Consider the following 72,089-nt stretch of genomic DNA (forward strand, 5'->3'; position numbering starts at 1 on the left):
AGACGTCTTATGGCTAATTTGGGTGTTGGACAGTCATCTCTAGCACTACCGACAGCTAGAGCGCATTAGCAGTTGAACCCAGTGTTTCATGCTCACACTAAGCACATTGAGGTGCATTACCACTATGTCAAGGAAAGACTCTCTGTATAGCAGAGATCAGCTTGGTCTATGTGCCGACATATGACAACATGGCAGATTTATTCATGAAGGCTCTTCCTCGTGAAAAGTTCGAAGCTTTTCGTAAAGCTTTGGGCTTACTGCCTTTTCAGGATTGATCGGCCATACCCTATACATGTTCACATCATAACTCTAAGGGGGATTTGTAGCATTATATGGTAATGTGTGTGGACACACTTAGGATCGCCAAGGCATTTTTTTTCTCACTAGGAGGTTTTTTTCCCCCATGCGTATGTACACCCTCTTATCTACTCTTTTTGGGGTGTGTACTTATCTTTTGTATCTGGCACACATTTGTTCATACTATTCTAGTGAGTTTGTGTGCTCTCAAGCTTCTCTATCTTGTGTGTGTGCATTGTTGAAACCCTAACCCTAATTCCAACATATTTCACGTAAATTTATGGAACTATTTTGTTTTAAAAAATGTAAGCTTTGGTTTCGTTTTAAGAAATTTAAATATTGGGAATCATTAAGTAATGTGAGATCCCTGTTCCCACCGAGCAATACTGGCAGCAGAAGTAGCACTTCTCATGCGGAACAGGGGTCCCACATTCGGGGCCTCACCCACGGATATCCCGATAAGAGATTAATCCGTCGGTTGTTCCAAAACCGGACCCGAAAAAACTCCCTTTATCGGAAAGCACGGATGATTCCACCAGTAAAACTTTTTACTCTAACGTAGTTAAGATCATTTCTGATCAAGCTGATCCAATTGCATCTTCAAGATACTTGATCAGATCAAGAAAGAAACTTGCACTTGGATCATTGGGATCAACGCTTTTTTCCCCATTCAAGAGGCATAGCCGTTGATTCCTATCCATAGAACAATTACTATCCGGGATTTACTTTATCTATCGTAATAACAAAAGTTGAGTCGAGATTTACGGATCCATCAGTCCAGCCTAACCCCATCCAGTCCCATGGGTAAGCCAACCGCCCAACCACTGTAGTGATGGGATCCAGTTAAGAATTTGGTTAGGTTTTGTCCCGGGTACCAAGGAAAAGAGTTCCAAGGCCCCCTAGCCGGAAGTTCATGCAAAAATAAAACTAGTCACACCACTTACAAGGCCCCCTAGTCGGAAGTTCATGCAAAAATAAAACTAGTCACACCACTTACACACCCAATATGAAATTGCCTTTTCACAGATTCAACCAGTTTTAAAACAATCCTTTAATAAAACCATAGTATCACTGATCACCATCTTCCAATTTATCCGATTGATTCTTAATTTCCCATCATTCCTTCATCAGAGTATCTATGGCATCATTGGCAACTAGAACGCTCACCACCTGTCCACTCAGGGGCCGTTTCTATAGTTCCTAGCCCATAATACTCGGCAATATAATCACTTATCAAGATGGACTCTCGTTGAAGATCAGCAAGATCAACCAACAGATCCATATAAAAAGAGCCATGGACTCATCCGTTGAGGACCAGCAAGGTCAGTCAACCAGATCCATGCCCGATTTCAGAAAACAACTCTTACTCCTTGTTCCAATATCTTTCTCGACGCACGCGTGGGTATCTTGGGCGACCCAGTGCCCGAGCACTGTATGGTCAGCACCCTCTTATCACATCTTAACTCTTCTTATCACATCCTAACTTATCTCATATGCATCTTATCACATCTTATCACATCTCATACACCCCTTATCATATCCTAACTCTTCTTATCACATCCTAACTCATATCATATACATCTTATCACATCCTAACTCATCTTATCACATCCTAACTCATCTCATATACATCTTATCACATCCTAACTCATCTCATATACATCTTATCCCATCACATACACTTCTTATCTCATCCCATACACATCTTATCACATCTTAACTCATCCCATAAGTATTTTATCCCGTCACATACACTTCTTACCTCATCCCATACACATCTTAACTCATCTTTTATGCATACCTCTATGCAAGAATTTCAATTGTGAGTAACACTTTTACAATAAAATAATCTTTCTTTTTGTAATATTTTTATAATAAAATAATAATTTATTTTTTTTTTATTTCTATGCACGAAATTCAATATGATGAAAATAACATTTTTATAATAAAATAATTATTTTTTTAATAATATTTTTATAATAAAATAATAATTTATTTATTTTTTTCATTTCTATGCACGAAATTCAATATGATGAAAATAACATTTTTATAATAAAATAATATTTTTTATAATTTTATAATAAAATAATAAAATATTCATCTTTTATGCATACCTCTATGCATGAATTTCAATTATGCTAAAAGTAACACTTTTATAATGAAATATTTATCTTTTATGCATACCTCTATGCATGAAATTCAATTATGCTAAAAGTATTACTTTTATAATAAAATATTCATCTTTTATGCATACCTCTATTCATGAAATTCAATTATGTTAAAAGTAACACTTTTATAATAAAATATTTATCTTTTATGCATAATATAAAAATTCAATTTTTCCATGATTATTATGAAATTCTTTCAATTAATCTAGGATGATAATTCCTAGAATATGGTAGGAAATCCTCTTTTCATGCTTTGAATGAAATTATTTTATGTGTAAATTGCTATAAAATTTTACCATAGCTCCGCTACTATAGCTGATAAATCTCAATTATTTTTAAAAGATAAGGCTTATCTTAAGGAAATGATTAGAATGATCCCTAATTGAATCATTAACTCTTAATGGATTAAATCGAAAATAATCATAAACTAAAAGCATAGATAAAAAAACTATTAATTTGTTCTCAAGCATAGATTAATCTTGGATTAAGGAAAAGCTTTATGAAAAGCTTTATTATTTGGATTGAGAATGGGTCATGAGTATGACCATTTTTTAAGTGAGAGAGAGAAAAAAAACCATTAGAATTAAACATAAATAGAAATTTATATAATTCTTTACTATCATTAATCAATTAACTTCAATAGCATTCAAAAACCATACCAATTAAACTTCTCAAGCTTGAGAGGGGTTGAGAAGAGAGAAACATTGAGAAATTATAGAAAAGATCAAAATTCACCATACGTACCTTACAATTTGCTTGATTCTTTGTTCACGGTAGAGGCCCCCAACCAATCAATTGGTTTAGTATGTTGATGGAGCCACCAATGGGGATTGAAGAAAGAGAGAAGTGTCAAAAACTAGTGAATCATTAGAGAATTCACAGTTCTTGGCTTAGGTGGGGTAGAGTAACAATGCATAAGACACTATATTTTTCAACAAGGGGGAGGCTGCTATTTATAGGAAAAATTGAGCTCCTAACCAAACAAACTGTTTCTAGAATTTTCCAAGTCAGTTTGGTCACTTTTTGACCATTTTTAGGTCAGTTAAGCTAACTTTTTGGAACTAGACTTGAATGAGGAGAGAGGAGAGATGAAATATCTCAATTTTTATGAGTTTAAAACTCATTCAAGCATGTGAAATATGCACCTCCTTTAAAGAATTCCCCTTCCTTACATATGTGTCAAAATGGAATCATTATACCCAAAATATCTCATTTTTTTGATATTACTCATAGTTTTTTACTAATAAACCTTGTACATATTCAACCCTTCATCTTATGTGAGCATTTACTCATTTTTGGGTATCTTCTTTTACAAATTGGATTTATCTCCTCCCTACACATGGATTGATGCTATTGGCCCATAGGAACCTTAATTGGACCATAATCCAAAGATTTCTGAAAATCTAGACCTTTAGACTAAGGTTCTTTATACCTATTTCCAATTAATTCCAATTGCACATTGGAAAATTCTTTTTGAATTTTTGTTTCAAGGGAATTCATCTTAATTATATGAGATATTTTTCTATCCAAAAATATTCAAAATCTGAATATTCTCTCTCTAGAATATTTTCTCTCTCTATGCCAAAACAGGCAGAAACAAGATCTCTTATATTTCAGAAAAGGGAATTGATTACAGGGGAATATGCTGGACATCAAAAAGGGGGTTGGGGGAGGAATCTTACATTCTACCCTACTTAAAAAACGCAAGATGTCCTCATCTCGCAAACTGGGGTAATTTCGCAAGATGCACGAATATGAGACTTAGAGAAAAATTTTAATCAAGATTAACCACCAAGACAAATCTCAAAGAGAGCAAGATTCAAGATAAGAACAAGATTTAAACTTTATTCATTCTCGAAACATATACAGTAAAGATAGAAGAACTCTTTACACTTCCATAAGCCCGTCCATCATATGATCACAAAAGCAACACTCACAAGCTGCGCACGTATAAGGTAACTCATCTATGGGAATAATTCTGTTGGTTATTGCCGCACCTATCTCAGTGGTATGAGGTGATCTAACAAAAGGACCTCTGAGAGGCAAGCCAAAAACGGGGTAAAGGCATATCTTCTGATGAGGAAGAAAACACGCCAGTAAGAAGACCCGCTCAGAAAACCCAAGATGCCTTGATCTCATGACGCAGTAGTATCGGGGACCCAAACCCAAGGCTTCAATAACCATGGCCAAGCGGACATTGTTACGAAAGTGCTGCTGACCCCAGGGTGTTACCCTAGTTATGTCTTGATAGGTCCGCCATTTGGTCTGAGCTACAGAAGTTCCTAGGTGAGGAAAAAGTGAGCGCTCATACTGTTCTATAAAATCCTTAGTTATGTCTTGATAGGTCTGCCATTTGGTCTGAGCTACAGAAGTTCCTAGGTGAGGAAAAGGTTAGCGCTCATACTGTTCTATAAAATCCTTCTTCACAGACTCGCTTGCATCTTGAAGGTGAGAAATCATCATGGATAAAACTAATTCCTGTTGCCAAGCGATGAAGGAGATTAAGAAAGAAAGGAGATCGATGGGAGTAAGATTACTGTGAGCGACAAGTAAAAGTTACGACTTATATAAAGGAAGGAGCTAGCGTAACATAGAAGCCAACGGTAACTTGCCACTGAAGTTTTACCATCTTTCCATGATTTGGGTTTGGCACATTTTTCTATAGAAGGCATTAAGAACTTTGAGATGAGGAGATAAAAGAAGCTCGTAGGCTAAGTCACCTACTTTCATTGAATTCAGATATAAGGCTCACAATATCTGGGGGATAACTTCTTATACTCCCCAAGAGATAAAGAACTTCTTTTGGGCCGTACTCGAATGAAAACCAAAACCTTGGTATCCCAAAACACCGATTTTCACTTCTGAACTCATTGTTCTGAATCCTTAAAACAGGCATGACTCCTGAGAAGTATTCTAGGGAAAGGGTCTTCCTTTTTTAAACAGAATCTTTCTTTTATTTTAGAGAGGGAATAATTATAAGATCAGAAAGGGAGATTCTTACTCCTGTATACCTCGAAGGCTGGGGGAAGAATCTTACATTCTACCCCACTTGAAAAGTGCGAGATGTCCTCATCTCGCAAGGTAGAGGACAACTCTTTTTCTTAAGATCCAATTCATTATGGGGATCCTTATATTCTGGTCAACCCAATAGAATACGGGGATAATTATCCCTTAAATAGAACTCATCATTAAATAACAATTCATTCAAATTATATCATTTATATCTTTAACACCATAATGGTCCATTAGACCGAAAAATTTCCTTCTGAAGATTCCTCCACGGAAATTTCAGTTAAGCAAGTTCTCAATTTGCAATCCCTTAACTTGATCTACCGGTCAAGTGTTAACAGTAGCAATCTGACAGCACAATCTACTAATCTCATAGTGATTTGCTGAAATCATTATCATCATTCCAGTTATGAATATCATCACTGGGAGTCGTCCTATTCATCCTCATTGTGGTTTCGCTCAGGTTATTATATTTCAACTAATTTTCAGAAATCATCAATTTTCAATCAAAATTTTCAATCAGAATCCAATTCAATTCATCAATTCTCAAACACAATTAAAAATCATATCAATCACATTCAAAATCATCATCTGGATAGCATTAACGTTTATAATTTCAAGTCTTAGATTTACTCGTATATACTGTCAGTAAAGAGCTGCAGTATACTCTCAGTGTATACGGGTAGTCACAGCCCTTGGAATTATAAGGTAAATACCATCATATCTAGGCCTCAAGCAAGTCAGGGATTCTATATAATTGTGGTATTTCCATCTGAAGACCCAATTACCAAATTACGAATTTCAGTTTGAATATCAAATCATATCACACAATTACAAACTTTTTTTGTGCTTCTTAATAAATTTTTGACATATTTGGTTTCTCAGTTGATCTTTATTAGCCAAATGCTCTGATACCAACTGTGAGATTCCTGTTCCCACCGAGCAACGGATTCAGGATACTGGCAGCGGAAGTAGCACTTCTAAGTTCTCGCGCGGGACAGGGGTCCCACATTCGAGGCCTCACCCACGGATATCCGGATAAGAGACTAATCCGTCGGTTGTTCTAAAACCGAACCCGAAAAAACTTCCTTTATCGGAAAGCACGGATGATTCCACCAGGAAAATTTTTTACTCTAACGTAGTCAAGATCATTTCTGATCAAGCTGATCCAATTGCATCTTCAAGATACTTGATCAGATCAAGGAAGAAACTTGCACTTGGATCATTGGGATCAACGCTTTTTTCCCCATTCAAGAGGCACAGCCGTTGATTCCTATCCATAGAACAATTACTGTCCGGGATTTACTTTATCTATCGTAATAACAAAAGTTGAGTCGAGATTTACGGATCCATCAGTCCAGCCTAACCCCATCCAGTCCCATGGGTAAGCCAACCGCCCAACCACTGTAGTGATGGGATCCAGTTAAGAATTTGGTTAGGTTTTGTCAAGGCCCCCTAGCCGGAAGTTCATGCAAAAATAAAACTAGTCACACCACTTACACACCCAATATGAAATTGCCTTTTCACAGATTCAACCAGTTTTAAAACAATCCTTTAATAAAACCATAGTATCACTGATCACCATCTTCCAATTTATCCGGTTGATTCTTAATTTCCCATCATTCCTTCATCAGAGTATCTATGGCATCATTGGCAACTAGAACGCTCACCACCTGTCCACTCTCAGGGGCCGTTTCTATAGTTCCTAGCCCATAATACTCGGCAATATAATCACTTATCAAGATGGACTCTCGTTGAAGATTAGCAAGATCAACCAACAGATCCATATAAAAAGAGCCATGGACTCATCCGTTGAGGACCAGCAAGGTCAGTCAACTAGATCCATGCCCGGTTTCAGAAAACAACTCTTACTCCTTGTTCCAATATCTTTCTCGACGCACGCGTGGGTATCCTGGGCGACCCAGAGCCCGAGCACCGTATGGTCAGCACCCTCTAGGATCCTTCGCAGGTAACCTAGCGCTTCACTCATAGGCCGCTTCCTTGGCCCCTCATCCACCGTACCGGAAGCTCACCATTTTAATCGAACCGAGGCTGGTCAAGACCTCGGCCGACCTTGCTACGCGAAACATCCTCCATTGACTCTCCGTCAGCAGTTGTAACTTTATCAGTTAGGTCTCCATGACCTTAATCACAAGATGGTCAAAATGCTTTCCCAGCATTCTTGACATAAAACAGTCATTTACTAACAGCATTTACAAATAGTCACAAAATACAGTTTCTATATCGAATTCCGTCTTTCCACATTATCCCTCCTCAATCCACATTACTTATTCCACATTCCCTTCATATGTACTCATTCTCATCCATTCATTCATATCAACGACACATTATTTTCCATACACATTCACCTTCATTATTCTTCATGCACATCCATGCATACATCCATTTTCACATCCTTATTTATACATCCACATCCACATACATACATCCATACATACACATCCACATGCATACATCCACATCTACATGCATACATCCATACATCCACATACATACATCCATTTCCTCATTCCCATTCATATAACCCCATACGCCTTCTCATCTATTCTTTTTCATCACATCCATTCTCACCCTATCACAACCCATATTCATCTTATCTCATTACATACACTTCTTATCTCATCCCATACACATCTTATCACATCTTAACTCTTCTTATCACATCCTAACTTATCTCATATGTATCTTATCACATCTTATCACATCTCGTACACCCCTTATCATATCCTAACTCATCTTATCACATCCTAACTCATATCATATACATCTTATCACATCCTAACTCATCTTATCACATCCTAACTCATCTCATATACATCTTATCACATCCTAACTCATCTTATCACATCCTAACTCATCTCATATACATCTTATCCCATCACATACACTTCTTATCTCATCCCATACACATCTTATCACATCTTAACTCATCCCATAAGTATTTTATCCCGTCAGACACTTCTTACCTCATCCCATACACATCTTAACTCATCTTTTATGCATACCTCTATGCAAGAATTTCAATTGTGATAAAAGTAACACTTTTACAATAAAATAATCTTTTTTTTGGTAATATTTTTATAATAAAATAATAATTTTATTTTTTTAATTTCTATGCACGAAATGCAATATGATGAAAATAACATTTTTATAATAAAATAATCATTTTTTTAATAATACTTTTATAATAAAATAATAATTTATTTTTTTTATCTATATGCACGAAATTCAATATGATGAAAATAACATTTTTATAATAAAATAATCATTTTTTTTCTTTATAATTTTATAATAAAATAATAAAATATTCATCTTTTATGCATACCTCTATGCATGAAATTCAATTATGCTAAAAGTAACACTTTTATAATAAAATATTTATCTTTTATGCATACCTCTATGCATGAAATTCAATTATGCTAAAAGTAATACTTTTATAATAAAATATTCATCTTTTATGCATACCTCTATTCATGAAATTCAATTATGTTAAAAGTAACACTTTTATAATAAAATATTTATCTTTTATGCATAATATAAAAAATTTAATTTTTCCATGATTATTATGAAATTCTTTCAATTAATCTAGGATGATAATTTCTAGAATATGGTAGGAAATCCTCTTTTCATGCTTTGAATGAAATTATTTTATGTGTAAATTTTTATAAAATTTTACCATAGCTCCGCTACTATAACTGATAAATCTCAATTATTTTTAAAAGATAAGGCTTATCTTAAGGAAATGATTAGAATGATCCCTAATTGGATCATTAACCCTTAATGGATTAAATAAAAAATAATCATAAACTAAAAGCATAGATAAAAAAAACTATTAATTTGTTCTCAAGCATAGATTAATCTTGGATTAAGAAAAAGCTTTATGAAAAGCTTCATTATTTGGATTGAGAATGGGTCATGAGTATGACCATTTCTTAAGTGAGAGAGAGAAAAAAAACCATTAGAATTAAACATAAATAGAAATTTATGTAATTCTTTACTATCATTAATCAATTAACTTCAATAGCATTCAAAAATCATACCAATTAAACTTCTCAAGCTTGAGAGGGGTTGAGAAGAGAGAAACATTGAGAAATTATAGAAAAGATCAAAATTCACCATACTTACCTTACAATTTGCTTGATTCTTTGTTCACGGTAGAGGCCCCCAACCAATCAATTGGTTTAGTATGTTGATGGAGCCACCAATGGGGATTGAAGAAAGAGAGAAGTGTCAAAAACTAGTGAATCATTAAAGAATTCATAGTTCTTGGCTTAGGTGGGGTAGAGTAACAATGCATAAGACACTATATTTTTCAACAAGGGGGAGGCTGCTATTTATAGGAAAAATTGAGCTCCTAACCAAACAAACTGATTCTAGAATTTTCCAAGTTAGTTTGGTCACTTTTTGACCATTTTTAGGTCAGTTAAGCTAACTTATTGGAACTAGACTTGAATGAGGAGAGAGGAGAGATGAAATATCTCAATTTTTATGAGTTTAAAACTCATTCAAGCATGTGAAATATGCACCTCCTTTAAAGAATTCCCCTTCCTTACATATGTGTCAAAATGGAATCATTATACCCAAAATATCTCATTTTTTTTATATTACTCATAGTTTTTCACTAATAAACCTTGTACATATTCAACTCTTCATCTTATGTGAGCATTTACTCATTTTTGGGTATCTTCTTTTACAAATTGGATTTATCTCCTCCCTACACATGGATTGATGCTATTGGCCCATAGGAACCTTAATTGGACCATAATCCAAAGATTTCTGAAAATCTAGACCTTTAGACTAAGGTTCTTTATACCTATTTCCAATTAATTCCAATTGCACATTGGAAAATTCTTTTTGAATTTCTGTTTCAGGGAAATTCATCTTAATTATATGAGATATTTTTCTATCCAAAAATATTCAAAATCTGAATATTCTCTCTCTAGAATATTTTCTCTCTCTATGCCAAAACAAGCAGAAACAAGATCTCTTATATTTCAGAAAAGGGAATTGATTACAGGGGAATATGCTGGACATCAAAAAGGGGGTTGGGGGAGGAATCTTACAAGTAAGGTAAAGTAAAGGTTTTTGATACGATACAAAGCATTAGTCCTTCAATATAAATGTGAACTTTGGAAAAGGTGGTGAAGCCATCATACTCAATCAACTATGAAGAGAATACTTAAATCTAAAGACTTTGTGCTAAAAGATTTTCTATGTTTTGACCATGTTTCTAAGAAAGAAAGCATTAATTTGTACCTCACCCCTTCACCAAGCATCAATTTCTACCTCACCTCTTTCTAAGAAAGAAAGCATCAGTTTATACTTCACCCGTTCACCAAGCTTGGAGCTTGAGGATTTTGGCTTGGAAATTGGTAGCCCCCAATAGACCCAACTTGTAACATAACTCTACTTTCACATGCAAATAGAGGGACATGGCATCGTGTGCAACCTTAACTTTTCATTTTCCCACCTTAGCAATATAACAAGGGTAGGAAGGGAAATGGGAAAGGGATGGCCATGCCAATTGCACCAATTGCAATTGAAAGATCTCGATCAAAGCCAATTGATGCATGTTTATATTTCTAAGCTAATGATAAAATATGATGAGAATGGTGACCTACTTCAATACAATGAGAATGGTGACCTACTTCAATACTTGGAATTGTTGAATCAACTTTATAAAGCATTTGGAAGAGTGATGATTAAACAAAGACCATTTCCTTTGGCCTTTTTCTTAAAGGCAAGGATGGGCATTGGTTTGGTTTAAATCACTTATCTTGGTTCAAAAAGTTAATTTATAGATCTTAATATCCACCCTCAAAAGTGGAGAAATATGGAGCTCAAATAAATAGATATATAACCTCAATTAAGAAAAGTGGAGAAATACGGAGCTCAATTAAATAGATATATAACCTCAATTAAGAAGAACCTTCCAAACCTTCTTTAAAATCATCCACCTCAAAAGGGGTGAATCTAGAGAACAAAGGTTTCCTAGTTAGTGAGATGAGCATTGATAAGCTTGCAGATAGCTTGCTGAATATATTGGGTCAACACAACATGAAAACTATGAGATTACTATGGTCACTGGCATTTATACCCTAGATGCAACTTGGTATGGTACCAAAATCACACTACCATAGAATGTCTATAGTTAAGACAATGGTATAAAAATCTTGACATGTAGATGCTATAAAATTCATGACATATCATGTCCTAATGCTATAATTAAAGAAATCCCCAAGTGTGGAATCAAAGATTCTCAAAGCTTTTGCCTCATGCTCCCTCCACTAAGATAACCATTAGTGCCAATAGATTTCCTAGCCCAAAATAGGGTAAGGAACTTTTACCAGGGGCATTATTATAACCACTGCTTAATAGGTTAGTGGTTAACTGTAGATTAAGGAACTTTTACTCTAGGAGCATTGTTATAACCACTTCTTTATAGGTTAACAATTAACATGATTTCTCGTGCTTAACCTGAGGCGTTTTTCCATCTTATCCATGTGTAGCAGAAACCCATCTTTTGTATGTTGTTGCTGGACTTTATAAAGCGGCCTTACCTTGAGCTTATAGTTGAATGGGGAAGTGACAAACTTCATGTACAAAGTTGCTTAAGACTAGAACTAGTGTCAATGGACTATTTTTAGTTTTATCAGGCCTTGTATAAAAGCTAGTTATTTGTATATAAGTTAATTTTGACATTAAGAAATGGACAACGAGAGAGGTGTGACCACATGGCCTCGTTGTCTCTCCTACTCAAAGTTTTTGGGCTGGATATATACACACACACACATAGAGAGAGAGAGAGAGAGAGAGAGAGAGAGAGAGAGAGAGGGCTATATATTGGATGAGGGTACTCTGAGCTACACTTGTGGTTCGGAGTAATTAGTGAGGGAAAGCTAGTAGATCACATGTACTCTGAGAATCTATACACTTGTGGTTCGGAGTAAAAAGCTAGTACATCACATGGCGGCTATGTGGCCATTTGTATAGTAATTTTGGTAATATATCTTCTATTACAAAGAGAGAGAGAGAGAGAGAGAGAGAGATGCATATGCCACAAAGAAAGAGAAAGAGAGATTTACAATGAGCATGCACATTACAATACATGTGTTGGGATTTTAAATTAGCGTTAGAATTCACTTCGTGCCCAAATGAGCACGCAAACACATGGATTTATTCATACCTTGATTGAATAGGGAGTCATTTGCAATGACAAGAAACGTTAGCTGGAAACATGGTCAACTAACGGAAAAAGTATCCCGAAACAAACGAGGCGGAGAGCGAACGCCGACCCCTGACCATTGTCCTGCCACCGTAGGACTAAAAGATTGACCATTACAGTACATGTGTTGGAATTTTAAATTATAAAAGATTTGACCAAAATATCTCCACAACAAAAATTAAGATTAAAAAACCCTACACAAGGATAAGGTCAAATACGGCCTCCTAAAAAGCGTGTTGGTGACTTAAAACATTGAAGTCGTGTAAAATTCGATTCGCCTCAATTAATTATTATTACTCTTCTCACACCAAGGTTAAACCTTAGGACAACTCCTCACCAATTCTGCAATCGCCACCACGAGACATCTCTCAATCCGTTGCCAGAACGAACGAAGACCCCCCTCACTCTCTCTCTCTCTCTCTCTCTCACACACATCGGAGCATTGCTCTGGGTGTGTGGACATGGCGTCCTATTACATGCTGCGTCCAGTTTACACCTCACATCTACTCTATCCATCACCGTCCTCCCAAGACAGGACTTGCTGTTGGGGCCTGCTCAGAAGGAACACGAGGCATCTATCCTCTTTGCGGTGCACGAGGGATCGGGGTCTCTGGGCCAACTTTTCTTTCCGTTTGGGAAAGCTTGCCGCTTCTTCTACCAGCTGCGCCGCTTCTTCTACTAGCTCTATGGTGGTGGTGGTGGCGTATGAGAACTATCCTGGGCGCGTTGACACCGCTGTGGACGCCGGCACAAAGGTAAGCGACCCACAGTTCTTCCCAGACATTTTAGATACACGGTACCGCTCAAATGGAAGCACCGCCCCGCCCTCCCTGCCGTACTCCAATGGCTCCGCTTGCAATGGCCCTGGTCCGTCCGACCTTGACTTCGAAATTTATGCCTCCAACTCCATGGAAGGCTTTGAACCCCCTCCCCCTCCACGTATCCCCTTTGGTGGCCCCTTTGAAGATTACTATGGTGAGATTGTTGGTGAAGACTACATCCCTAAACAGGAAAAGCCTACCAGCAGCTTGCTGCAGTTCCTGGACACTCTCAATGCCAAGAGGGCTGAAGATGAGGCTAACGCTGAGAAAACCCCCCAAAAGCCTCTCTTTTCTCAGAGCAGGCCTGTGCGATCTGCTAGAGAAAATAGGCCTCTTTTTCCTGATAACAGACCCTTGTTCTCCCAATCTCAGCATGTGGAACAGTCAGCCATCACACAGCCAGCTGCTGAAAAAAAGCCTTTGCTTCCCCAGACTGACCCAGTGCAAGGAGCTGCTGGGGACACTAGCAGCAGTACCCCTTTGTTACCTGATGCCAGCAGCAGGCCTTTCATTCCTCAAGGCATGCCCATTGATGTAACCCCATCTTTTCCTCAAACCCGGCCCTCCGAAGTAAGTAATGAGCAGAGTGCTAGAAGTGTGGAGTGCTTAGAGGAACAAACGACTCCCTTCTCATCAACGATCAGCACAGTAGAACAGACCTCGAGCAGTAGCAGGCCATTGTTTAATCAAACCAGGACAGTGGAAGACTCCCACGATCCTTTGTCCCCCACAGCAAGGACCACAGATGAGATCACGGACAGTGACACACCTTTGTCTCCCCAAACTAGGGTGATAGAACAGCCAAGGGGAAGCAGTATGCATTATCCACCTCAAACCAGGAACCTGGAAGAAATCAAAGACAGTAGTAGGCCCTTTTCCACTCTAACCGGGCTCACTGAAGAACTAAGGGACAACAACATGCCTTTATCTCCTCAGTCAAGGACAGCCATAGAAACCATGAGCAGCATGCCTTTATCTCCTCAGTCAAGGACAGCCATAGAAACCATGAGCAGCAGGCCTTTGTCTCCCTCAACAAGGTCATTTGAAGACACCAGGGACACTAACAGATCTTTGTTCTCTCAAACCAGGTCTGCAGAGGAGATCAAGGACAGCTCTAGGCCGTTAAGTCCACAAACAAGGGATGAGGAAGAAGTCAGGGAAAGCAGCTGGCCCTTGACTTCTCAGAACAGGCCTATGGATGAAACCAGGAACAGTAGTAGGCCTTCATTTTCTCAAACCAGGCCAGTTGAGGAAATTAGAGACAGCAGGAGGCCATTTGAAGATTTTAAAGACAGCAGGCCTTTGGTCTCCAAAAGTCCCCCATTTGAAGAAACGAGGGATGTCAGGCCATTGATTCCACAAACGAGGCATGTGGAAGAAACCAGGCCATTGGCACCCCAGACGAGGTCTGTGGAAGAAAGAAGGGACAGCAGTCAGTCTATTTCCTCTCAAGCTAGATCTTTAGAAGGGACCAGTGGGGGTAGTAGCAGGTCACTGTTCCCGCAAACCAGGCCAGTTGAAACAACCAGTGACAGCAGGACTTCATTTGAACAAACTAGGCCAGTTGAAGAAATGCTGGACAGCAGCAGCAGGCCCTTGTTTTCTCAATCTCGGCCTCTGGAAGAAATTAGGGACAGCAACAGACCCTCGTTTCCTCAATTCAGGCCTATGGATACAAATAGGGACGATAGCCGATCTTTGTCTCCACAAACCAGGCCTGCTGAAAGGACAGTGGACAATAAGCCATTGTTTTCTGGAAATGGAGAAACCTTAGGGCAGAATGCATGGACGGGTGAGACATCTGATTTGCGTGTTGACCAGGTGAATGGAGTGATGGCTGCCAAGCCGGAAAGCCCAATTCTTTCCAGTCCTGCCACTGTCATGAAAGCCCCGGGTAGCTCTGGGGATGCGGTGCCAAAGTCTCAGTTTTACGAGCCAAGGGAAGGGGATATCATCTTAGGTGTAGTTACTTTTGCTAATGATCAGGAATTGGATCTAGAAATTGGGGCTGAGCTGCCTGCACTGATGTCTCTGAGGGACTTCCAAGCATATCCTCAGATTGTTGACAACATCTTTTTTAAAATTCCTCCAACTGATGGCAGCAGTCCAACAATTGAAGACTTTGTTGTGCCCCATGGGAGAAGTTTGCTGGTGGAAGACAAAGCTGTTAATGATGGTTCTTATTGTGATGAAATGGTTGACATAGGTACCATAGTCATTGCTGAAGTCCAGGGCAGAGCCCTGACAGATGGCAGAGCTGTTCTTTCGTGCAGATTACCAGCTCAAAAACTTGCATGGCATCGCATTGAGCAGGTTTGCTATCTTGCTATACATTTGTAGAGTGCTGTACAATTCTTGTGCTTTTAGTTAGTGGTCTGTTTGTAATACGTACTAATGGTCGGGATGATAGATGCTTGGCTTGGTGGAAGTTTTCGTTGCCATTCAATGCTTGTACATTGCATTAGAATTTGGCATGTAATGCTTGCATTGCCTTGTTCAGACTGCCCTTTGGTTAATAAGGGTTTTGGTGTATATGTTCATAGTAGGGATATGTTACAACCCCATGGATCTCCTAAACACAAAACACAACTGATTAGTACAAATCCCCTAAGAGGGGTGCAGGCTAGCTTACCTCCCAACCATAGGTTCTATGCTTTGAACCACCCTTGAGACAGGGGCTAAGGTACGACTCCATAGATCCACAATCTACCCCATAGAGGCCTTTGGCATGCCGATCTATGCTCTACCATATATGTGGCCGGAGTCTTGGTCGAACTTTGCCCAATAGTGAGCTTATGACAATAATAACCCATGTTTCACTCACATAGTGCCCACTATTGCTATAAATAACCATCATGTTATAAATAGCGAGTACACATGGATTTATTAATAATAACCTTAGCCACTCATATTAGCATGCTTTCTCATGATCCCAGGGCTTCCCTAACCCTACTGGATTAGGCCACTAATCTCCAGAGCTTCCCTAACCTTAGCCATTTGTATTAGACTGCTTTCTCTTGATCCTAGGGACCCTACCTGTAACACGCGGAAGCTCTGGGAGTCTTCTTTCAGCCCTAAACACTCTTGGCAACATGCTGATGCAAAACGCAGGTATAGAGAGAGAGTAGAGAGAGAGAGATGTGCTGGAAATTTAGTATATTTCATATAGTACAAAAAGGGTACTCTAGTTCTACAGCGAGAGGTTGCCTTATAAAAGGTGAACATCACCAAAATCTAGCCTAATACTTGATCCACTCCATAGGGGAGAGAATGATTCTAATAATGAGCACTCTTCCTTTTATAGTAGTCTTGGACACTTTGGTGTACTGGCCGACTGCTGGTCTGCCAGTCTTATATGCTTTAAATGCCCCTTTTCAGCGCTGCCCGACTGGTGGTCTTCTTCGATCCTTAGTCGCCACTGCCACCTTGTCCTCTGGAGCGCCTGCAGCCGCCTTGCCCCCTCTGGTACAGCGGACAACACCAAGTCATGTAGCCGACAGGGTTTTTCCCCTTGCTCATCATGTGCCAGCTCTTGTCTTCCTCTGGTTCGGCCGACCAGTGCTTGTTCGGCCGACCCCATGTCCTTAGTCTTTTGATTAATACATTGGCTTTTTCACTTTTAACATTTTTCTATTAAAGTGAATATTTCTATTCTACTTATCCTTTATTTCATGCCAACGTCTGGTACAAATGATGATGCACACTTACTATTAAGAAATTACTCCATATCCTAGTGTAGCAACGAGGCTCAAAATTAAGTTTGAGCCTAATACAAATGATGATGCACACTCACTATTAAGAAATTACACTTACTCCATATCCTAGTGTAGCGGTGAGGCTCAAAATTAAGTTTGAGCTGTACCTCCACTTATGTCCAACCTTGGGGATGTCTTCTAACACAAGGCACAATCTCAAGTTGAGCGATCTTTACTTTGCCCTTGTAAGTGAGGCTCAAACTCAAGTTTGACCCTTATGTGAAAGTCTTGGCATGTAATATGGTTCCTAATTCATTATGGTACATCACTCAATGTTGAGTAATCTAAGTTTGGATACAAAGTATATGTGTAGATATAAAAATGACTAGTATTATCCTTGGTGTATTATTTAAATCCTAAAAGTAATAGCATTTTATTTTAATCTTACAAATAAGCAACCAAACCAAGGAACCAACCAGTTTCCCATATAGAAGTGTATGTGCAATTGGATCGGATCCAAAAGAGGAGAGTTTGATGTCGAGATCCATGGGGGAAGTGATGGGCTTACAATCTGTCATCCTGAAAGCCTCTAGTAGCTCTATAACATACCGCTGTTGAGAAATGGATATGCCATCTGAGCACTGAAAAATCTCCAATCCACCAAGAAAGAAGTGAAGCAACCCAAGATCTGTCATCTCAAATTCCTTATTGAGGGCAACCTTTGTCTGAGCAATGTTGAGGTTGAGGACTTGTCTTATGTTCCAAATTAACAATAACGGTGACTGAATTCAGGGAAAGGCAAGTTGATCCTTGAGTATTAAATTAAGTGGAAAGATAGGACAAAGGAGGACTCGACTTGGGAGACAGTTGCTAGTTTACAACATAGGTTTCCAGTTTTCTTTCTTAGACAAATTTTGTTTCCAAGAATGAAAATGTCTAAGGAGAGGAAGTGTGTACCTAGTGCTAATCCTCGAGATTAGTGGCCTAATCCGGTAGTGTCATGTGCATGATCAATGCCATGTACCTTCTCAAGTGCTGATCCAGAGGAGGCAGCCAAATAAAGACTATGAACCAACTAGGAGCACAAGAGGACAAAGGTGGATTCAGAGCAAGGCCTAGAGGAGCTTCATGACCATGCGTTAGGAGCCAGGACATGGGGTCGGCCGAACCAGCATTGGTCGGCTGAACCAGAGGAAGGCAAGAGCCGGCGCATGATGAGCAAGGGGAAAAACCCTGTCGGCTACATGACTTGGTGTTGTCGGCTGTACCAGAGGGGGCAAGGTGGCTACAGGCGTTCCAGAGGACAAGGCGGCAGTAGCGACTAAGGATCGAAGAAGACCACCAGTCGGGCAGCAGCGCTGAAAAGGGGCATTTAAAGCATATAATACTGGCCGACCAGTAGTCGGCCAGTACACCAAAGTGTCAAAGGAAGAGTGTGCTCATTATTAGAATCATTCTCTCCCCTATGGAGTGGAACTTGATTGTGCATTTGTGGTGGGAAATCTCAGTGCTTTCATGTAGGCACCTTTGGATGTTCGTTGGCAGGTAGCACTCTGTGTGTTGCAGTACTTGAAAGGTACCAAGGATTTTGGCATTTGGTTACCTTGGCAAGACTAGCCAAAGAAGGCTCTGTGGTCTCCCAAGTCAATGGTCTCTACAATAGATTCTTCTCTACAGGTCATGGATTTTAGCCAAAGAAAATCATCCACCAAAGTTGGACCCACTTAACTATCTAGAATAATAATCAGTTAGATATTGTGTACCAGATGGGACACCAATGTATATGTCTCCAAGGTGTGTGTCTCCATCTGCACAATGAGGTAAGGGTTTGGTGGAGTAGGATAGCAAACCAAGCTTCCCCATTGATGCTTGAGAGGTGAAAGAAGGTGCCATAGTAAACAAGTGCTCCCATCGTGACCTTCCCCATTGATGCAGGTGCCATAGTAAACAAGTGCTCCTGTTGTGACCACAATTGCCGAACCCAAGTGCCTATCTTATTCTCAAAATTGATCCTTATGTTGCTACGTCATAATGAAGTACATGCTGATTTTGGAAACCACAAAAAAGCTAGAGGAACAAACACACTTTACGCGTGAAAATCTGAAAATAGCAGCGGGGAAAAATTACCCTTGTTCCCGTGTACAAGAGGGGGGTTGCAAAATTTGCCTCCTAGCACTTTTGTCCCATGCTTGAACAAAGGAGTCAAGCTCTAGCTTAAAAAAGAAAAAAGAAAAAAGAAAAAACGTCCATGTTGCTTTTTTCTATAAAAAAATAGGCACTTCCCTTCTAGAACCCCAAAAGTGGCAAAACCTGCTCTATTTAGAAGTTTTTTCTAAAAAAATAGCACGCATGCCTTTGGTTTTAGAAACTGCATCAAAAATAGCAACTTGTGCTTTCTTATCCTTGGCGGTGTGTTCTAACAGCTCTCTACAGTCCACGTACCCATGTACATGTGCACACTTGACTCTTTGCTTGCCGCCTTTGTAACATGCGGAAGCTTCGTGGTCGAATTGGTAACTAGAATTCAGCAATCATTCATGACGAATATAACACACAAAACTGTAGAAGATGTGTAGAGAATAGAGAGAGAGAGAGAGAGAGAGAGAGAGAGAGAGAGAGGGAGAAGAGGACACAGTATTGGGTCCCAAATACCCTCTGTAGGGCCCCTACCACGAATGGTGTATTTGCTTTATTAGAATGATGTAAATCTGAAAATAAAGACTGAATCTTGACCTGCAATCTTCACCTTGGTTGGAGCACTCCCCTTGGCTGTCCTGGCCCTTGGAACGCGGCAACCCTTTGTGAATACTGAGATGATCCTACTGAATTCTTGGCTAGGCTTTTATACCCTCTCAGGTTGCTGGTCGGCCAGCTCTACTGGAGTCGGCCTGATGAAAAAGCTCACGACCAGCACAAGATAGCATTAAATGCTGAAAAAAACCATCGTTTTCACAGTGTCTTAAGGCTGTCCAGCCTGCGTATGCCCTGGCTGGGTGTCCAGGCTGCTGGCAACCAATCGCAATAGGTGTGGTGCTGCCCCACACACAACCGATTGTCTGGGCCCTGTCGGCCGTCTGGCCAAGGCCCCTAGGGCTGGCCAACAGCCTGCCCAGCCCATGCTAGGGCTGGTGGGCACAGCATGGGGCCCTCCTGGCCCCTTGGGGTGGCTATAAGCTGCCCCATGCCCATAGCAAGATCCTTAGGCTCTGCTCTAGGGTAGCCCTAGCCCTATAGGTTGGCCCCTTCTCTACATGCAAACCTACATGCATCTACAGACGTCTGGCATCCAGTTGCAAACTAGATACACAGATCGTTTGACATCATTCCAGAGGGAGACTGGCATTGCTTATGTGCAGGACAATGCACACCTGAGCTTGGACGCGTAGAGTGGATCCGTGGCTGACTCGTCCCGACTGGGCTCACATGGGACCAATTTCCACTCCAGGTCCTGCACCTTCTTGTTCAGATATGTCTACGTGGCATCCAAGCACGGGATGCACGTGACATCGCTTAATTTGACGAAAGCTGCATAGCCTCTAAATAGTCCGTCAATAAAGTTGGATAGCCTTCAAAGATCTCTTTGTCAAGCCATAGGTCCCTCAAGTCTTGAAACTTTGTGAGGAACTGTCTTTGTCTTCAGCTGGAGCCATGCTTGAAGCGGTGCAAAAGGATCTGTTCTTGAACCATTACTTCAGCCTCATCAACTATCCGTGGTTCTGCTTCGTCTTTCAATTCTAAAGGGATTGGACTTGCATATGGTTTTAGCCAACTGACATGGAACACATCATGCATAGTCTAGCTCGGAGGTAGCTTCAACTTCATTGAAACGTCGTTAATCTTTCTCTGGATAGGAAAAGCTCCGAAGCTCTTGAACGATAACTTTGGGTATCGCTTGTCCACATGTTTCAATCTTTACTTCATTATCCGAAGATAAACCCAATCTCCTTCCGAGAACTTCACATCCCTTCGGTCTTTGTCAGCCTGTCGAGTGTAGGCCTCTTGCGCTTTAGCCAACTTTTCCTTCATCGACTCCAAAATCTCGTGGTAAGACTCTGTCATTCTGTTTGCTTAGGGTACTGAAGACAAGGTTCTGGTCAATAGCGACTAGAATGGTCTTCCAAACGCTGCCTCATATGGATTCCTGCCAATAGCTGAAGAAAAGGAATCATTCAAAACAACTTGAACGAAAGGCAAATACGATTTCCACTTACATTGCTGATCGCGGACATGACACTTCAGCACATCAAAGGCCAACTGGTTGTAGATTTATGTCTGGCCATCAGTCTGTGGGTGAAATGCATTGGAAAAATTCAATTTAGTACCAAATTTATCAAACAATGCTCTCCAAAAATGTCTGGTAAACTTGGCATCTTGGTCTGACACTATGGTCGTAGGGATCCTGCCAATTGAGTACCAATGCCAAATGAACAAATGGGCAACATCTTTGGTGGTCACATTGGCCTAGCATAACAAATTTGCTAAATCTATCGACAATAGTCAAGCACTGAGTATTACGCTTACCTGGACTGGGAGGCAGGTTCATAATAAAGTCCATCGATATATCTTTGAAAGGTCCTTTGGGAATTGGTGATGGTTGTAGCGATCCTATCTTCTTTCCACGAGGAGCTTTCACTTTCTGACAAACGTCACACTGTTGCACATGTGCAGAGAAATCTTGCCTCATTCTTGGCCAATAATATTGCCTTTCTAACTTCTCCGGAGTCGAATTCATGCCCCGTACCAGCAAGGTTGAGTCTAGCAGTCTAAATCAAGGTCACGGTTCCCTTCTTGCTCAAAGCATCGGCCACTGGGTTAGCCTTTCCTGGAAGGTACTTGATCATGGGCGTCATGGAGAAGGGCTGTCTTGTACCGACTTCATGACACACTGTCGGCCTTTGTAGAAAAGCCAACCATCGTGTATCAAAAAGTGACATGGTCCCTGTGGCATCCAATGCTTGTTCCCAGTGTGTGCCGAATTCCTCAGAATCCGCGTGCATGTGCTTCATGTCATCTAGTCCCGTGCCAGCAAGGTTGAGTCTAGTCGTCTGAATCAAAGTCACGGTTCCCTTCCTGCTCAAAGCATTGGCCACTGGGTTGGCCTTTCTGGAAGGTACACGATCATACAACCAAATTGCTGGAAGATCCGGCTCTAGCGGTGCCGACGGTCACTCCATTGTGCACTTGGCATCGTCTAGATCTAGCGTAATGTCACGTGCATCCCGCACTTGGATGCCACGTAGACATATCTGTACAGAAGGTGCAGGACCTGGGATGGTAAACTGGTCCCATGTGAGCCCAGTCCGGGATGAGTTAGCCAGGGATCCATCTCAGTCGTCCAAGGTCAGGTGTGCATTGTCCTGCACAGGAGTCCAAGGTCAGGTGTGCACTGTCTTGCACATGAAACAGTGCCAGTCCGCGCTGTGAGTCTCCCTTTGGAATGATGACAGTGATTGTGTATCTGGTATGGTACCGGATGCCAGATCACTGTGTAGTTAGTGAGGGTTTGCTTTTAGAACAAGGGGCTAGCCCATAGGGCTACCCCAAGTCTTAGTGTGGGCATGGGGATGGTGTGAAACCACCCCCATGAGGGCCAGGAAGGCCCTGGCTGAACCCACCAGCCATGGAGGGGCTGTAGGACAGCCCTAAGGGCAGGCTAGGGGAAGCCTACAGGCTGTACAGCCTAGTTATGGCTGTAAGGGCATGTATGGGGCAGCCCATACAGGCTGCCCAATACCCAAACAGTCTACAAACTGTGCCCAGCCCTTTATTGAATCATGTGCTTGATGCTCAGCCAGCCAGGAAGAGATGCGCAGCATTTATAGTATTTTATTCAGCATTAATATTGAATATTCAGTCGTGGGCAAAATTAAAGATAGCCGACCATGAATCATGATCCATGAATGATCATCCACGTGAAGTGCTCGCCTCATGGTCATGGGTAGCTTGTGCCAAAGAAGCATCAAGCTCATCCTCAGTCTCATCCTCACTGGCATGCTGCTCCTGCACCTCATCCTCCCGTTGCTCTTCTTGTTGACTCATCTCCCACTCGGTGAAGGAATCTGCCTTCTTGGTCACGCTCTTGCAAAGCATTCGCAAGTTCGCGCTGACGAAGACAAGGTCATTGGCACGCTCTACTCCGAGTCGGTTCCTCTTCCTAGAGGCAATGGGGCTGTAGGTACTCCAAAGTTGCTCCAAGCAAGAGGAGCTGACGGCCTGGCTAAGTATGCGGATGGCAAGCTGCTGCAGCTCCGGTCCATCTGAACCAAAGTCCTCCCACCATAGAGCAGCACCAACTTTGGAGCGGTCAACCTGTGCATCATGACAGCCATAGGAGCCATGAAATGACCTGTACATCGAAAGCTGGTCCCTGATCTTGCGCCTAACCGATGCATTAGGCACAAGACGATCCAAGATGATCCTCCATCCAGCGCTCACCTCCCGATCGCTCTCCTGCTTGTTGCCTTGGAATTCTGGGTCCACCACATAAGTTGCTGCATGCAATGGAGAGTAGTAGGAATTCCACCTTCCTAGACACAAGGCATGGATCTCCTCGTATCTGTCTTCGTCAGGCACGAAGTCTTTCAACTTCTCTATCATGCGATCCATGGCCTCGTAGACCTTGCCTATGCATGGCTGCATAGCGTCTACAATCCTCAACAGGTGGACTATGGGCCTCACCATAGCATCTGTGGTCTTCACACGCTCCCACCAAGAGGCGTCATCCGCCCGTAGCCTACACTCTTGGCCAGTGTTTGTATGGGACTCTTGCATGGCGACAAACTCGTCGCTAAGGAAAAGCCCCCTCAAAGCACCACTACAATCCTTCAACCGGCCCAACATGAGAAAGTTGTAGGCAAACCGGGTGTCGGAATATTTGAGGAGAGAGAGACAGGACCTCTTGTTGAACTCATGCTGAAGTCTTTGGTGGTTGAGGACAAAGGAGACCATGGTGTTGGCCTCCTCAATGAGCGGGCTGATCCATGGTAATGCCCCGATGTCCTTGAGGAGGTTGTTTAGGCAATGAGCCATACAAAAGGACACCGTGACATGTCCATACATACTTTGGAGAATAGCTCCCGCCGCCCTATTGGAAGGCTCCCCATCCGCAACAAAGCCCACTACATGCTCGGGGCCAACGATCTCCATGGTGGTAGCCCACTTCGCCGCAAGTACATCCGCTCTCTTCCCAGTGCCGGATGCATCATGAGATGAGTCCGCGGGAATATGCAACCATGCCGTGAATACTCCTCTTGCGGGTGTCACTCCATCCATCCACAATGAGGGAGACTCCGTTCCTCTCCCATTGCCGCTTTGTGTTGTCAGCCGCTTGCTCTACAATGCGCTTCTCCTTGTCGAGCAATGTAGTGCGCAAGCTCTCGGATGAGGGGGGCGTATAGGTTGAGCCATACTCCCCAATCTTCTTAACCATGACCTTGAAGTATTCCGACCTATTCAAGAAAGTAATTTACTAATGAGAAGGGGACTAGGATGATGAAAACATGAATGATGAATTGGCAATGATCGATTGCACTTACCTAGCCGCTTGAAAGGCAATGTGGTCGTGGAAGAAGAAGCGGGCCACCGCCATATCCACCTCCTCCTTCAACTTGGGGTTCCAATTCTCCCCAAGTATAGATTGTCGCCGTGGGCCACGTAATGATTGAGAGGCCGTGGAGATGGAGGGTGCCGGTGTCGTGGATGGAGTAACATTCCGACTTGATGGTGAAGGTGATGGTGTGCATGATCCCGATCCACCACATGACTCCATGGTAGAGGCTTGAGTTCCTCTCCCCATCGTCGCGGGATCCACGGCTACTCGTGGTGTCCTTCTTGTCGCTTCGACCGCTTCGTAGACGCTAAGCTTGTCAAGAAGTTCCCGTCTCTTTTGGGGCGTGACATTCGTGCAAAACCTCACCTCATGCCCACTCTCATGCAAGAGGTGGGCTCGCACTTTGTCGGCGCCACCCGTTCGCCGGTACGGGCAAAGCATGCATACCCATGGCCGAGAACCGCCTCCATGAACGGATGTGGTGTAGTTTACCTCCTCCCATCATGTCCATCCCGTTGTCCTTCTACGAGAAGCCCCGGCACGTGAGGAGGATGCCATGGTTGAAGATGGCTCGACTCTTGAGCCTTGAGGAATGAGAGAGAGAGAGAGAGAGAGAGAGAGAGAGAGAGAGAGCCTAGAGGCTTGGAAGTTGGAAGACTCGAAGAGTCAAGACTCAAGAGGCTTGAGGGAGAGGTGAGAGCCTAGGCCCTAGAGCTTGGAACTTGGAAGTTGGAAGAGAGAAGATTCAAGAAGCTTGAGCCTTGAAAGCTTGAGCAATGAGCCTTGAGAGTTATGAACTTGTGTGTGCTTGTAGCCTTGTAGAGGTGGGCTCTTATATAGATAGGCAAGAGAGAGAGAGAGGAAAGCCTCAAGGGCAAGAGAGAGAGAGAGGGCCAAGCCTCAAAGAGCCAAGGGCCAAGCCCAACAGCCATAAACGGCTAGAAGAGCCCAGACCCAACAGCCATAAACGGCTAGGAAGGGGCAGGCAGGCGGCAGGCAGGCGCAACGGCCAAAAACGGGCGCAGGCGCAACGGCTCTCTGCTGTCCCCGACAGCCGTCCCCGTTTCTGCGCCGTCCCCGTCGTCGTCCCCGGTTTGAAACGTCCGTCGGGGGACGTCCGTCCGTCCCCGTCCGTCCCCGTCCCTGCGCCGTCCCGTTTCGGTGTCCCAGCGTTCCTAGGCTCCGTCCCCGCCCTCCCCTGTGACTATGGTGTCATGAAGTTGTTCAGGGTAGCTCTTCTCCATGATAACCCATGACGCCATTACTGGTGGTCATAGGGGCATGAATTCGACTATGGAGAAATTGGAACGGCAATATTATTGGCCAAAGATGAGGCGAGATGTGTTTACATATGTACAACGTTGTGATATTTGTCAAAAGGTGAAAGCTCCTCGTGGAAAGAAGATAGGGTTGTTACAACCCTTGCCAATTCGTGAGGATCCTTTCCAAGATATTTCGATGGACTTTGTCACGAATTTGCCTCCCAGCCTGAGTAAGCGTAATACGCAGTGCATAACTATTGCTGATAGATTTAGCAAATTTGTTATGCTTATTCCTTGCAGGGCTAATGTGACCGCTGAGAATGTTACCCAATTGTTCATTTGGCATTGGTACCCGATTGGCGGGATTCCTAGGACCATAGTGTCAGACCGCGATGCCAAGTTTACCAGTCATTTTTGGAGGGGATTGTTTGATAACTTTGGTACTAAGTTGAATTTTTCCAGTGCATTCCACCCACAGACGGGTGGCCAGACAGAGATATACAACCAGTTGGCCTTTGATGTGCTGAAGTGTTATGTCCACGATCTGCAAGGTAAGTGGGAATCTTATATGCCTTTAGTTCAAGCTATTTTGAATGATTCTTTTTCTTCAGCTATTGGTAGGACTCCATATGAGGCAGCATTTGGAAGACCCTTCCAGTCGTTGTTGACCAGGACCTCGTCTTCAGTACCTGAAGCGAACAGAGTGACGGAATCTTACCAGGAGATTTTAGAGTCGGTTAAAGACAGGTTGGCTAAAGCGCAAGAGGCCTACACTCGACAGGCCAATAAAGACCGAAGGGATTTGAAGTTTTCGGAAGGGGATTGGGTTTATCTTCGGATTATGAAGCAAAGGTTGAAATAGGTGGGCAAGCGATGCTCAAAGTTGTATTTCAGGAGCTTCGGACCTTTTCCCATCAGGAAAAAGATTAATGAGGTGTCTATGCAGTTAAAGCTACCTCCGAGTATTGGTATACCCATGAACTCGGCTCGCTGAAGCTCCCGCCCCCTCTCCCTGCTCGCGTTGTTGCACTGCGCCCATCGCCTTCCCTGCCTGCTCGCCCCCTCGCTTCTTCCTTCTCCGCCTTCCCTGCATTGCCCGCCGCCTTCATTGACCCCCGCCGCCTTTCGTTTAGCCCCCCCGTCTGCATTCGCTGCTGCGCCCCCCCCTTCCGCCTGCCTTCGCTGCTGCCCATGGCTCTGCTCGCCGCCTTCCTCTCCCTTACGCCTCCCCCCCCTTGTCTTCGCGCCCTCCTCCTCTCTGCAGCGACTCATTCCCCCCCCTACGCCAGTTCGCTTTTTCCTCCCATCCCTCTTGCGCGCAGCCCCTGCCCCCCCCCCCCCCTTTTTTTTTAGGTTTGATCTCCTTCGTCTTCTCCCCCCTCCCTCCTTTTGCTTCCGTCCCCTGGGGGTTTTGTTTTCATTTTTCGCTCCGTATTCCGCCTCTCTGTGTGCAACTCGGTTCCAGCAGGTTCCCACCTTCGCCTCGCCTTCGCCGCAGCTTTAGACTCTGATGGAGGCTCCTCCCGCCCCGCCTCAGAGGGACTCATCCGCAGCCCCCTCGCCCGCCCCTGAGGACACCCCCATCAGGCTTTCTCTTTTGCCAGAAGAGGAAGCGAGCCTCACCGCAGAGGTGGAACGCCTCCAGGCTCATTCCACCATCTGCCGTATAGTCGGCACTCGCCCCAGCAGAGGGGAGATCAGGGATCTTCTTCAGGCCCGCCTTCTTGCAGATGTGGGCAAGATCCTGGATGTACAGCTTCTGGGCCGGGGACATTATCAGATCGAGTTCGAGGCCGCCCAGAGCGTTGCCAAGGTCCTTGCCATGAGTCCCCTTGACATCAGGGGTGCTCGGGCTTTCTTCAGACCTTGGCAGCATGGATTTGACCCAGCAGCGGCGGAGCAGGGAGAGCGCCTCTTCCATGTTACAGTTTGTTTCCCTGGTCTCCGCCGGGAGTATCTTCCGCTCCTCTCCAGACTCGGAGCATTGGTGGGCTCGGTACTAGAGACGGGCCCCTCAGTAGCTTCTATGGTGGCCAGAGCAGCTGGGCTACCTTCGGTCAGAGTGTTGGTGTCTGACATCTCCTCCCTTCCTAAGGTCATTCAGCTACCTAGGATAGGGGGGGGTGGATAGATCAGAGAGTGGAGTTCTCGGGGCTCCCGAACCAGTGCTTCATTTGCAGGCAGGTCGGTCATCTGGCCAAGGCCTGCCCTCGCAAGAGACCTCGACCCTCACCACAGCAGCAGGCTACTGATGGCCCGCCCAGAGATTCGGCTCGGCAGGCTGCCTCCGGGACACCTGCTCAGGCCACAGAGACCTCGGAGTGGCAGCCTGGACAGGGGCGCCGCCGAGGGAGACAGCCACAGCAGCACGCCTAGAGACTGCTGCAGCAGCAGCCACAGTCTCAGCCTCACTGGGTTCCCGTGAGGAACAGCTTTGCTCCCCTTCAGGAGGAGACCCTTGCAGCAGCGACCGAGGACCAGGAGATGCCAGCTCCCCCTCCTTCACCCCCCCCATCCCCGTCCCCTCCCACCGCCTCGCTTCCACCATCGCCTCCTCCCGCCCCCGCTCCGGTTTCGGCAGCAGCTCCCTCTCCACCTCCCTCGCCTCCCCCTCCTCCCCCTCCGCCCGCCTCACCTTCCCAGGAGGCCCTGGCAGTTCCCTGGCGCTCACCTGTTGTCCGGAGAGCGCTGAGCACTGACCTCGCTCGAGCATCACAGAGGAGACCTATGCCGATTAGGGCCTCACGGATTTCATCTATCCACAGTCGGCTGAGTCGCCTTGGCATTAGACAGCGCTCGGAGGCCTTTGATTATACCTTCACACGGCTTTTTGGAGCAGAGGGCCCCCATGAGCCAGCACCCATTCGAGTTCATGTAGTGATACCTCCGGCCCGCGGGGAGGAGGCACTAGACTCAGCGGTGGCCTTCTCGTTCCCTCTATGTGGACCTTGTGACCGGGAGTGGACTCTAGAGCTCGCTCTCAGCACTTTGAAGACTCAGGCAGTTGAGTTTTCTCACCACATGAGCGATCTGGAGGTGACAGATGTGATAGGCCGACTTTGGGAGTTGGCTCATTTTTTCTTGGATCCCGGGAGTGTGGATACCTCAGGGATTCGGCATTTGGTCGTGCGCATAGTGGCAGACTTGGCACGCGACCCTGGATATGTGAGTATACACGAGGTTTCTCTGTCAGAGCAGGAGGCAGTCGCCATGGACCACAGCCACTGGCGCCTGATCCGGGATTCTTGCAGTACACCGGGTGGGCAGATTCGCAGCCGTTCGGATGGGGACTACTCTCCATCCAAGCCGCTTGCGAAGGCCCGCCGTACGGCTGAGACAGCATCCACCTCAGCAGGGCATCCATGAGGATCATCTCATGGAATGTACAGGGCCTTGGCGGAGCACACTTTATACGCTATCGAGGTTGCTTGAGGCAGGAGCTTCAGAGATGCCTGGTTGGTGGTAGCATTGACATTTTGATGATGCAGGAGCACCACTTGGGTGAGAGCAGGATCCGGAGATATGGTTCGGTGATGCCTGGTAGATGGGACACTTTTTGGTCTGCAGGGTTTGGTCCTTTGGGTGGACAGGGAGGAGTATGCATGGTTATTGCAGATGTATGGCGGCAGGCCATTGTGGATCGAGGGATCATTGTGCCTGGTAGAGCACATTATGTCATTCTGAGGATGCATGATGAGCTATTGGGTGTGCTCAACATCTATGCGCCCAATCATGCTAGTGCCAGAGCAGAGTTCTGGACTCAGGTTACAGATGCATTGCCAGAGGCCGCACATTGGTGTGTTGGGGGAGACTTCAACATGCTTGAGGACCCGGCAGATAGGGTGGGAGGCAGTCATGTTACAGTGCACGGCACGGAGCTTGCAGCTTGGGACCGGTTTTGCATGTCACTGAGGATCACTGATGCATGGCAGCATGGGGCTTTCTCCCGGTCTCAGGACAGTCTTAGTTTCTCTCGGTCGGATCGCCGGCAGGGAGGGACTAATCTATCACGGATTGATCGCTTTTATGTGGGCGATTGGTTAGGGGAGCGAGGGGGCTCCGTCGGCATTCTCGCTGGCACCTCATTTTCAGATCATGCGCCAGTTATATTGACATTGGAGGAGGGGACACGGGAGCCCAGCTTGCAGTTGAGCATCCCAGAGAGGGTACTTGCAGATCCCAGTCTCGCTGAGGACATTGAGAGGATCTGGCATGATAGTCAGTGCTCTGACCAGGATGCAGCGGGCCAGTGTGCCCAGGGACTCATTGATCTTAGCTCTTTTCTACACGCTGCAGCTTTGACACGACTGGGAGAGATTCGCGAGCGGGAGCAACGGCTGAGACGCAGCCTTGCTTCGCTACAGCGCCTTCAGGAGCAGCAGCCTGCATGTGAGTGGGTGGCGTCCCAGCTGAGCCAGGCACGCCAGGAGGTTAGAGAGGTAGAGGAGCAGAGACATGAGTTTTACTATCGTCGTCAGGCCTCTCAGTGGACGCAGCTTGGTGATAGAGTGACTGGGGAGTTTTTTGAGATCACTGGACCCCGTCATGCGCGAGCAGGAGTCCGCCAGCTTGGTAGACCGGATGGATCGGTAGCTACTGAGCTCGGGGAGATCAGAGCCATTGCCACTGCATTTTATAGTGACCTGCTTTCAGCGGAGCCAGCCACTGAGGATCGAGATGTTTGCAGACAGACTGTGTGGGCCCATGTGCAGAGGAGGGTCACAGACCATATGCGTACAGTTCTAGGTGCGCCTCTGTCAGAGATTGAGCTTGCCGAGGCCTTGAGGGTCCTGCCGCGACATAGTTGCCCAGGGGAGGACGGACTGACGCCGGCCTTTTTTATGCGCTATTGGGACCTTTTGGGGCCAGGCCTCCGCAGGGGCTTTCAGCATGTTTTGGACACTGGGGTGATGCCGCAGAGCTTTTCAGAGGGCTTGATCTATCTTATCCCCAAGGGGGAGGGAGTATCAGATGACATCCGGCATTGGAGGCCTATTACGATTCTCAATACTGTCTACAAGGTCTTAGCAAAGGCCTTGAGTTTGAGGATCCAGCCCTTCCTGGGGGAGTTGATTCATGCTACTCAGACAGGATTTGTGAAGGAGCGCAGTATCCTTGACAACATCTTTACTTTCTGGGAGGCGACGGCCCGAGCTAGATTTCTTGGCGAGGACTTGGTCGTGATGCTTCTCGATTTTGAGAAGGCATACGATAGAGTTGATTGGGGATTCTTAGAGGGCACTATGCTTCGCCTGGGCTTTGAGCCAGGATGGATCAGAGGGGTGGCAGCTCTGTATTCCACAGCTCGCAGCCAGGTGCTGATTGCAGGAGGACGGGGGCCGAGTTTTGAGCTGACCAGATCAGTCCGTCAGGGGTGTCCTCTCGCCCCTTTCCTTTTTCTCTTCTTTGAGGAGGCTATGAGTATGTATTTGACGGCAGAGGAGGTTGGTTTGAGAGGACTTCAGCTCCCAGTCCGGGGGGAGGATTTGCTTGATGCTGAGTTTGCAGACGACACGGGCTTATTTTTGCATGGCCAAGAGGCCAATCTTATGCGGGCTGAGCAGTCGCTCCAGGTTTTTAGTGCAGCTTCGGGAGCATTGATCAATTGGCGCAAGACAGTGGCCTTTTGGATCAGTAGTGCTCCCACTCCGGCATGGAGCCCGGACCCCGGTTTTAGATGGATTCCTCCAGGCACAGCAGTGCGGTATTTGGGATGCCAGATTGGCCTCGATTTGTCACCTGAGCAGCAGATTGCCCCGCTTCTTCTGAGCATTCGGAAGAAGCTATTGTATTGGAGTACAGCTCGACTATCCTTGGCTGGGAGGGTGGTGGTGGCAAATCAGGTGCTGTTAGCGACCATGTGGTACATTACGTCTTGCTGGATTTTCTCGAGCTCTTGCATCAGCCAGGTACAGAGGCTGATCAGGAACTTTCTGTGGTCTGGGCGGGACGGTCAGCCAGCTCGGGCAAAGGTTGCATGGGCAGTTATTACACTTCCGCTGGCTCAGGGCGGTTTGGGCATTATAGATCCAGTCGATCAGAGTAGAGCCTTATTGGGGAAGCTTATTGTTCGGGGGTTGCTTCTAGGCACTGAGCCTTGGAAAGAGCTGCTCTTGCAGCGACTGCAGGCTCGGGCGCCCCCAGCAGGGGGTACTTGGGCACCAGAGATTCGCTGGATCTTCATAGAGATGAGGAGGACAGGCCTCAGTAGAGGATGGGAGGACAGATTTTCTTTGAGTATCCTGAGAGCTTGGGAGCTGCTGAGATCGGGGCTCTCTCAGCGGCCTCCTTCTTGTGTTGAGGAGCGGGCCAGGCAGCCGCTCATCTGGAGCCCAGCGGTTCGCACGGAGCAGGGTCATATGCTGGGTTCTCGGCCTCGTCTAGCCTGGGGACCTTTAGCGGCAGGCCCAGCTCGTAGTTTTGGAGACTGGCAGGCTTTCTGCAGTCTACCAGAGGAGATCCAGGTGGAGAGGCTGAGTCACTTCAGAGGGGGGTTGATTATGAGGGATGATATACAGGAGGCACTCACAGAGGAGTGGTTCACGCCTCTCGAGCCAGTGGCCCCACGGTGGATGGGAGCCTTTACACAGTTGGAGATCCTGATTGCTGTCAGAGCTAGCACTGAGGATGGCAGATGCCTCTACTATGAGATTCAGGATGAGGGCAGACTCCAGAGAGTGGAGGTGGAGTCGCCTTTGGTTGCAGAGTGCACCTTTCAGAGGATTCGGGTAGTGGCTGCCGCTTCTCGGAAGTGGCATATTGACCCCGACCCTGTTGATGTGCTCCCGGATTGGCGCATATGGGCATATGCAGCGCGCCCCTTGGCCCGGCTACAGTGGGACCCCGGGGAGTACGAGTGGCATGATCCTTATGCATCCCTTGAGGCCACAGAGATCACCTTTTTCTAGTATACTGTTCAGCTGGGACGGCATATTTTGACGGCGAGGAGGACGGTTTCTCCAGCGGCAGCGGGGCATTGGCGATTGCAGGGACTATCACAGGAGTTCCTGGAGGATTTCTGGGCTCGGCTCTGGGCTAGTCGGCAGGCCTGCAGGATCTTGGCTTTTCAGTGGCTGGTCGCCCCCCACAGGGGCTCAGCAGTTGGCACTTGGCTTGTTTACAGCGGTCTTCCGGCGGCCTGCGTCCGATGCGGCCACCCTATGGAGACACAGAGACATTGCCTTTGGGACTGCCCTCAGGCACAACAGATTTGGCTGCAGCGGATGCTGCGTATTCTGGCCCCCCTCTCTCCAGAGGGTATGTTTACGTGGGGTGCCGCTGCTTGGTCGACTTCGTCAGGGCTTGCTATGGGCTATGAGATGGAGCAGGGCAGTCAGGCCATCAGATTTATTAGGGGCCAGCCTCGCCTGGTTCCGGCACCGGATTTCTCGTCCGCCAGCTGGACACAGGAGAGGGATTTACGATGGGAGCTCCTCAGCAGCCTCACCATCTGGTTCACCTGGAGGGCCCGGTGCTTTACGGCCTTTGAGGGGAGATTGGAGCCACCAGCAGAGACTGTACGGGGGATTTGGCAGGAGTTGATCCACACCCTGCGAGGACAGTACGACCGCATCCGGGGAGACTCGGATGAGGCGATCTTACGGCGCCAAGCCTTTCACACCACTTGGCGCTGTGGCCCTTTCTACACCTTACACACGGGATCCCCCCGTTGGCACTACAGGCCACCTGTTTGGCTCTTCCCCCCCCTATTGTATGATTTAGCCGCTCAGTTCTTTGTACTGATGCTTGTATTTTGCAGCACCTAGGGAGAGTCTCCCGGGCTGCCATGATGTATTCGCTGCTCTTATCTCTCTTAGGAGCAGGAGAGATCTTTTGTAGCCCTACGGGCGTTTTTATATAACTAATGAAAGGATCTTTTCTCGGAAAAAAAAAAAAGAAGCTACCTCTGGACTATGCATGATGTGTTTCACGTCAATTGGTTAAAGCCATATGCAGGTCCTATCCCTTCAGAAGTCAAAGACGAAGCGGAATCAGATATTGTTGATGAAGCAGAAGTTATGGTTCCACAAGAGATCCTTCTGCACTGTTTCAAGCATGGCTCAGGCCGAAGACTAAGACAATTCCTCACGAAGTTTCAGGACCGAGGGACCCACGAAGCGGTATGGCTCGACATAGAGTTTTTCGAAGACTATCTGGCGTTATTGACGGATTATTTGGAGGCTATGCAGCTTCCGTCAAGTTAAGCAGAAGGGGATGTCACGTGCATCCTGCACTTGGATGCCACGTAGTCATATCTGTACAGAAGGTGCAGGACCTGGGATGGTAAACTAGTCCCATATGAGCCCAGTGTGGGAGAGTCAGCCAGGGATCCATCTTAGTCGTCCGAGGTCAGGTGTGCATTGTCTTGCACAGGAGTCCAAGGCCAGGTGTGCACTGTCCTGCACATGAAATAGTGCCAGTCCACGCTGTGAGTCTCCCTCTGGAATGATGATGATTTCGTGTATCTGGTATGGTACGGGATGCTAGATCACTGTGTAGTTAGTTAGGGTTTGCTTTTAGAACAAGGGGCCAGCCCATAGGGCTACCCCAAGTCTTAGTGTGGGCATGGGGATGGTGTGAAACCACCCCCATGAGGGCCAGGAAGGCCCTGGCTGAACCCACCAGCCATGGAGGGGCTGTAGAACAGCCCTAAGGGCAGGCTAGGGGAAGCCTACAGGCTATACATCCTAGTTATGGCTGTAAGGGCATGTATGGGGCAGCCCATACAGGCTGCCCAGTACCCAAACAGTCTACAAAATGTGCCCAACCCTTTATTGAATCATGTGCCTGATGCCCAGCCAGCCAGGAAGAGATGCGCAGCATTTATAGTATTTTATTCAGCATTAATATTGAATATTCAGTCGTGGGCAGAATTAAAGACAGCCGACTGCACTGTAGCTGGCCGACTGGTCATCTTGGAGTAGTATAAATAGGAGAGCCACAATTCATTTGTGTTATCTCATATTTCACCAAGAGCCAAGGCAAACAAGGGCTAGACAAGCCAAGGAGTTGCTAAAGCAAAGGGGTGAAGGACTGCAGGTCAAGGGCAGAGATTTCTTAGCCAAGAAAGGTTAAGATTTCTGTATTTTCTTTTCAGATTCACATCATTCTGATAAAGCAAATACACCATCCGCGTGTCAGAATACGCAGCGGAGATGATGACCAGATCTGGGAACACGAGCAAAAGCAAAAACGCAGGCAGAAAAACAGCACGAGAGAGAGAGAGATGTAGGCGTGTAACTCTGCTCTGATATACACAAGAAGATCCCGAGGAATGATACAAATGAGGTATGGGGGCTGAGGACCTATATATACCTCCCTAGAGGGCAGTCGGCCAGCATAAAGAAAAGCCCATGACTGATAAAAAGGTCCCACGACTGCATAAATGCAGTCGGCCAGCAATCTGGTGCCCACGATTGATCAAAACTAGTCGGCCAGCAGCAAGAGTGCCCACGACTGATAAACACCCAGTCGGCCAGCACTGTACTGCTCTTGGCACCCTCTGGCAGCCCTCCCAAGCCTCAGAGAAAATGGGAAAAATACGGGGAGTGAGGAAAAATGATAAAACACCTGATAAGGGCGGGCACACCCACAACAAAGGCCCTGGTGTATAAATCTAGAGAGGAGATGACTTCTAACACCCCCTCTCAGCTCCTGGCTGTGTAACCAACCACTGGGAGCTGGGGTGCCGCCTGAGCAAATCCTGAGAGAGCGACTTCGTGAAGAGGTCCACGGTACTGTCCTCCGTCGAACAGAACTCCAGCAAGATGTCATCAGCAACGATCTGTTCACGAACAAAGTGCCTCTGGATGACCATGGGTTCCTCCAGTGGAAGCCCAAACCTGCCATGCAACCTCCTCCTGCTCCGTAAAACTGCTCCTGGGCCATAAGTAGATCCCCTCGTGTCCGGATCTCCTCCCCAAACTGAGTCACTCCAACCGCGGAGTCGGACTCCATCCAACAATCCCCCTCCTGTGTACAAGAGTCCCTGATCCTTCGCATGCCGCAGAAACCACAGGAAACGCAATCCTGCCTCCCAAAGAGACATCTGCAACCAAGAGCTCACTTGCCTCATCAGGAAGCTCCCGTCCAATCCGGTGTCCATCAACCAGATCCATGAACCATACAGCTTCTGAATCACAGAGACATCACACTGCTCACAAGGATCACCACCTGTTACGGTGCACAAACAAGTCCTGGAAACCTGATGAAACCTATCAACCACCCCCTCTGAATCCGGAACCACAAAGCCTGGAGAAACCACCTCCTTCTGCAAGTAAGCACCTGTCACCTGTCTGGCTTTCCGAAAGGTCCCCGTGGAAAGAACATCCTCAACTACTGGAAGTTCTATGTCCCGAACACTACGAGACATCAGAGCATAAGTGACCTGTTCAGCTTCCTCTGACTCACGAACACAAGAACTACCAACATCAGTACTAGAAAGTTCCTGCCAACTGCTGCCATCTACTGGCAAGCTATCCACCACCTGGTCTCGGAAAGCCCGCACCTGCAGCATATCCACACTTGAGTAGCCATTACTAGACTGCCACTCATCACAATCCTGAGGACCTGGGAGAGAGAGTGCTGAAAGCCTGTAAACTCCATTCTCCACTCCACCTTCCCAAACCACTTGGCCTGTTGCTTTGTCCCGGAGAGCAACAAAATGCTCATCAAACTCCACCCGTACGCCAGTTTTGCAAACCTGATGCACTGACAACAGATGAAAACCAAATTCCGGAACATACAACACCTGGGAGGAATGCTTCCCCCCTCTGCCAGTGGGAACTATCTCCATCCTGCCCTCACTGTGAACTGGGATAGTGGACGTATCCCCAGTAAGAATATGACCAGAACACCTGCAGAGATCCTGTAAACCGGAACGGGAAGGAGTCATGTGCCTGGAAGCACCACTATCGAGAATCCACTCCCGAGTATCCGTTGCGGAGAGTCCTCCAATCTCCTCCCTGCCTGAAGAAAATGAAGCATCGGTGTCCATCACCTCCAGGTGCACAAAAGCCGGAGTCTTCATGATTGCTACTGAGGAATCTTCACCCTTCTCGGTCTTCCGCTTGGGACACTGCCTCCAGTAGTGGCCTTTCTCGCCACAATCATTACAGGTCCTCTTTGCCTTTAGTTTCTCACGGTCAGCGTCGGACTTCTTCTCAGAAGACTTCTCCGATGAAGCCTTCCCTTTGCCCGAGTTACGGCCTTTCGACCGTTGGCCAATTAAGGCCTCCGAACCTCCACCCTGAGGAGGGTTCGTGAATCGTTCCTCCTGGTCCAGGACCATGGGCACAAGCTCCTCCCACGTGATGGTGCTGAGCCTGCCACTGGTAATCAACGACGAGTAAAATGCTGAGTACGAAGAGGGCAAGTGTGACAGCAACGTTATGGCCAGCTCTGACGATATCTCCTTCCCAGCGTGAAGAACTTCCTGCTGAAGAGCCTGCAGCTTGTTAATATGCTCCCGCATCGTCGACGACTTTGCAGGGCTCATAACCCGCATCTGTACTTCCAAGGAAATCCTCTTCATGGGGGATACCCTGTTGTAAAGTGAGGCCAAATGCTGCCATATACCTCTGGCCAGCGTCATGTGCTTTACATGATTGATTACCTGTGGTGTGCAGTTGAGGAAAATAAACGAACGGACCCTGGCGTTGACACGATCGCACATCTGTGTCTGGGCCTCCCGGTCCTTTCGGATCGACGGTAACTCCCCTTCCTCTACTTCCGGCCGTGGAACACCAACAACGACGAAATCGGCGAGGTCGTAGGACTCCAGAACGGATTCCATCATCACCTTCCATATGCCGTAGTTGCTCCCGTCCAACTGACGGTCCACCGGGAACGTGGGGAGTGTCGGGATCTTCACATGTCTCTCGGCCATCTCAAACAGATCTGCCATAGCGGGGATGTACTCTGAAAAGGGTGGGTGGGTGGGAACAAAGAAGAACTAAAACCTGCAAGTGGCTGTCCAGCAAATCAGCCCGCCTTCCTCTTGCTTCTCCTCTTCCCGAACAGTCCAAAACAGTCCACCAATCAGCCACGAAACATTCCCCCTCTTGCTCACACAAATCCCAAGACCTATCTAGAGCCTAGGGCTCTGATACCATGTCAGAATACGCAGCGGAGATGATGACCAGATCTGGGAACACAAGAGCAAAAGCAAAAACGCAGGCAGAAAAACAGCACAAGAGAGAGAGAGATGTAGGCGTGTAACTCTGCTCTGATATACACAAGAAGATCCCGAGGAATGATACAAATGAGGTATGGGGGCTGAGGACCTATATATACCTCCCTAGAGGGCAGTCGGCCAGCATAAAGAAAAGCCCACGACTGATAAAAAGGTCCCACGACTGCATAAATGCAGTCGGCCAGCAATCTGGTGCCCACGACTGATCAAAACCAGTCGGCCAGCAGCAAGAGTGCCCACTACTGATAAACACCCAGTCGGCCAGCACTGTACTGCTCTTGGCACCCTCTACAGCCCTCCCAAGTCTCAGAAAAAATGGGAAAAATAGGGGAAAAATACAGGGAGTGAGGAAAAATGATAAAACACCTGATAAGGGTGGGCACACCCACAACAAAGGCCCTGGTGTATAAATCTAGACAGGAGATGACTTCTAACACCGTGATGGGGGCCCTACAGAGGGTATTTGGGACCCAATACTGTGTCCTCTCCATCTCTCCCTCTCTCTTTCTCTCTATTTTTTGCACATCTTCATTCAGTTTTATGCGTTAATTCCGTCGTGAAAAGTGTGCTGATTTTTGAGCATTGAAGTTACCGATCTTCTTCGAAGCTTCCGGATGTTACACGTAAGCCCAGCCATTGACGTTGCTCAGTGTCCTAGGGTGGTGTGCTGCTGCTGTTGCTGCGCGACTTTGACAGCATCATCATGCTATTTAATGTGGCTTGGGCGTTCGTCAAGCCAAAAGGCATGACCACAAATTCATAGTGAGCCTGTTCTGGCTATCTTGGGGATGTCCCCCTCAACAGTTCTCACCTAGTGCTATCCACTCTTCAAGTCCAATTTCGAGAACACCTTGGTCCAATTCAACCTCTCGAGAATATAATCTATTCGAGGCATCGGGAACTTACTCTTGATAGTCAGTTTATTGAGTGCATGATATTCGACACACAATTGAGAAGACCCATCCTTATTCTTGACAAATAGGATCGGTGTTGCAAATGGCGACACATTGGGACGTATGAAGCCAGATTGCAATAGTTCTTGGAGTCGGCAGTATGGAAACTTGCTCGGGGGATCTGAGCGTGGGAGGAGGTCTATCTTGTGGTCCTCTGGTCTAGACGGGGGGGAGTTGGGAAGGGAGATTGTCCCGAAGAAAAATCTTATGGAACTTGTCATGGAGAGCCTGGTACTTCTCTGAAGCACTGGTCACCGTCTGGGCAGTCTGGATGTATATCATCGCACACTGTGCACCTTTCCTAATTTCATGTCTAGCTTGTAAATGGCTTATGAGAGAAAAAGTTCGGGATTCCAGGCTCACACTTAATGGTCACCGGGGCTTTGGACACATTCCGGCTAATCTCGAAAGTGTGCCTGTCCCAATCGATATCTGGCTAGAACTTGTGAAACCGCTGAATTCCCAAAATTATGTTTTCTCCTACAAGAGGGGCAACCATAAAGTTGCGCACAAACTCTATGCCCTGAATGACTAACTTAGCACTCTAAGCTTCAAACTTGATGCTTTTCATCATGCTTGTGCTAAAACCCTCAACTTTCTTGTCCATTGAAGTCAAAATGAAACAGGCTTGCCGAGTGGCGTGTTCTGTGGCCACATCCTTCGTGTTGCCGCTGTCAAACAAGACAATGACTCTCTGGCCACCTATGTAGCTAAAGGTCTTGAGCAATTCGTTGCGCTCATACTCTTGGTCATGGGTGCCCTTCCGCGTATCTTTGAGCTCCCGGCTAACGATTGCACCAACCGAAGTGTCACATGCATCCCGCACTTGGATGCCACGTGGACATATTTGAACAAGGTGCAGGACCTGGAATGGAAATTGGTCCCATGTGAGCCTAGTCCAGGACGAGTCAGCTAGGGTTCCATCTTATGCATTCATGGTGAGGTGTGCATTGTCCTGCACATGAGGCAGTCCGTGCTACGAGTCTCCCTCTGGAATGATGTCAGATGTTTTGTGTATTTGGTTTGCAACTGGATGCTAGACCACTGTACAGCCCATAGGGTTACCCATAGGGTTACTCTTAGTGTGGGCATGGGGGAGGTGTAGAACCACCCCCAAGGGGCTAGGAGGGCCTAGGCTGTGCCCACCAGCCATGGCATGGGCTGGAAAGGCTGTCGGCCAGCCCTTGGGCTTGTGGACAGGCAGTCTACAGGACTAAAAGCCCTACCCAGCAGGTCGGCCAGGTGTGGGGGGCAGTCCCACACCCATGCGCAGTGCTGCCCAGTAGCCTGGGCACTGTCCCAACAGGCATGCGCAGAGTGGCCAGCAGGTTGCATAGTGTGAAAGCATTTAAAAGCACATTATTGCTAAGACCTAGTAATGAGGCTTTTATAAAGCTGGCCGACTAGATGCTAAGGGGAGTATAAATACTCCAGCCAAGAAACGATGAAGGCATCTCATATTTTCACAACGGGTGGATGTGTTCCAAGGGCAAGGATAGCCAAGGGAGTGCTCCTACCAAGGTGAACATTGTAGGTCAAGATTTCAATCTTGATTTTCAGATTTTCATCATTCTAATAAAGCAAATACACCATTCGTGGTGGGTGTTGGGTTAGGGTTTCAAAGAAATAGAGACACACATAGAGAAGTACACAGCAGCAAGCTCTCTCTCAAGAAAGTGGAGAGAGAGAGAGTGATTGATGCTCAAAGAAAGATGAGATACAAATGTGTGGAGCAAAGAGGGTTGACTCCACAACATCAAAAGACCATACATGTGGTGTCCTTTCACACCTAATATCCAAGGGGAAAAACCCAAAGGGAGAAAAATGCCCTTGGTTAGCCCATGTTCACATGTGGCATATATGCCAATAAATCCCCCCTGTAGTGGCAATGTGAACCTGTACAAGGTCTAAGGAGATCACTCTCTGTAGGAGAGTAAGCCTAAAGCTTTGCGAAAAGCTTCAAACTTCTCTCGAGGCATTTCCTTCGTGAACAGCTCTGCAACATTGTCCTCTGTAGAGTAGTAAGATAATGAGATCTCCCCTGCATGAATCCTCTCTTTGACATAGTGATAATGAATCTCTATGTGCTTAGTACGTGCATGAAACACTGGGTTTCGTGCCACGGCTGCTGACACTTACGAAGATTAGTCATCAATCTCCTCAGCCATACACAATCTATTGCGGCTTTAAAGGTTGCCCTGTACTGAGCCTCACAAGTAGATGTGGAAACAATGGGTTGCTTTTTGCTCAACCATGATATGCATGAATGTCCCAAAAAGAAACAATTTCCATTGGTGGATTGCCGTGTATCATAGTCACCAGCCCGGTCGGAATCACTGTAATTGAGCAAATACCAAGAGTTGCCAAAGTACCTATGGCAAATGGGCTACCAGCTGGGATATTTTTAAAGGTAAAGATTATGGGATGTGACAAGAACGTGGATCAAAGTGAGACAAGTGGCCTCACACTTGTCACTTCAGCTATCGTGTCGCTCTCCACTTGTCATTATAACCTTCTCTTGTCATTTTAGCTCATGGAAGGCCCAAAGCTATAAATTGAAGCCCTCTCTCTTCATTTGGGGAGTCTCTCTTGCTACAAGCTCTCTTCTACCATGTTGGCTGCTTGCATTCATGTCTACATCGCCTTATGGAGCGAATAAAGAGAGGGCTTCAATTTATAGATTTGGGTCTCCCATGAGCTAAAATGGCAAGAGAAGACTATAATGGCAAGTGGAGAGCCACATAATAGCTGAAGTGACAAGTATGAGGCCACTTGTCTCACTTTGATTCACTTTCTTGCCACATTTCCTAATCTAAGAGATGGGTTAAGAGCAGTGTTGCAATGAAACGCGTTTCATTCCGTGTGAATGAAACGAAACGTTTCATAAACATTTCATAGGAAAGAAACTTTCGAAAAAACGTCTACAGGCGACTGGGAAATTGATTGAAGGAGCTCTTGCCTTGCACAAATCAGCTCCTACCAGCTCCTCCCGCACTTCCGAGGTTCCATGCCTGCCAACTCTCAGGTTGGTTGTGTTGATTTGTGCTTTTTTTCTTCGATTTTGTAAAAAACACACAGATTTTGAAATTTGGGGGTTTTCATGCCAGGGTGCCAATCCAGCCCTGCTTTTGTCAAGATGCCTCGCAGTAAGGATGCCATGTGGGCCCATGTCACTCTCCTATCTAAATATGGTGGTTCAGGCACACAAAAGTGGAAATGCAATTTTTGTGGGATTTGCTCGAGGGTCCATAATCCGTGTTAAAGCCCATTTCACAGGTTTAACCGGGGAAGGCATTGGTGCATGCAAACTTGTGCCTGCAAACATCAAAGTTGAGCTACAAGAATGGAAAAGATAGCAACTGACAGGACGTGGTTGTGGGCCTGTGCTTGAGGATTTTGGGGTTAGTGAGGATACATGTGAGGCATCAAAGAGAACACGGTTGGGTTCAGAGGAAGATGCACAGAGCCAAGCAGGATTTGGGGGTGCTAGTAGTTCCACTCCCACGGCAACACGAACTCCTTTGCCCGCAACACCCAAAGCTGTTAGAAGTCATCTCCTGTCTAGATTTATACACCAGGGCCTTTGTTGTGGGTGTGCCCGGCCTTATGAGGTGTTTTATCATTTTTCCCCACACTCCGTATTTTTCCCCTATTTTTTCCATTTTTTCTGTGGCTTGGGAGGCAGTCTAGTAGTGGTAGGTGGACCCAGAGCCTGGCCGACTGCACTGTATGAGTCGTGGGACTCCTCTGTTGCTGGCCGACTGTATTTATCAGTCGTGGAGGATTTCTGTGTCCAGTCGGCTGCCCTACAGCAGGCCGACTGCTGATGTGGGGGCATATATATAGGCCCCCAGCCCCATACCACTATTTGTATCATATTCGGGATCTTCTTGTGTATATCAGAGCAGAGTTACACGCCTACATCTCTCCCTCTCTTGTGCTGTTTTTCTGCCTGCGTTTTTTCTCGTGTTCCCAGATCTGGTCATCATCTCCGTTGCGTATTCTGACATGGTATCAGAGCCCTAGGCTCTAGATAGGTCTTGGGATTTGTGTGAGCAAGAGGGGGACTGTTTTGTGGCTGATTGGTGGACTGTTTTGGACTGTTCGGGAAAAGGAGAAGCAAGAGGAAGGCGGGCTGATTTGTTGGACAGCCACTTGCAGGTATTAGTTCTTCTTTGTTCCCACCCACCCACCCCTTTCAGAGTACATCCCCGCTATGGCAGATCTGTTTGAGATGGCCGAGAGACGTGAAGATTCCGACACTCCCCACGTTCCCGGTGGACCGTTAGTTGGATGGGAGCAACTACGGCATATGGAAGGTGATGATGGAATCCGTTCTGGAGTCCTACGACCTCGCTGATTTCGTCGTTGTTGGTGTTCCACGGCCGGAAGTAGAGGAAGGGGAGTTACCGTCAACCCGAAAGGACCGGGAGGCCCAGACACAGATGTGGGATCGTGTCAACGCCAGGGTCCGTTCGTTTATCTTTCTCAACTGCACACCACAGGTAATCAATCATGTAAAGCACATGACGCTGGCCAGAGGTATATGGCAGCATTTGGCCTCACTTTACAACAGGGTATCGCCCATGAAGAGGATTTCTTTGGAAGTACAGATGCGGGTTATGAACCCTGCAAAGCCGTCGACGATGCGGGAGCATATTAACAAGCTGTAGGCTCTTCAGCAAGAGGTTCTTCAGGCTGGGAAGGAGATATCGTCAGAGGACATGGCCATCACGTTGCTGTCACATTTGCCCTCTTCGTACTCAGCATTTTACTCCTCTTTGATTACCAGTGGCAGGCTCAGCACCATCACGTGGGAGGAGCTTGTGTCCATGGTCCTGGACCAGGAGGAACGATTCACGAACCCTCCTCAGGGTGGAGGTTCGGAGGCCTTAACTGGCCAACGGTCGAAAGGCCGTAACTTGGGCAAAGAGAAGGCTTCATCGGAGAAGTCTTATGAGAAGAAGTCCGACGCTGACCGTGAGAAACTGAAGTCAGAGAGGACCTGTAATGATTGTGGCGAGAAAGGCCACTATTGGAGGCAGTGTCCCAAGCGGAAGACCGAGAAGGGTGAAGATTCCTTAGCAGCAATCATGAAGACTCCGGCTTTTGTGCACCTGGAGGTGATGGACACCGATGCTTCATTTTCTTCAGGCAGGGAGGAGATTGGAGGACTCTCCGCAACGGATACTCGGGAATGGATTCTCGATAGTGGTGCTTCCAGGCACATGACTCCTTCCCGTTCCGGTTTACAGGATCTCTGCAGGCTTTCTGGTCATATTCTTACTGGTGATACATCCACTATCCTAGTTCACAGTGAGGGCAGGATGGAGATAGTTCCCGATGGCAGAGGGGGGAAGCATTTCTCCCAGGTGTTGTATGTTCCGGCACTTGGTTTTCATCTGTTGTTAGTGCATCAGGTTTGCAAGACTGGCGTACGGGTGGAGTTTGATGAGCATTTTGTTGCTCTTCGGGACAAAGCAACAGGCCAAGTGGTTTGGGAAGGTGGAGTGGAGAATGGAGTTTACAGGCTTTCAGCACTCTCTCCCCCAGGTCCTCAGGTTTGTGATGAGTGGCAGTCTGGTAATGGCTACTTGTGTGTGGATACGCTGCAGGTGCGGGCTTTCCGGGACCAGATGGTGGATAGCTTGCCAGTAGAAGGCAGCAATTGGCAGGAACTTTACAGTACTGATGTTGGTAGTTCTTGTGTTCGTGAGTCAGAGGAAGCTGAACAGGTCACTTATGCTCTGATGTCTCGTAGTGTTCGGGACATAGAACTTCCAGTAGTTGAGGATGTTCTTTCCACGGGGACCTTTCGGAAAGCCAGGCAGGTGGCAGGTGCTTACTTGCAGAAGGAGGTGGTTTCTCCAGGCTTTGTGGTTCCGGATTCAGAGGGGGTGGTTGACAGGTTTCATCAGGTTTCCAGGACTTGCTTGTGCACCGTAACAGGTGTTGATCCTTGTGAGCAGTGTGATGTCTCTGAGACTCAGAAGCTGTATGGTTCATGGATCTGGTTGATGGACACCAGATTGGACGGGAGCTTCTTGATGAGGCAGTTGAGCTCATGGTTGCGGATGACTCTTTGGGAGACAGGATTGCGTTTCTTGTGGTTTCTACGGCATGCGAAGGATCAGGGACTCTTGTACACAGGAGGGGGATTGTTGGATGGAGTCCGACTCCGCGGTTGGAGTGACTCGGTTTGGGGAGGAGATCCGGACACAAGGGGATCTACTTCAGGCCCAGGAGCAGTTTTCCGGAGCTGTTGGAGACCGTCATCTTTTGCCTTGTCGAGAACAAAGGCAGAGTACCGGCAGGTTTGGGCTTCCACTGGAGGAACCCATGGTCATCCAGAGGCACTTTGTTCGTGAATAGATCGTTGCTGATAACATCTTGCTGGAGTTCTATTCGACGGAGGACAGTACGGTGGACCTCTTCACGAAGTCGCTATCTCAGGATTTGCTCAGGTGGCACCCCAGCTCCCAGTGGTTGGTTACATAGCCAGGAGCTGAGAGGGGGTGTTAGAAGTCATCTCCTGTCTAGATTTATACACCAGGGCCTTTGTTGTGGGTGTGCCCGCCCTTATGAGGTGTTTTATCATTTTTCCCCACACTCAGTATTTTTCCCCTATTTTTTCCATTTTTTCTGTGGCTTGGAAGGCAGTCTAGTAGTGGCAGGTGGGCCCAGAGCCTGGCCGACTGCATCTGTGACATGGCCGACTGCACTGTATGAGTCGTGGGACTCCTCTGCTGCTGCTGGTCGACCTATTGTGATGCTGGCCGACTGTATTTATCAGTCGTGGAGGATTTCTGTGTCCAGTCGGCTGCCCTACAGCAGGCCGATTGCTGATGTGGGGGCATATATATAGGCCCCCAGCCCCATACCACTATTTGTATCATATTCGGGATCTTCTTGTGTATATCAGAGCAGAGTTACACGCCTACATCTCTCTCTCTTGTGTTGTTTTTCTGCCTGCATTTTTTGCTCGTGTTCCCAGATCTGGTCATCATCTCCGCTGCGTATTCTGACACCTCTCTAAAGAGAGCAAGCATTCAAGCAAGCATGCAAAAGCAAGCAATTAAAGATGCAACTAGGGAACTCACTAGGCTTTTCATCCAATGTGCTTTGTCTTTTCACATTGTGCGCACACCACGATGGAAAAAGGCCATGAGGGCAATCAGCCGCATTGGATGTGAGTGGGAGGGACCCTCCTATGAGACCTTGCGCACTAAAGAGCTCAAAAGAGAGCAACAAGCAGTGGAGGTGGAGATGGAGCCATTAAAAGCCACTTGGAGCAAGTATGGTTGCACATTGTTATGTGACGGGTGGTCAGATATACGCAAGGGGAATGTGTACAATATTTTGGTGTCCTCTTGCAAGGGCACTATGTTTTTGCGTGCCATTGATGCATCTATGCCTGGAACAGTGGTGACATGAGCATTTATATGGTCACACCTCTGCGAGGCTATCATGGAGATAGGCCCACAAAACGTAGTGCAAGTGGTCACAAATAATGGTAGCAACTGTGTCTCTATGGGACGGATGCTAGAGGATGAGTTTCCACAGATTGTATGGACTCCATGTGCATCCCATAGCCTAGACTTGCTCATTGAAGATCTTGCCAAGATTAGGTGGATTGCTGACATCTTTGACACTGCGCGTAGCTTGGTGAAGTTTGTTACCAAGAGGCCCAAGGTCTTGGCAATGTTTCGTGCGAATAGTGACCTTGAGCTTTTGAAGCCCTCACAAACCAGGTTTGCATATATGTTCATTGTGGTTGAGAGGGTAGTGAGAGTCCGACAGGGACTCATGCGCACAATGCTTAGTCGAGAGTGGATGAGCCGGGCTGACCATGACCACCCGAAGGCAGTTGCTTTTGCACGCAGAGTGATGCAAGAAGATTGGTGGAAGGAGGCAGAGGCTTTATTGAGAGCTCTTCAACCATTCTATAGTGTTATTCGCATCACTGACATGGAGGGCAGCACTCTTGGACTCTTGTACGAGTTCATGGACCGGATTGGAGAGGCTCTTAACCGATGCACTCTCTTGACAGATGAGAGGTACTGAACTTCCAACTAGTTGCCTTCTTGTTGTAACTTGTAAGTTGTATTGTACTATGATCTATCGTAGCCTGTAGGAGTGAGCTAATAGCTTTGATCATTCATGGCTAATTTTCAGGGTTGAGGACATTCGACGGGTTTGGAATGACCGGTGGGATTGGTTCCATAGACCAATCCACGCGGTTGCCCACATATTGCACCCTCTGTGGCATAGTGAGGCCCAGTATATTAATGAAGTGTTGGAAGATGGATGGCAAGATTACATTCAGAAATGGACAGGAGGAGACGTGGCGCTCATGAGACGCTTGGAGGATGAGCGGCTAGTGTATCGGAATGCCAGCCACGCATTTGGTAGACAGACAACATGCATGCGAGAGCCATGGCGAGTGTGTGTGTGTGTGTAGAGAGAGAGAGAGAGAGAGAGAGAGAGAGTTATATTAATGTCTACAAAAGGCCAAAATGACCTGTGAGACTAAACGGGTTACATCATGTCCATGGAATACATCATCATAGATACTAAAATGAAAGAAAATGACAAAGCTAAAGAGAGAGAGAGAGAGAGAGAGAGAGAGAGAGAGATGTGACAAAGCTCAAGAGAGAGAGATTACACAACTCAGATGATACTCCATCTTATAGTGGAACCACCCAAGTACATGCTTTCATAGGCATCAAGCCTTATCTTTTGACCAAAACCTAGTAAGGGTTGTTAAGACCCAAAGAGGGTGTTCACACCAACCAACTTCGAAATACCCAACATGATGCTTGTTGCATTTTGTCCAAAATGCACCCCTCGCATACATGCCTAATGGGGGCCTCTAAGATGTGGCAACTAAGATACCATATCTTTGCCTTTTAAGACGCAACATGCTGCCAAAGTTCAAGTAACCAAAGTGGGCATGCTATAGCTCTGTATTCGTCATAGCATGTGTGGTAGTCATAGTTGTCATGGTACGAAAATACGATACCGTACGGGAATTTTTGGTACGATATGAAATTTTGGGATATCGTACGATAAAATACGGTTTTTTAAAACACTTACAAACTATGGAGCTTCAAGCTTGAATGTGAGGAAAGGTTGGAGAGGAAGCAGTCCACAGTGCTTGAGGAACCAAAACATGGAGATGTGTCTCTCCTAGTTGGATCTCCCAATTGTCTCCAGAAAAGAGCATGCATGGGTAATGCGATACCAAAGGTCTCCGAGTGTACTGTTTATGACTAAGGGACCGTCCTCGCACAGATACGGGCAGTGTATCTAAGGTGATAGGTTTAGGGACGACTCTGTAGATCAAAATGGCTTGAGGAGCCAAGGAAAGAAAACAAAACACGCTAAGAAGTAATGTGCTTGCTAGTATCATTATCAAAGTACCAAACATGTGCACTTGGTACTTCTAAGTATACATCATGAATAGAAGGATCATAATTACAATGCACAATGAAAGCCCAAAACATGTGCATAACTTGCTGACTCCTACTCAATACTAGGTGCTGATGCATCAGTCACAAACATGCCTGAATCTTTCTTCTTCAGCCTTTCCTACATTCATTTATGTAATAACTAGGTTTCTGGCAATAGTTGCACTCGCCCTTCTTCTTAGGCTTGTTGCCTTCTTTCTCTATATCCTTACCTGAGGACCAAGGTGAATTAGTCTTTGGCTTGTAGCCACTCCGTGAAGAGGCTTTGCGTGAATCTTTCTTCTTCTCCTTCTCCTTCTCCAGCCTTTTCTTGCATTCATTTATGTAATGACCAAGTTTCTTGCAATAGTTGCTCTTGCCCTTCTTCTTAGGCTTGTTGCCTTCTTTCTCCATATCCTTGCCTGAGGACTAAGGTGAATCAATCTTTGGCTTGTACCCACCCCGAGGCTTGGGGCTAATAATGAAGATGCTAATTAATAGTTATAGTTAAATGTAGGCTTACACATCAATCCCTTCCAATAATCTCCCATAAATTACTTATTCCATATGCGTCCCATCTATGAACTCGAGCCACCCTAGGTGTAAGCCTAGCTCATAATACTTGCCAGCCATTACAGCCAATTGGGCAACAACCACCTCATTTTTATTGTTATGCAAAGCTTGGTATGTTTTTCGACTCTTTTCGACTCTTTGTTTTAATAATGATGGGTATACGTAAGTTTTGAGTGTTTGCCTTCCCTGCCTCGAGGCTTTTATTCTGATTTCAAATAAGTTGTTATGATACTAATGTGACACTTTCCTGTCCTGATGATAAATCACAGCTGATGCGTTTGGGTGAGACAATCCAACTTGAAATTGTGCAATATAATGGAGGGGGCCTCCTGGGCTATCTGGAGGTAATCTCTGCAGTTATCTTGTGTTGCATGCGATTGTTAGACCAGTTTTTACTCCTGATGTTGTGAGTTCTCTATCCACAAGTATTGCTAACTGCTGCAGGTCTCTCATGATTGTTTGCAGGGTGTGCATGCGTACTTTCCATCCATATGGACTAACTGCTGCAATTGTTTTGCAGGGTGTGCGTGCTTTTTTACCAAGGTCTGAGCTTCTTCAAAGGCCAGAGAGCACCGTTGTGCTTAATGACCATGTACGCAAGGTCACTTATATTGTGCCCCCATGCTAGTGAGTTTGAGAGGTGGAGCTTTAATACGATTATGTTTTGTTTTTTGCAGGTTGGCAGGACACTTTCAGTAGCAATAGTTCAGGCCGACAAACAGGCATCAAATATTATCATAAGTGAAGTTAAACCTTGGGTATGCTACATATGCTCAAATGCCCTGCCGTCCTTGCTACCTTTGCTTGCTAATTCAATTACAAAGTTGGAGAGGAGCACGGGGTACTAGAGTTTCACTTCATCTGGTTGTTCAAATGCGATTGGGGCCTGTTAGCAGCCAGCTAAGAGCTTATGCATGACTTGGGACACCTTGGTGAAGATGTACAGCACAAACACCCAAGCTTGGAAGATGCAGCTAAAGCAAGACTGCCTGCCTTGGCCTACCCATAGGCTTTCTTTGTTCACATTGGACCTTAATGGATTTTGTGGAGCAATGTTGCACCCACTCTCTGAGCCCTATCGGATCCACCTCACGAATGTCCTCCAATACTACAACTGCATATGCAATATTTCAAAGGGTTCTTAAAAGAAGAGGGGGGCAGAAAGGATAGGGGAAAGGGGGGAAGAAGTGGTTGGGGGGGGGGGGGGGGGGGGTAGTAATAGTGGTGCATGATTGTTGGGCTCACTTTAGGATGCACAACATGTAGAGCTGAGGTGCGGCCTGGTCTCGGTTTTAGGGCTTTGTGGCGTACATTGTTCCTCTTGCAGCTATCTTACTGCAAGTCGAACACTATCTTGTTTGTTCAACAGGTGAAGGATTTCATATTGGAGACCTTGACAAGGCTCGTTATTTCTTGTTTGTTCTTACAGATGAGCAAGAACCTCCAGCTTGGGACGGTGCATGATGTTACCGTCACAAGAATATATCCTTATGGCATGCAAGTGGAAGTGGACAATACAAGGATCAGGTGTTCTGAGAGCCATGTAAACTGGTCTTATGTTTTTACAGCAAATGGGATATCCGGAGCGTTGGAATCCGGTGTTTAAAATCTAATGCAGGACAAGATCCAATTTTGTTTTGATGATGCAGAGGGTTTGTGCACATTTCAAATCTTTCACAAGAGTACGTGAGTTCAGTGACAAGTATTTTCACAGAAGGGGACAAGGCTAGAGTTATGTTGATCAAAGGCCGAAATCCGGGGCAAGTCTCGTTCAGGTAAGCAGATCATTCTGAGAACATCAAATTTTTTAAGCAACAATGCAACTGCATCTGTCTTTTCCGCCCTCCTGCAACCACCCCTCTAAATCAGAAACCATCACCAGCAGCAGCATTGATATGAGTTCTGATGGAGGAAATGGCATGAACCCTCCTTAATCTGTATTTTAATGTTCCAAAAATTGCAGCATTGCGGACTTGGAAAGGGAGAGGGGTCTGCTTCTTCGGGATAAAGAGGTGAAGCGGCGGCTTAAAGTGTACACCATTGTATTTGCTAACTTGCTTCTTGCTTCATGCTTCACTCAGCGTTTCCTCTTCGACTCACAGATACTTCTGTTTGATTGTGGCAGCAAGTATTCCAAGATGCTGAAGAAATGGCAAGGAGCTTTCGAGAAAACCTATCTGAACAAGAGCGGCAGATTTTTGGTCTGGCTGCTAGTGAGACCAGCCTTGATTTCCAAGATCAAGGCATTGCCAATCTCAATTGGGTGCATGTTGGGAATGGGATAAATTCATCTTCTTAGTAGATATGGGTAGATAAAGCCTTCTGCTTTAATGGAAAACAGGCAAAGCCTAGCCCTTTTCAAAATTATATCAACTCTGTACACCTGTAACTGTTGAGAGGACTTTTGTTGTGATATGGAGCTGTCAAAGGAATGCAGTTCAACAATTTTCAGCACTTATTTTCTGAGGAAATGCTCTAAAATGAAGCATGCACTGAAATTTCCTCAGGCGTGCTATACTAAAGAGTTTTTATTTAGTGGAAGATGTAACTATGTACTACATATTCTTTAAAAAACCTTCTGGCTATAGCCTCGCGGGGTGGTGGCATCCATGCTTCTCAACTTGGTATCTACAATAGTGGCTTCTAAATTCTGTTCCAAAAAAGATGATGTACAAACTATTGAGCTTCAAACATCAAGTTATGGTCTGCCACAATAGCCTTTTTTTGGTGCTTCTGGTGTGTGTGCGCCTCTGTGTTGCACGCATGTGCATGTGCATGTGCGTGTGTGTCCACTTGTTTGCTCTGTGTGCTTACTCTAGATGAAGTGACAATGTATCAGTATGGATTTTATTACCGGGTTTTCAACTGTGCAAGATGGATATGATTCCATTATGGTTGTGGTAGACAGATTGACTAAAGTAGCCCATTTGCTACCAGTCAAGAAGACTTTTTCTCGACGGTTTTGACATTGACCATGTTTTATTGTAAAGCTTCATTGATTCCCTCACCACATCGTCACGCATAGGGTTTTGGACTACTTTATTTGAGGACGTAGGTACTCACTTGGATATGAGTATGGCATATCAACTTGAGATAAATGGACTGACCGAGAGGGTTATTGAAGATATGTTTTAGGCTTACCGCAATCAAGAACTAAAGGAATAGTTTAAATTTTCGCATTTGGGAGAATTTCTTGTCACAGAAGCTTGGGAATGTCTCTCTTTAAGGCCTTACATGGGTAAGAATGTTTTACACCATTAACTAGGTCAAAATTTTTGCTGGGTATTTCGATCCAGACGGTTTGTCTCACAGCGGTTTCTCCATGCCACTCTGGCTATTTCTACCTTAAAGTTGAGGCCACAAAGTAGATGCTAGACGAAATGGATCGTTAAGTTGATTCGACGAGACCTTAAAGCCGCTTAGTGTTGAGACAGAAGAGTTATGTGAGATCTGAGAGACTATTCAAAGAAAGAGACATGATGCTTCTTTGGGTTAAACGAAAGAAGAATTCCCTATCCTTGGGAAAACTTCGGAAACTCTCTCCTAGGTATTACGGTCTATATGTGATCGCAAGGCAAATTGGTAACCATGCCTATGAGTTACTGCTACCCTCATCTTCGAATTCATAATGCCTTTCATGTAAGATTAGATGATGCTCAAGTGATCATTCCTAAGCAAGGAGAATTTGAATTGGAGCTAGAATAGATATTCGACTTTGGAGAGAAGCCTCTTTGAAACAGACTTCTCCAAGAGATTTTGGTGAAGTGAAAACACTTGCCATTAGAGGATGCTACTTGGGAAATGGTTGACGATATTCGTCATGCGTATCCTCATTTCGCGGGTTGAGGATAGCTCGTCCTTTTTAGGGGAGAAGAATGTAAGGTTCCTTTCTCTTTATATCTGATGGTCATTTTCTTTAACCATGTCCCTATATTGTAAAAAATAAAATTGTAAAATTTACGTCGGAAGCTAGCTAGAAATTTTTTTAAGTTGTCCATAATAATAAGATACAAAATTTATTCTAATTCTTGAGATTTAGAGATAGATAATAATAGATATTATATAAATTTTACAAGGCAACAATGTAAATATTAGATGAGAGAATTTTTACTATTTGAAAAGCTAGAAAAACTCCAAAGTTGCCCATTATTGGGAATTATGCTCATAGACCTTGATTTCAAGCTGGGCATGGTGCATTACCAAGAAATCAAAAGAAAATCAAATTATTTTAGAAAATTAGAAACAAATTATTTTTAGTGATTTTTGTAATTGGCCCCACATAAGTGAGGGTTCAGACACCTAGATATGTCTAGAGTATAACCTTAGTTAATTAGACTTGCTTGAGAAACTTTCTCAAGGGGATTGATTGTCCATCCCCCACTCGTGTGTCCATCATACCTCCTTCCGGAAGAGACTGGATGCTTAGCATATTACCTCTCACCATTCTCTTTCTTTGTGTGATCACACCCACCGCATTCCTACTGAATTTGGACTGTGTGAAGATCTCTCCCTACTTCCATAGCATTATGGAATCTATTCACACCATCAAATTGTGAGCCCTTTGATAAGTCAATCCTTTCTTACATGTTCAAGCTAGTAATTGTCCTTCTCCATTGTACCTTGCGTGCATCCCATAAACTTAGTATAACTTGTACCCTTAGATAAAAATTTGGACCTCTTCTAGGATATGTTATTATATTCTCCTCCTTATAGCATAAATCCTCTTGCATGAAGTCTTACTAACTCATCTCCTTGAATTAATATTACTCTTATAATAACCCATCTTGTAGGTGCTTGTGATTGCAACCCTACGATAGCATTACTAACTCATCTCCTTGAATCAATGTTACTCTTACAATAGCCCATCTTGTAGGTGCATTAGTCTCAGATCTCTCTATCTATGATAGTGGAATCACACTAAGGATAGAGCAAATCGCTCGAGGCCTCATATCACACTGTTCTAATTCTTGGATATCCTGTCATATCCTCTCAATATGACTAGAATAATCCTCATGCAGAAAAGGTGAATAATTCCTCCGGGTGTAGTCCCTTCATAATTCTCACAACAAGCAGGTCACATCGAGCAAATTTTTTGAGCTCAACAAGATTTCTTCGTTCCTCAATTACGATTATGAAAGTAATACATCTATCTTTGTTCATGATTTTCCAACTAAACTTCTCGTCCTAGGTTTTCCACACTCTAAAAGACAGATTTGTTTCGTCTTTTGGAAAGTATCCACTTCTCTGGTCCACCCGACCACCCACTTTGCAGTGCTTAATCCTTTTTCTACTTTGAACAGTAGAGCAGGACAATACAAAACCAATGAGCTCAAACACTCTTGGACCACCGTGATGATCAGAGGAGCCCTATAATGTCTCACATCTACTTGAAACAAATGTTAATAAATCATAGAAGTCACTTATATTGGTTGTCACCTATCCTGGAAGCACAAGCACTCCAAGTACTAGCATCAAGAGCTCTACAATGTTAGGTACCAGCACGCATACTCAGCCACCAGGTATTACCGAGCCTATTTCACTCCAGAGTTGCTTCTTATCCTCACATAATTTTGCTACTAAGAGCTCACCCACGTTTGGCCGAGAGGGGTCAAGGTCTCAAGTGATCGCCTTCGTGGGATGTACCTCTCACATAACAATCCATAAACTTGTGTGGTACCTTCACAGGCTACACACAAATAAACATTTTTTAAACATGAATATAGTATTCTAAATAGATCGGTAGTATTGCAATTAAAACACATCATAATCTCATTCCAAAAAGCAGAGTAGTATTGCAATTAAAACACATCATAATCTCATTCCAAAAAGCAGAGTAAACCATCGTAAGCTCAATGAGACATCACAACTCTCTTGTTGAAACTCCAAACAATTCAAATTCCTCCATTCGCAACATATCCTCAAGAGAAGACCTCACGCTCCTCAAGAGTCTTCCCTTCTCGGAGAATCTTTCCAATTCTTTGCCTAAGTTCTTCTTTGTACAAGGATGGTCATTTCTAGCTTTAGGAATTTAAGCCTTAACACATATCAAAAATTCCTTAGCCATTCTTGAGGGTCTCAAAGGAAAGGCTACTTCTCCTTGAGAGTTTTCTTATCATACTTCTTAAAGAATGGGTCTTCTTAAATCTAACACAACAATCTTTACTTGTATAGGCCCTCATTTTTTAACAAAAGTCTCTCAATCTAGCTTTCTTTAAAGGATCTTACACTTTGCTTTTGGGATACACCCTTTTCTTGATTAGAGGACTCTCAATTTTTAAGTTAGGGGTTGACAAGGACTTTCTCTCTCTAGAAATCTTCTTTTTCCATAGAGAATCGGGACTCAATCTAATTATTTTTTAGGCTAACTAGATTATCTCGGAATAATCTTAAGAAAATGAGATTTATTCCCATGCTTAATCCTAATTGTTTATGGGGGTCATTTAATTTTCTCTAGAAGTCTGGGTAATGATTTATTCCTATGCTTAATCCTACTTGTTCAAGGGAGTCATTTTTTCTCTTTCTAGATTCCTTTATTCTCTCTCTAGAATTCTACTGTAGGGATTCTTCTCTCTCTAGATTTCTTTACATTAATGTTTAAAAGAATTCTAAGCAGTCTTCCTTTATCCAACTAAAATAATTTTCTATCTCTAAAGACCTTAATCCAATTTTCTCTCTCTAGAGTTAAGGATTTTCCTAAAAATGAATCTTATTCAAAGATCTTAATATTCACTTGATTAAGATGATTTTAGCCAAGTTTCCTTTGCAAGGGGATCATTTATACTCCTTGTATGTGCACATTATGCCTAAGTGCACCGACACTTAAGCATATTTAGATTTAAAAAAAAGAAATGCAACCTTAATTAATGTCTAAAATCAAGTTCTTATTCCATCCTACCCAAGGTTCACCCTCACAATTTCTAGAGCATCAATTTTCTCTGATTATTGAACTTAATCCTAGTTTTACATAAAGAATTTACCATAAATCACCAACAATCACTTGAATTAATTATTTATTTTCTTTTTACTAAATAATATTCATCATTTTACCTTTTTGATCTAATTTAATTTGCAAGGTGTATGCGCACATGTACACCCAAGGGCCTTCCCTTTCATTTTTGCACATTTTTTCTTAAATTTTAACTAAAAAAGAATTTAATAAACCTTAGACTAACATGCATGCGCTTTATCTAAAGGGAACTAACAGAAGGTGCATAACTCTAGTTTTGCATAAAGCATTTACCATAAACCACTAACAATCACTTGAGTTAATTATTTATTTTCTTTTTGTAAATAATATTTATCATTTTACCTTTTTTATCTAATTTAATTTGTAAGGTGTATGTGCACATGTAGACCCAGGGGGCCTTTCCTTTATTTTTGCACATTTTTACTTAAACTTTGACTAAAAAAGGATTTACTTATTTATTTACACATTTTTTATTAAAGAATGATCACAAATATTTTCCATAACCAATTACCATTCTCTTCATAGTAAGAGGGATCTTACAATCGGAAGTGTGATCAACATTGTCACTTTAAAAGGAGATAATTTGATGCATGATACCAATAGGGGTGTTAACATTCCTCTTTTTTTTTTAAAAGAGGCTAGCACTCCCTTCTTCCTAGAACTCCCCTCTGGGTTGGTACTATCAACTTAAGACACATGCCACATTCTTCCTCTAAATATCCTTGGTGGTAAAGATCTGTGTGACAAATTGTCCACATTGTTTTTGGTGCACATCTACCTCTAAACCACATTGTCTTGTTTGGTGCACATCTACCTCTAAACCACATTGTCTTGTGCACATCTACCTCTTAAACCACATCTTTATGTTGGTTCCTTGTATGCTTCCCTTCACCACCCGTTATTCAACTTATAAGGAGATAAAGCTCCATGCAAAGTTTTGAGACACTTTCCCATCATACCTCTTATACAACATATGTTTTTAAGAGCTAATCAATTGGAAAGCTGGTGTGGCACATGCACTCACAACAGATGAGACATTGAGGATTCAAGTTAATTGTGAGACACATTGATACATTGAGGACTCAAATTGATTGTGAGACACATTGAGACATCGAGGACTCAAGTGTTGAATTTGCAGCAATGTGATGAGCTATGGTGGATCAAATGCAAGAATCAACATGATTAGCAACTAATTAGAAGGTGATTAAGGTAAGATTAGTACACAATTAATCCAATAGTATAATGTAAGCATAAATACTCAAAAACCAGCAAATTCTCATTAGGCCAATGCCTCAATTTATAGCTTTTACATCCACAAGGTGCCAAGCACCATTTCTTCTTGATTTGTGCCACTTCCCCTACATCTGGGGGCACCTTTTCCTAGAATCTTTCCACACCCCTATATTCACTCATACTACCCTTGATTCTCTCATTCAATAGATTCTTCTCACCTTTTCACTCCTACCCACTCAATTACTGACTCCCTTTTACAGTCTCTAGCTAAGGGCTTGTTCCCGCACACACCCATTCACTTGCATATTTCAACACCTCCCCTCAAGTGAATAATTCTAGCACACGTGGACCCTATACCAAGTTTCCCTCTTACTTGGTAGCCCGCGACCAATGCCTCAAGTCCCTAACTCTCATAGTCCTTAACACTCTCTCTCTATGTGTCCAAGGCTACTACAAGTGCTCGTTACTTTGACTAAAGTGCTCACTCATACATCTACCACATGGCCTACATCATCGATGGCTCAGAGTTGGCTTTACTCTATTGGGGTAGGTTACATTGGGTTGTGGGGTTTCTCTCTTCCTCTCTCAAAGAAGATATTCTGACTCCTCTACCTTAGGAGTCTCCATGAAGTTTGCTGATGCCGATCCTTCTTCATTTGGTTTGCTGTAACAGTCTTTAGCCATGTGTCCTAGCTTTCCACAGTTATGGCAAGTGAAGATCCTTGCTCCTTCCCTACCTCTTTCTCGTCCTCATCCTCGTGTGAGGCCTCCTCGGGTGTAGAGTGCTTTCTCCTCTCCAGTTGTTGGGTCCAATCCTTTCTTCTCTTTGACCTTGTTCTCTTGCTCTAGTAGAGCTCCTTCTATCTCATGCAACTTCAAATCTGGTACATTCTTTAAGGTTACCACAATGTTCTCATACTCTCCCTTGTCCACACTCTTTAGAAGCACTGCTAGTGCCTCGTCATCTTCTACTTTCTTCCCAATGGCTGCAAGTTGTTGTTTGATGCTTTTGTATTTGTTCAAGTGTGTGGTTAGAGGTGCACTTTCCTTCATATCAAGTTTGTAGAATTGAATTAGCAAATTTATCTTTGAATTCTTTGCTTGAGTGCCAAATAATTTGTTAAGTTCATCCCATGCATCTTTAGCTTGTTGTATCCCTGCTGCAATGTGGTGAATGATTTCATCATTTAAGCTAAGTGCAATGAGTCCTAATGCTTTCTCATTTCTGCTCTTCCACTCATTCTTTCCATTCTACGACATTCATCTCTTCCCTCAACTAGCCCCCATAGATTCTTCCTCATGAGCAAATACATGGTTTTTATTTGCTATGTATGGAATTGCTCCCCGTTGAACTTAGTTATTTCTTGTGCAATGCTCATGATGATGTGAAGGGGGTCTTACCTCTTGATCCAATTCAATATTCAAGGCCAGTGTCTACCCTTTTACAACTCCAATTTGGTGTTAAATGATGATTACAACAAGTTTACAAGCATGAATACACCAAAAATTGCATAAAGCCAAGGATAATTGGCTTTTGTACTGGATGGTTGGGATATCAAACCAACTTCAAATTGCAATCTAAAGTGATAGAGATCTATATCAGATATCCAATGGTAAGTTTGAACCATCAATTGCACCAAAATATAGTGATTAGTGCTAACTAATTATCACTAATCATCACTAATTAGTGAAATTAATCCCTTATTTTGTGTGTAGAAAATAGAGTGTACGGGGGGAGGCCAGATCTAGTGCCTTAGAGTTCAAATGAGCTCAAATCCTTTCAAGGGCATCAATAGCACCTAGCCTAGTAGGAGATCAAGCCCAAAAACACAATATTTTCAACCAACTATTGAATACTTAATCTCTATTTTATCAAAGTCATTGTAAATTTGACAGAGCTTGATGCCTCTTCTCCTTAACGAATTTCAAGATTTTGAGACTACCAGCATGTTCAAAACACCCAAAAACCCCTTGGGCTAGCTCCAATGCTTCCAATTCCAAGGCATGATGAAGGATTTGCAGTTTTTCTCATAAAAAGAAGCGCCAGCAAATTCGTGATTTCTTGCAGCGTCCGACGACGATTTGAAGACTTGACGTGGCAGGCCGATGCGTGGGGGTTGTGCCTAGATGTGGCTAAGAGCTTTTAAGCTAATTTAAAGGCTGGAGGGAGATCAAGCCCCTCCACCAGCTGGGGGTATAGAAGATTAGTTGAAAAAGAACTAAAAAGAGGATTAACTCTTAATCCTTGATTAGCAAGGTGATTAGACTTAAAAATTAGTTGAATCCTAAGGTATTGCTCTGATACCATGCTGAATTTGTAGCAATGTGATTAGCTATGGTGGATCAAATGCAAGAATCAACATGATTAGTAAGTAATTAGAAGGTAATTAAGACAAGATTAGTGCACAATTAATCTAATAGTATAATGTAGGCATGGATAATCAAAAACCGGCAAATTCTCATTAGGCCAATACCTCAATTTATAGCTTTTACATCCACAAGGTGCCAAGCACCCACTCCACTGATTTCTCTTTGATTTGTGCCACCTCCCCTACATCTGGGGCCACCTTTTCCTAGAATCTTTCCACACCCCTATATTCACTCATGCTACCCTTGATTCTCTCATTTAGTATATTCTTCTCACCTTTTCACTGCTACCCACTCAATTACAGACTCCCTTTTACGTCTCTAGCTAAGGGCTTGTTCCCGCACACACCCATTCACTTGCATATTTCAACATCAAGTTGATTGTGAGACACATTGAGACTCAATGGTAGCCAAAATTTATAGAGGAGCCTCATCACATGCAACTAGGCCTAGCCCACGAATGGAGTGGTTCTAATTAGACTGATAGTGGGTGGCATAGATAGAGAAGAATTGATAAATAAAAGATACTGATTTTCTATATGGATGGGAATCGATGGAATCATAGCAAGTTGTTCCAGTGGACTGTAAGCCGTGATGAATTGAAGGGTTTTGTTCCAACATGAAAGGGGGTTTTTCCTGATGTTTATCAATTTTTTGGACTAGTTCTGTTGAACAGCTCGTATGAGAGTTGGCTCAACCGCCCCAACAATGGCAGAATATTTTCGAGATGTCAATAAGCAAGATGTACTTTTATTCATTGACAACATCTTCCGCTTCGTCCAAGTGGGATCAAAAGCCTTTGCGGATAGAATGTCATGGGTTATCAACAATCGACCCAGAAATGGGGTGTCTATAGGAAAGAATTATGGATCAATTACTTCCATTTACGTACCTATGGATGATCTTACTAACCCAGGCCCTGCTACAAAACATTTCTATTGGTGTTGAACTCAATTGATTATTCTATTGGTGTTGAACTCAATTTTTGGTTGTTTGACTGTGCACTTGGATTCCATGCAAGCTATATGTAGGGCATGGGCTATGCTCAATCCACATGTATTCTTTGTATATAGTCCTCCTCTATTTCTCATGTATATTCTTTGTATATAGTCCTACTCTATTTTTCATGTATATTCTTTGTATATAGTCCTCCTCTATTTTTCATATATATTCTTTGTAGATACACCTTCTCTATTTTCCATAAAGATAGGAGTATCGAGGCTTACATTATTCTTTTGGATCAGGAAAGGAAACGCTGCCCTTGGTGGATTGACATGAAGCTTGGATCATGTCTAGAGCATGAAAAAAAAAACATATGAGAGGTATTCAAAGGGAGAGTGTAGATATGATTTTGGATCCATGGTTATTCTAGATGAGGATCAACATAGGAAGGTGGGAGAGGAACAATAGATCATAACAAAAGGCAAACATGCAAAAACAGAATACATTATCTCACAAAGGGGATGACCAAAAAACGTTTGCATTGATGATTCAAATATACAACCTTGTGCCTTGATATATGCTTAATCTTCCAAGTTTTATATGGCGGCTGAATGTTTATACCCCTAAACGTAAGGATACCTTGAGCATCAAGAAAATGCATAATACAAAGTTTGTTTGTATGCCATTAACTTCATTCACATCAAGTTTGCACACATAAAGACCATGGAAAAGTATGGAAGCATTATTGCATTTCATTAGGGGAAGAAGATATTAGATAGCAAGTATGGAGAGAAATTTCTATCTAATATCTCCTTCTGGAGATATAAGATAGCAAGTGTGTGAGCAGGTACAAAAGACAGATTCTTATAGCTCCTTTCAAAGATATAAGATAGCAAAGTGTGACATATGTTCTCTTGGAACAATGTGAGAAGGTACAAAAGATAGATTCTTATACTATATATGTTAATTTAACTAACGTAGATATACTAAAAAATGAATACAAGATAGCATGAATAGTTACTTAAAATATAATCTAATAATCCCATGCTAAATGGTAGTAGGTCATTAATTATATATATATGTAGGTCATTAATTATATGTATATGTTTTCAACCCAATGTATGTTATATAAGCTGCTCGAAGGAGTATATTTTAAGAATTAGATGTAGTAGGTCATTAATTATATACAGTAGGTCATTAATTATATGTATATGTTTTCAACCCAATGTATGTTATATAAGCTGCTCCAAGGAGTATAGGTCATTAATTATATATAGTAGGTCATTAATTATATGTATATGTTTTCAACCCAATGTATGTTATATAAGCTGCTCCAAGGAGTATATTTTAAGAATTAGAAGATGAGGAGGTAGATCTAGAGGGTGTACCTCAAATGCAACAACACAGATGCTATGGATGGAGAATTAGAGGGTGTACCAGATGCATGATAGAGATCAAGACCTCAAAATGCATCACGTCATTAACAAAAATCAAGATAAAGCTAAAGAAGACAATGATGACAAAATTGGAGTATAGAGAGAGAGAGAGAGAGAACCAAAATCCAACAAGATGATGTTGAGGATGAATTGTTTGATGAAATTCAAAGGGCTCCTACATCTACAATGGGCATATCTCTAACTATAGATTTAGAGATAGTCATTATGATTATTCGAGATTCGGCACACGATGCCAATGATCATCTCATGGATGAATAAAGACCAATATTATATTTTATCTTATAAATTGTTTAACTTTTGTAAAAGAAATATTCTATTTATTTCCTACGTTCCAATTGTTTATGACTTTTCTATAAATTCACAATTTTTAGTACTAAAAAAAACTATATTCTTTCCCAAAAGCATGAGTAGAATCAACATTTACTCTTTGAAAAAAGTGTCACAAATTTATAAAAAATGCGGTCTTAATAGTGTGATGATTATTACAACTACCAATAAAGTGACAACCCTTCCAAGGCCCCCAAAACCCCTCACTAAGACTTTTCATGACAAAGGACTATCGTTGAGCCCCCCACTTATAGTTTCAACATGCCTCTATTTTGAGTACTCTCATAAAAAGACACATACATGTATGCACCCCCTCCCAAAACCACTGCCCCTGGCCTCCTTCCCCCTTTAGAGCTTAAAATACAACATGCCATCACTTTCACATCCAAACTCAGAACGAGGTTGAATTTGTACTTAAGTCAAATGGAGCAACCATTTAAAACCCATTTATAGGATCAAAAACTTTATATTCGATCATGAAAAGATCAAGAATAATCATTGAGATTATTTTAAAGGCCCAAAAATATTTATTTATCAATGAAGAATGTTAAAGTGATAGAGAAATAAGAAATAACCTCACTTGGTCCATGGCTACTTGGTTGTATTATGCCCTTGGTTGAAAGAAAGGATGGACTCCATGTAAGCTATATATAGGTCATGGGCTACGCTCAATCCACGAGCATTTATGATTGTTCACCAAAATGAGCATACTTCCTTACATGAGAGAGGGAGAAGAGAAGAGAAAAGAGACAATGCAAGGGTTGGGTCGGGGACAAGCACTTAGCCAACCCTAAAATGAAGGTTAACTCCTTCATGTGAAAGCACTAGGGGCTCACTCCACCACCACTTGTGTCACCCAAGTGGAGCTTTCCTTAAGCTAGGTGAGGAGCAATGAGAGAAGGAGCTATGGAGAGCTCAACTCTTACTTAGTGCCTTCATGTGTGCAAGAGTGAAGGAGAGAGAGAGCAAAGCGAAGAAGAAGAGGCAAGCAAAGAGAACATCACCAAGCAAGCAAGCATGCATGCATGCACACAATCTTACCACCATAGCCACAAGAAAGTGAGAGAGGGAGAGAGAGGGAAACTCAATTATGATAATGGGATTGTCCCTTTTCATATTTCATAAGTCACTTATATACATGAGCTCTCTTTTTACAATGGCTAGCCACCAATTTAACAAATAGGGGCTCAAAAATGGTTCTTCTAGCTCTATATACACCTAGGCTTATGCTCATGGCCAGCATTACACAAGTCGTAGGCTCGGTCATCCCATATATCTTTTACATGAAGCACTTAGCATGGTTTACATAAAGATGAGTTACATAAGTCACTTATATACATGAGCTCTCTTTTTACAATGGCCGCCCAAAACTGGTTCTTCTAGCTCTATGTACACCTAGGCTTATGCTCATGGCCGACATTACACAAGTCGTAGGCTCGATCATCCCATATATCTTTTACATGAAGTGCTTAGCACGGTTTACATAAAAATGAGCTACATGAAGTGCTTAGCATGGTTTACATAAAAATGAGTTACATGAAGCGCTTAGCACGGTTTACATAAAAATGAGTTACATGAAGCGTAACCACGCTTTAAAATAATGTTAACCAATGTGATTAACATACCCCCTCCCTAATTTAGGTATGTCCTCAGAGCTGCCAAGAAGAATCAATGATAATAAAGGGAGTATGTGTGCGGACAAAATCATATTATGACTTGGGGTACTAGCGGATCGATAAAAGGCCTTGTAGCTTATCTAGAATGCCATCTCCATCATGTCTTCGAAGGTTTGGAGACGCCAAGCGGGCATCCATTGGATGCACTCATAGTAGCCTAAAAGCTGCTTCAAGGTGGGGCTTTTATTGAGGTCGAAGGCGAGTCCTTGAGCTCCTTCATGATACTGGTGCCATTGGTGGAACTTCGCCCAAAGGGTGATGGTGAGGTTGTAGAAGCATATGGTGGCAACAATGGCAGGATATGGCACCTGATCATATTGACCAATGAAAGCATGATTTCCTCCGTGCATGGGCTCCGGGGGATGTAGGAGGGGGAATCATGGGAAGTTGAATTGGAGCTTAGAGTTCTCTTTTTGTTCATTGTGGAACAGATCCTAGGCCTAGCCAGCAAAATGGTGGATGGGGAGGTAAGCTAGGTTGATGTAGCGGTTGCAGGGATTTTGCAGTACTCCATCCAAATAAATGGCTTGAGTAGGAATGGTCGCCACCAAAATGGTTGCTCACCCATAAGATCCAAGTGGGGCGTGATGTAGCCTCTATGTTGTCTATGTAGATGCTAGTGCTTCCATGTGTCATGCTTGGTGTCAAGGGAAACCCAGAGGACATGGATGTCCATGCGATCCGTTAGCTTGGTGAGTGGCACCTGTTGGAGCTATTGGTCAAACATGATTCGTATACCTACTTGAATTCTATATGATCCAAAGGAACGTCCCAGTTGAGGGGATTGAGGGGGGGATCAAGCTCTTTGTGCTCCTATGGGGGTTGGGGTCAGATCTCACCCTCCTCCAGGTTGGCGAAGGGAGGTTGACAGGGTGAGGTTGTTGACGTGGAGGGGTTTTGAAGGAAGAGGAGACGATGTTGAGTGAAGGGGGTGATGGTGGGGTTGGTGAAGGTGGTGGCGACAGAACTTGAGAAAGGGTGGTGGAAGGTGAGGGACAAAGGGGTAGGGTAGGGGGTGAAGAGGTTGAAGGAGGAAAGTTGGTGCCTGTAAAATGAGTTTTGCATGGAGGGTGGGGGGCTGAAGGGAGTGGTGACAGGCAGGTGGGTGGGTTGGGAGGTGGTTGAAAATTGCTGCTGGGTGGGAGTGGGAATGTGGGTGAGGGGGAGAGTCTGGCAGAGGAGAGTGGGAGGCTGGGGGATCATCGTGGGCAGGGGGATCCTAGCCTTCATTACTGATGTCATCCTTCTGTCATCACATCGGGGTTGCGGGCCGGGCGTTTGGAGAAGAAAAATGCCCTTGCCACGCAAGCTTTGTCAGGGGTAAAGTCAAAGGGCAAGGCGATGCGAGAGTCATCAAATTGGATAATTGTTGTGTCTGCGACGACAACAGCCTCTAAGTGGTAGTAAATGTAGTCGTAGAGGATGAGGAGACTGGAAGCTAAATAAGGGGGAAGATCACTATGGCGGAGGGATTTGTATGCATAATAAGGGTGGTCCAGTTGCTGCACCACTATGTTCGAGAAAGGCGAGGGTGGTGAGGGCATTGGGAGCGAGGTATGGGTACGGATAGAGGCCATGGGGGACGGATAGCTTGATGGTGGTGTCAACATCTGTGGCTCATCTGTACTCGAGGAACATGGCCTAGTTGATGAGGTTGGCGACAAGAGGATTAATGGGAAGGTTGAAGAGGATGACAGGTTTGGTAAAGGAAATTTGGTTCTAAAAGAAGAGGGTGATGAGGAAGTTAATGGAGAGGCAAGGGAGTGTGGTGATTAAAGAGAGTGGGAGAGCGAGAGAGAACACACAGAGAACCAAAGAGCCAGAGAGCACACACACAAGATAAGGGGTTAATCCACCGTTGTTGTGTGTGTTCCCCACTCACACTTGTATATATCTATAAGTGACATAAGTGACCGTTACAAGTGGGTACATGGCCGGACCCGCACAGCTAAGAGACAACTATCTAACTAAGGCCCAGAGCCGTTACCCCAACAACCTCCCACTTAAAGGCAATGGGCCTAAGGGGAGTGTGAGTATGTATAGCAATGTACAACAATAGAAGAGGGTCACCTATCCAATACCCATGAGGTCTCGGCAGTGTGCAAACCTCTCTGAAGCTAGACTCCTCGTCGTAAGAAGATCTGCAGGATTGTCGTCCGTATGAATCTAGACAAGCTGGATGAGCTTATCACCAAGTACCTGCCGTATGAAATGGTACTTGATATTAATGTGCTTTGTCTTGGCATGGAATACTGGATTCTGGGCCAACATGATAGCACTCTGGCTGTCGCAGTGTAGCACTAGAATCTCCTGTAACATCATAGCACTCTGGCTGTCGCAGTGTAGCACTGGAATCTCCTGTAACATACCAAACTCTGCCAAGAGACGAGAAAGCCATATGGCCTCCTTTGCGGCCTCCGTGTGGCTGCAACATACTCTGCCTCAGTGGTAGAAATGGTAACGCAACCTTGTAGACGAGAGACCCATGAAATTGCACCACCTGTGAATGTGAACAAGTAGCCTATAGGTCGACTTCCTGCTCACTGGACAACCTGCATAATCAGCATCTACATACCCATGTACCGCTGAATCTGTCTGCCCATAGCATATGCACATAGACTGAGTGCCTTTGAGATACCTCATAACCCCTTTCACTGCTTCCCAATGCTGTTTGCCATGTATCGGCTCACTACGCCCACTGCATAAGCAATGTCTGGTCTAGTAGCAACCATGGCATATATCAAACAACCAACAGCCGGTGCATAAGGTATCTTGGACATTTCAGCCCGCTCCTCATCTGATTTCGGACTATCCTCTTGAGAAAGCTTGCAGTACGTAGGCAATGGAGTAGAAAGAGCCTTCACATCCTGCATATGGAATTGCTCCAAAACTTTCCCAATGTATTCCTTTTGAGACAGGTAAAGCAATCGCCTTTTTCTATCTCTCTGAATACGCATGCCAAGAATATGGCTCGCAATGCCCAAATCCTTCATCTCAAATGCCTTATGCAGTTCAGCTTTCAAGGCATTTAACGACTGCTTACATGTCCCGGCTAGAAGCATGTCATCTATATAGATGATCAAAATAAGAAGGCTGCCATCTTCGGCCCTCTTTACATAGAAACAGTGATCCTCTTCACTCCTGCCAAAGCCCTGCTTTCTCATGAATGCATCAAACTTGTGATACCACTACCTTGGAGCCTGTTTCTGCTTACATACATGACGAAGTTTCCCTTTGTCAACGAACCCCTCTGGCTGCTGCATGTATATCTCCTCATGGAGATCACCATGAAGAAACGCGGTCTTCACATCCATCTGATACAACTCCATGTCATCTCTAGCAACCAAGGCTAAAACAGTCCGCAAGGTAGTCATCTTGACCACGAGAGAAAAAACCTCATCAAAATCAATCCCATGTTCTTGCTTGAAACTTTCGCCACAAGCCTGGCCTTGTACTTTAGTGAAGTGTCATCCGGTGTAAACTTTTGCTTATACACCCACTTGCATGGCAAGACTTTATGCCCATCCGGCAAAGGCACCAAATCCCATGTGCCATTCTTCTTGAGAGATGCCATCTCGCTCTTCATGGCCAACTCCCACTTAATCTTATCTGCCCTCTGCATAGCCTCTTTGTAGCATGAAGGCTCACCACAATCAGTCACCATAAGATAGTCCAAACCTAGTTGAAATCTGTCAGGAGGATGTGACGGCCGAGTACTCCTCCTCAGCTGAGGGGAAAGCTGCACATGTGAGACTCGTTGCCCATCAAAACACGGCTGTTCTACATCGTTATATGGCTGAAATTGTGGTACATGTGGACCTGTGGGTGGCTGATCTACCTGACCACCATCCAATACATTTTCGGGCTGAACTGGAGATTGTACTACCTCCTGCTGTACTTGCCTAACTGGCTGTCCAATGTATGTGTCCTCAAATATGGTGCGTCTCACCACTTCTGGTCTATCAGCTGATCTTTTCGGCATAGAATGCTCTTTGAAGACAACGTCATTTTGCTACGTACAATTTTATGATTACTAGGATCCCAAAGTCTATATCCCATCTCTCCCTCCTCACCATAACCAAGAAATATGCATTTCTGCACTTTTGGATCTAACTTGTTGCGGTCCTCTCTGCGTATGTGCACGTACGCATCACAGCCAAACACACGCAAGTGTTTATAAGACGGAGGCTTGCTTGTCCACATTTCTTCAGGCACCTTGTAATCCAAAGCACGATGAGGGGAACGGTTTATTAAATGTATAGTAGTTTTCACTGCCTCAGCCCAAAACCCATGAGATAAAGCAGCATGTGACAACATTGAACGGACTCTATCCTGTATAGTCCTGTTTAACCTCTCAACAACACCATTCTGCGAATGGGTTGTGAGGTGGAGGGAGTTCCCAATTAAATCTAATGAAAATAACACTTTTATAATAAAAAAATTTCCAATATGCATCTTTCTATGCATAGAATTTAAATCTAATGAAAATAACACTTTTATAATAAAAAAAATTCAATATGCATCTTTCTATGCATAGAAATTAATTTCAATAATTATGTCAATGATATCCATGCATATTCATAGATGAATATGTACATGGAGTAAATAAAAATATCTCTTTTAAAACAGTGGGAATTACTCTTTTAGAATAACATAAAGATAAACTTTATTTTCCACAAAATTTAAGAAAATTTTACCATAACCTCCTTTGTATGGCTGACCATTTCTCAATTTTTACATTCTAATATCACTTTAAAATTAATCCCAATTTGAAGTAAAGTACTCTAATCTATTCAATTTTCACTTACTAAAGAGTAAACAATAAGAAAAGTTTAAATCAATTTATTTGTTACTCATATTAGGATAAAGAAGGGCTGAATTCTTAAGGAAGAGAAGGGGGTAGCCTTTTCATCAAGGCATTATCATCAAGATTCACTAAAAAAAGCAAGAAATCAGAAAACCATAGATTAGAAATTAAAAAGTAGAGTTTTTAACTTACATGGAGTTTTGTGAGCTTTCCTTTGGCTTGAGGGATTGAGGGTTCTACTCTTCTTTGGATCAAGAGTGGCCACCAATTCTTTTGAAGAGGATTTAGTCAAAAACAATTGAATTATCAAGTGAATTCAATGTATTTGGCTCTGGGGAGGAGTAGAGTAACAGTGCATAAACACTATTAAGCTTTTACAAAGGGGGAGGCTTCTATTTATAGGAAAAAGTGAGCCTCAAACCAAGCAAACTGATTCTAGAATTTTCCAGATCAGTTTGGTCAATTTTTGACCATTTTTGGGTCAGTTCAGCTTACTTTTTGGAACTAGACTTGAAATAAGAGAGAGGAGAGATGAAATATCTCATTTTATTGATTTAAAATGGAAAGCAATGATGAGAAAAAAAAGGCGCCTCCTTCATGAGGGGGAATCCCCACTCTGAGGTGTCAAAAATCAGTTTTTTAACTATTTTCCTTAGTCCTTAGTCCACTCTTCATCTTATGTGAGTATTTACTCATTTTTGGGGGGGTTTTCTTTATTTCTTCAATTTATCTCCTCCCTACATTTGGATTAATCTTATTGGCCCCTCAGAACCTTAATCCAAAATTTTTAGAAAATCTGGACCCTTAGGCTAAGGTCTTTTGAGCAGATTATAATTTATTTCTAATACACCTTAGGAAATTCTTTTTAAACTTCTGATTCTGGGAAATTTATTTTAATAAGAAAGGATATTTTTCTATCCAAAGATATCTAAAAACTGAGTTACCTCTCTCTAGAACATTTTCGCTCTCTAGGCCAAAAACAGGTAGAAACAAGATCTTTTATTATTCTGAAAAGGGAATTGATTACAGGGGAAGAAACTGGACATCCTGAGGGGCTGGGGAGGAATCTTACATTCTCTCCCACTTGAAAAACATGAGATGTCCTCATCTCGCAAACTGGGGGTAATCCCGCATCAGTTCGGCTTCTTTCTCCTAGGTGGCATCTTCAAAAGGATAGAACTTCCATTTGACTAATAATTCTCTTAGAATTTTGTTCCTGAGAACCTTTTCTCGAACATCAAGGATTTCTTCAGGTTGGAGTTCCATCAGTCCTTGGGTTGAATAAGTTAAGAGTTCATCATTAAGCACATGATTCGGGCTCGGTACATACTTCTTAAGAAGGCTGACATGAAATACATTATGTACTTTGAGATGAGGAGGCAGAAGAAGTTCATAGGCTAAGTCACCTACTTTCTTTGTAATCATATATGGCCTACAGTATCTGGGGGATAACTTCTTATACTTTCTAAGAGATAGAGAACTTCTTTTGGGGCGTACTCGAATGAAGACCATATCTGCTTCTTCGAACTTTCTGTCTGACCTCTTCATATCTGCATACTGCTTCTGTCTATCCTGGGCAGCTCTTAAATCTTTGCGGATTGACTGCATCTGCTGTTCTATGTCGTCAAGCATCTGTCTAGACATCTCGACCCTAATCAATGGGTCGGACCAAGTTAATGGTGTTAGGCAGTCTTGTCCATACAGAGCTTTGAAAGGGCTCATCCCGATGCTTCGGTGATAAGAGGCATTGTAGGTGAACTCGACTAGGTGCAGATAGCTTAACCACTTCTTGAGTTCCTTGCCATAGCATGACTGAAGTATATCTTCAATTACTTGGTTCACCCTTTCTGTTTGACCATCGGTCTCAGGGTGGTAAGCTGTGCTGAGATCCAAGAAAGTTCCTACTGCTTCAAAAAATGCAGTCGAGAATCTTGACGTGAACTTGGGATCTCGATCACTTACTATTCTCCTGGGTAGGCCATGCAGTCTGAAGATTTTCTTGAGGAACACTCTGGCCACATCCACTGCAGTGTAGGTTTCTTTTACTGGAATCAGATGGGCAACTTTGGTTAGTCTATCAACTACCACGAAGATGGAGTTGTAACCTGATTGCACTGAAGGTAGTCCAGTAATAAAATCCATACTGATACATTCCCACTTCATCTGGGGGATGTCTAATGGATGTAACTTCCCAGGCATTTTTACTCTCTCTGCTTTGACTTTCTGACAAATCAGGCATTGACGTACATGATTAAGTACATCCTTTTTTAGTCCAGGCCAAAAGAAGCTTTTCTTTACAGACATGTAGGTCTTGAGATGAAACCTGGATGTTGTGCTATAAGGCTGTCATGGGCTTCATTCAGAATTTGACCCTTAGTTCCCTCATCATTGGGAATGCATAGCCTGCTATTATAATACATAATTCCATCATCCAAGCTGTACCCTTGAACTCGGTTCAACTCTTGAGGAGTTTTGCTTTCCTGCATAAGTAGGGTAGCAATAGGGCTAAAGAATCTATCCTGCATGATCTCTCTTGCCTCATTAATCAATGGATTTGACACCACTGTGATTGCAAGCAAGGAGGCTTTTTTGTTGAGGGCATTTGCTACCACATTTTCTTTGCTTGGGCGGTACTTGATTTCAAAATCAAATTCCTGCAGGGTCTGCATCCACCTTTTTTGGCGCATGTTGAGATCCTTCTGAGTGAAGATCCACTTTAAGCTCTGATTATATGTTCATCAAAGTGAATCTTTGACCCAGTAGTAGGTAATGTCTCCACAACTTCAGGGCATATACTACTGAAAGTAGCTCCAGGTCGTGGACAGCATAATTTCTCTCATGCGTTGTGAGTTTTCGGGATTCATAGGCCACTGCATGACCTTCCTACATGAGTGCACCTCCCAAGGCAAAACCACTGGCATCAGTTTACTACCTCAAAGGGTAGAGAGAAATCTGGCAACTTCAGAATGGGATTGGTTACCAAGGCGATCTTCAGCTTATCAAAAGTGCTCTGACACCTGGCAGACCATTGGAACGGGATATTCTTCTTGAGAAGATTAGTCAGGGGGGAAGCTATGAGAGCATACTTAGGTATAAAA

The 72,089-nt window shown here is 44.3% G+C and overlaps 1 protein-coding gene across 2 annotated transcripts; it reads left to right on the forward strand.

Annotated features, from left to right (window-relative positions):
• Window positions 1-12,996: 12,996 nt before the first annotated feature.
• On the forward strand, window positions 12,997-51,921 carry LOC147618775 (uncharacterized). Of its 2 annotated transcripts, none has more exons than XM_086773816.1 (8): window positions 12,997-15,854; window positions 49,485-49,559; window positions 49,736-49,807; window positions 49,893-49,973; window positions 50,645-50,742; window positions 50,865-50,990; window positions 51,179-51,227; window positions 51,341-51,921. In XM_086773816.1, exons 1-8 carry the CDS (start codon window positions 13,182-13,184, stop codon window positions 51,512-51,514), a joined length of 3,348 nt encoding a protein of 1,115 aa, XP_086629942.1. In that variant the 5' UTR covers window positions 12,997-13,181; the 3' UTR covers window positions 51,515-51,921. The 2 variants fall into 2 exon arrangements, 1 of the variants encoding a protein (XP_086629942.1); XR_015261960.1 differs by having other exon boundaries at window positions 13,010-15,854; window positions 50,645-50,758.
• Window positions 51,922-72,089: the final 20,168 nt, after the last annotated feature.

This window comes from Cibotium barometz, chromosome 34 (assembly GCF_041138505.1).
Source record: "Cibotium barometz isolate CiBa-2024 chromosome 34, ASM4113850v1, whole genome shotgun sequence".
NCBI classification, from domain to species: domain Eukaryota; kingdom Viridiplantae; phylum Streptophyta; class Polypodiopsida; order Cyatheales; family Cibotiaceae; genus Cibotium; species Cibotium barometz.

Coding starts and splice junctions, on each gene's coding strand:
- LOC147618775 (XM_086773816.1), top strand. CDS start 13,182: ATGGCGTCCTATTACATGCTGCGTCCAGTTTACACCTCACATCTACTC. Junction 49,560..49,735: donor GCCTCCTGGGCTATCTGGAG/GTAATCTCTGCA, acceptor ATTGTTTTGCAG/GGTGTGCGTGCTTTTTTACC. Junction 50,743..50,864: donor GTGGACAATACAAGGATCAG/GTGTTCTGAGAG, acceptor TTGATGATGCAG/AGGGTTTGTGCACATTTCAA.